The sequence below is a fragment of the Benincasa hispida genome, chromosome 9 (assembly GCF_027475165.1).
Source record: "Benincasa hispida cultivar pf3 chromosome 9, pf3_genome.v1.1, whole genome shotgun sequence".
NCBI classification, from domain to species: domain Eukaryota; kingdom Viridiplantae; phylum Streptophyta; class Magnoliopsida; order Cucurbitales; family Cucurbitaceae; genus Benincasa; species Benincasa hispida.
In genome coordinates this window covers 64,675,670-64,747,758 of record NC_143486.1, presented here as the reverse complement: position 1 = coordinate 64,747,758, position 72,089 = coordinate 64,675,670, and the positions used below count along the sequence as shown (strand labels likewise).

Sequence of the window (72,089 nt, the reverse complement as noted above, 5' to 3'; positions counted from 1 at the left end):
TGCATCAATAGAATTTGGACTATCAAAACAACCTAGCTCTAATACCAATTGAAGGAACTCTTATCAAAGAGACCCATGAGTGGAAGCGAGATCGTTCCAAACCCCACTGTGATAGAACATACATATTTACAATCATACAGTAATAGTTATGTAGAACTCTAAATTATAGCATGCTTCAAAAGGGAAAATACTAAGGTTCAAAAGAACTTACCCCTGAAGAACTATTCTTTTCATTCCCTCAAACTTACTACACGATCGTTTACCAACACGAACGAATCTACACTCGAATAGTAATCTCCTCAAAAATTGATAATGGGTAGAAATGCACATTAGTACAGCACAAAGATATAAAACAATGAAAGATTGCGACGGTAAAAATATATAAAATCGTGTCCAAAATCATTAAGTTTAGAACATGGAGATCGCATGCGTCCATCACATTAAAGTAGCTAATTTATGTATTTTGTGCAGAACAATGCGTTGGCACAAGGCAGAATTGCGATTCAAGGAATTCAGTGTCCGAGCGCATTAAAAGATTGCGACCGCAAGGCTATGCGATCGTATGCGCTCGCGAAGATCTGCTCAACAAGGTGGCCGCCGATGGCACATCAAGGTGGAAGCTTGATAAATCATGATCGGACAGAAAGCTGATAACGGTTAAGTTGACAAGTCGTTAATGACACACTGTAGCAAGTACACTCAACTTTTCAATGATAATTAATCGACACATCAGACAGAGAATTAATGACATCCCATCAGTGCAATCATTTGAGAGAAAAGCTCTTCACCCTAAAGCTCTATAAATACCGAAGGACACCTTCGTTAAAGAGGTTTCCGCTATTCATAATTTAGAGTTCTTCTTCACCATATACATAGATAGTCATAGTCTATAATTTTACATATTTAGAAGGCAGAGGCAAGTGAAGAGAGAAGACGGCGAAAGATCATCCTGGTTAGCTCGAAAAAGTGCCGGGAAGCGTTGAGAACAGAGAGAGAGCCGACTCTTGCGGAAGCAAGAACATTCTTTTGGGCAGAGTAGAAAAAAACTCAGTGTAATAGTCTTGGGCAGCAAGACATTGCTACCAGGCTTTCTATCCCTATTTTCCATTGTCATTCTATATTTTGAACTTACTTATAAAATGAAATTTACATCTCTACATCTATTCACTCTCTTTACATTACGCATGAGTAACTAAACTGTCAAATGGATTGATAAGCACTTAGTTAGCATAACCTAAGATCTTCATTTTATGCAATCATCTTGTATTATGTATACGTCATTCGTCCTTTAGAGATGCTCGGGAGGGTGGTCTAAGGATAGAATCTAGGCTTGGAAAATTCATATTAGAATCTAAGCTCCGGAGAGTCAGATTAGAATCGCATAATCAAGAGATAGAAGCTTAGGAATAAGTTCTGTTTGCTATTAACGCATCGCATGCACCCTAGAGATAGGATATGATGGTATGCGGTCACCTTGTACCTGTGTGAATCATTCATCATCACATAGGCAAGAAATAGAGACTTAGGAATAAGTCCTATAGACATCATTGCATACATCACATGTGTCCTAAATCTAGGAGCTATAACATTTGCATTGGAAGAGGAATTGCTATTGTATGTGTGTAGCATGATCGCATAGCGTGAACGCAATCACAGGAAGCGCTAATTGAATACCTTCTCAACCCATTCCCCCGCATACTCATTGTAACTTTCGTTGTTATTAACTCTTTTCTCAAGTCCGCTGCATAGAATATATACCTTAAACAAACATACCAACCAACTCATTGTGTTATTTATCACCGCAAAGAAATTGGAAATCACCATTGCATACTGTCTCCATGGTCCCTGTGTTCGACCCTGGGCTTACCAGGAAACCTAGTAGAATTTATACTTGGCTTTTGCTAGGAAAACTTGCATGCACAACACATATACCACCATCGCAATATACACCATTATTTTATCACATTAACCACGCATCAAGTTTTTGGCGCCGTTGCCAGGGACTACAATAGTATAGATTGTGCTAACGGTAACATTTTGATTTTCTTTGCAGGCTTTCCATCTCTGTGCACTACCTCTCCTTAGGTAAGGGAAGAAGCGGGTGTGGTATGAGCAAAGGAAAAATTCCTGAGCCCAATTACGACCCAGATATTGAGAGAACTTTCCGAATAAGAAGAAGAAACAGCCGCCAACGCCAACAAGAGGAAGATTCCAACATGGTGGAGCAACCAAAAGACAACACCAAATGCAAATAATATCATGGTGAACCCCATCTTCTTGGCGAACGACCACAATAAGCTCATCTAGGATTATGCGTCGCCCAACCTCTATGATTTCTAACCGGGAATCATGAGGCCAACTCTGGACTGATCGAGGTTCGAGATGAAACTGGTGATGCTGCAGATGATTCAAACTGTCGGATAGTTTGGCGGTAGATGTGGTGAGGATCTGCACGCCCACCTCCGGAGTTTTATTGAAATCTGCAATACGTTTATGTTCCCAAACATCTCCGCTGAGGAGGTTCGACTAATGTTGTTCCCATTTTCATTGTGTAATCAGGCACGGAAATGAGCTTATTCTCTCGAACCAGGGGAGATTACATCATGGGAACAGGTAGTGGAAAGGTTCATGAAGAAGTACTTCCCCCTGACAGAAAACGCCAGAAGGAGGAAGTTGATTACCAATTTTGAACAAGATATCGACGAATCATTTAGTGACGCCTGGGCGAGGTTTAAAAGGCTAGTGAGAGATTACCCGCATAATGGCTTACCAGATTGTCTACATATGGAAATTTTCTACCATGTTTGAACCCTGCATCGCAAACGACTGCCAATGCGACAGTAGCTGGAGGTCTGCTCGCCAAGACATATGACGAGGCTAAGGACATACTTGATCACATTTCGAAAAATCACGAAAACTGGAGAGAAAGCGATCAAAGACTAAGAATTAAAGACAATGATGTAAATAATGGGGCCATCGCATCCCTGCAAAACCAAATGACTGCGATGATGAATTTAATACAAGGAATCACAATCAGCAGCCCAGGAACGCATAAGGGGCAGGTCAACGCGATCGACCAAACGAGTGCAAGTTGTGCTAATTGTGGTGAAGGCCATCCAATGGAAGAGTGTCTGAGGAAACCACAGTCTATCTATTTCATGAAGAATAATCCGTTTTCCAATACTTACAACCCTGGTGGAGAAACCACCCTAATTTCACGTGGAAAAATCAACAAAAAAAAATTTCAACCTACGGCGTAAAAAGAGGGGCCACTAGGATTTTTCCCACGAACAAACGACCAAACGCAAAATCAAGCTAGTAGTTCGTAGGCGCCACAATCTTCATCTTTGGAGAGCTTACTAAAGCATTATATTGAGAAGAATGAACAGTGCTTCAGAATCAAGCGACGTCCATCCACAATCTTGAAATTCAGATAGGACAGATTGCGGGTGAACTCAAAAGTAGAACGCAAGGGGCACTACCGAGTTCAACAGAGCACCCGCGCAACCCAGGGAGTACGGGAAAGGAGCAATGTCAAGTTGTGACGTTGCGAAGTAGAAAGACAGTGGCGAAGAAGAAGAAGGAGCCCAGCTGGACTGCCCCAATTGCGATGGAACCACAGACCCCGTTGACTCAAGAAGAAACAAAAAGAACAGGAGACGATGGAACCGGAGATTGCATCCATTTCGAAGCAAAAAGAACAGGGAATCGTGAAAATACAGCTGCCACCATTCCCTCGGAGACTTAAAAAGAAGAAAAATGTGAAGTGCAATATCAACGCTTCATGGACATGCTAAAACAATTACATATCAACATCCCTTTCACTGAAGCGATTGAATAGATGCCAAAGTATGCGAAGTTTCTGAAGGAATTGGTGATAAAGAAAAAAAGCACTGGTAAGTACACACGGTGACATTAACGTAAAGAGAAAAAACCATTATTCCACCGAAAATGTGCAACCCTAGAAGTCTCAGATTCCTTCTCGAACTTGAAAATGTGCATCCTTCTCGAGCAAAGAGAAGATGTGGCGCCATAATGTTCAAGTCTCGGAATCATCCCTTAAGGGAGCTGATAACTTGTAGAAATACAAGTTATTTATGCTGCCTTATTCAGATATTACGGTCAAAAGAGAGAAAATATGCGTCGGTTGTATGAAAATTAGCTAAGAAATACAATAATTATGAATTATCGCCAATACACCCACTAACATCATTGAGATAGTAGAAAAGGATGTCTCTACTCTGTTTTGTAGGAAATCAAGTCACCGCTTGTGATCAAGGATCAAAACGAAACTGAACAATGCATCTCTATCACATTGTGCCCGTCAACAATGAAGAGACGATCAACGCAATGACGGAGAATGCGACAGTCGATCCAGAGTTGAACTTCAATCGCATGCAGTAATAAAAAACAACATCGCATGTGAGCACACGATTGAAAGATGCAAATGAGCAATGCAATTGCGGAGGATTTTGACACGTGTACAATTAACTGTTGTGCAAATTTGACGGACTGATTGCATAACAGAAGGAATATTTATTCCACCATTTTCGGAATTTCCATAACAATAAAGTGGGGTTCACACTGCAAAAGAGTCAAAGCCTTCTCCTATAAATACCTTCATAGAATTTACTGAAAAGATATACTTGATACGAGGCTATTTTGATATCTGTATATTGAGAGAAAGGCTGAGCTGAGTGCCGATCAGAGAAAATCTGGGAAGAAAAGAGACAAGGCCGAGAGGTGAGTCTCAGGGCAAGTCATTCCAAATCCCCGCCGTGAAGCTCTGTACTAAGATCCCTTCTACCGGACGAGCAAGCCTGAGAGGGAAGATCTTCCTTCTGTTCAATCCATACGCCGACAAGCGATTCCTCCATCCAGATCTGTGTCAAGATGTTGGCACTCATCTGTATTTTTTTCTAACTCTTATTCATCAATTGTATTTCATTTTCTTAATCTCTTCATTCATAATCATGTATCAGACGCTTGATAATAGAGTTAAATGTCTTGATCATTGTCATTTCCATCTTTCTGTTTACTTTCGTTCCTCCATGAATCGTTTTCTCCATGATGTTTTCACAATCTCTTGGTGATTATTATGAGTTAAACAAGTAAACTAATCTATGCTAAAAAGATAAAGATGTTTATCTAAAGCATGCTAGACGACATCTTCACTTGTGAGAGCAGAAGTGAATATGCCATTCTGATCTGTCGAGAGAAGGTTAGAAGAATGCGTTAACTAAAGTGAGAAGTACTTCCAGAGATGGAATAAACCTTGCGTTCATTATATACATACATATATAAGCACTTGTGATGTAAATGGATTATGATATTTTGATGTATAAAGCTATACATACATACATATATATATATACATACATACATACATATATGTATAGATACATACATACATACATATATGTATAGATACATACATACATACATATAGATACATACATACATACATATATGTGTGTATATATATATATATATATAGCATTAAGAAAAGGTTATTTTATGTTAAAGATAACATTATAAAAAGTTATTATATGGAAAAGATAGCACGAAAAAAAGGTTATCATAAGGTAAAGATAGCATTAAGAATAAGCTAACATATATTAAAGATAGACTTAATAACTAAAGCTATAAGATGTTTTCATAGCAAGCTATACATGCTATATCTTCTTACTCTCCTATAGCATTTGATATAGTCATATAAAAAGCTATAAAAAGTCCCAGACTTGTAATAACATGAGCTGTCAGGACCTTCGAAAAAGGCTATAAAAGGTCTATTATAGCTCTTCTCGTTGGCTATCATATCCGTTATTTCTTGTAGTGAATAGTGACTATTAGTTACAGTTACAAGGAGTTGTTTCTGTTTAATGGTTGAAAATGTCTCATTTTAGTGAAAGGGTACTTGATCACCCTATGGTGACTTTCTGCCTGACTGAAGCATTATTGCAAAATAGATGTCACTTAGGGTACATTAGACTATTTTGCTAAAACTTGATTGATTTTCTAAAAGTGGTTTAATGCAAGTAGACTTCATTAAGTTTTTTTTTTTTTTTTTCAGCAATTTTAAATGGCTACCGCTACACTTAGTTTACTTGCTGTCAACAAATTAATTGGTGAAAATTACGCTAGTTGGAAAAACACCATAAACATGGTTTTAATCATCAATGACTTACATTTTGTGCTTATAGAGAAGTGTCTTCCCATTCCACCTCCTACTGCTACTCGAAATGTTTGGGAAGCTTATGAGCACTAGACAAGGGCAAACGAGAAGGCCCGAGCGTATATCTTGGCAAGCCTTAACGAAGTCTTGGCCAAGAAACATGAGTTCATGGTCACTGCACGTGAGATCATGGAGTCCCTGAAGTGAATGTTTGGACAACCATCCGCACAGCTCAGGCACGAAGCTCTCAAGTACATCTTCAATTCAAGTATGCAAGAGGGATCATCTATTCGGGAACACGTTCTCAACATGATGATCCACTTCAATGTGGCAGAGATGAATGGGTCAAGCATCGATGAGGCCAGCCAGGTTAGCATCATATTGGAACCTTTACCAGAAAGCTTCCTGCACTTTCGAAGTAATGCTGTTCTGAACAGGATTGACTACAATTTGACAACTCTGCTCAATAAGCTGCAGACTTTCCCATCCTTATTGAAAAGCAAGGAGAAAAAGGGTGAAGCAAATGTTGCTTCATCTTCTAAAAAGTTCCATAAAGGTTCGACCCCGGGGGAAGGCTGCTGCTAACCCAAGAGTTGCTGCTCCAAGGGGTAAACAACTAGTAAGGGTTGACAAAGGAAAGTGTTTCCATTGCAACCAGAATGGACACTGAAAGAGGAACTGCTCCAGTTATTTGGCAGAAAAGAAGAAGGCCAAACAAGGTAAATGATTTGCTTGTTTTGGAAATTTGTTTAGTAGAAAATGATGGTTCTGCCTGGATTATTGACTTTGGGGTCACTAACTGTGTTTTTTTCTTTATTTCAGGGAATTAGTTCCTGGCGGTATCTTGATGCTGGAGAGATAACTTGCGAGTTGGAACTGGACACATCGTTTCAACTATGGTAGTGAAAGGTCTCTAATTATCTTTACAGAATAAAGGAACCTGGTTTCTATAAAGTGTCTTTTAGAACAATGTTATTAAATCAACTTTTGTTATAACAAAGTGTTTATTACTAAGAACGGTGTTGATATATGTTCTGCTAAACTGGAAAACAATTTGTATGTGTTAACAACAAATGCCCTCCATAACATAGAGATGTTTAAAACTGTCGTAACTCAAAATAAACGACCTAGAATTTCTCCTACGAAAAATGGCCATCTTTGGCACCTAAGATTAGGACACATTAATCTCAATAGGATAGAGAGGTTGGTGAAGAATGGACTTCTAAGTGAGTTAAAAGAAAATTCTTTACCTGTGTGAGTCATGCCTTGAAGGTAAGATGACTAAAAGACTTACTGGAAAAGGTCATAGGACCAAAGAACCTCTAGAGCTAGTGCATTCAGACCTTTGTGGTCCAATGAATGTAAGAGCTAGGGAAGGTTATGAATATTTCATCACTTTCGTTGATGATTATTCAAGTTATGGGTACATTTATTTAATGCAAAATAAGTCTGAGTCTTTTGAAACGTTCAAAAAATTCAAGGTTGAAATTGAAAATCCATTAAACAGAACGATTAAAACACTTTGATCTGATCAAGGTGAAGAGTTTATGGATTTGACATTCCAGAACTATTTGATAGAACATAGAATATTATCCCAATTCCCAGCACTTGATACACCTCAGCAAAATGGTGTATCAGAGAGGAGAAATCGAACCCTATTAGACATGGGTCAATCTATGATGAGTTACGCTTCTTTACTTGACTCGTTTTGGGGTTATGCAGTGAAGACTGCAGCGTATATCCTGAACTACTTTCCCTCCAAGAGTGTTGCCAAAACACCTCTGGAGTTATGGAATGTTCGTAAAGCTAGTTTACGTCATTTCAGAATCTGGGATTGCCTAACACATGTGCTTCAGGCCAATCCCAAGAAATTGGAACCACGTTCAAGGTTATGCCTATTTGTAGGCTACCCCAAGGGAACTAGAGGTAGTTTTTTCTTTGATTCTAAAGAAAACAAAGTATTTGTATCGACAAATGCTACTTTTCTTGAGGAATACCATATAAGGGGGCATAGACCTAGAAGTAAAATCATGTTGAATGAGATTTCCAAATAAACTACTAAATCTTTAACAAGGGTTATTGAAGAGCCTAGTACCTCAACAAGAGTTGTTGAAGTATGTTCATCTAGTAAGTCAAATCCACCTCAAGTGTTAAGGGAACCTCGACGTAGTGGGAGGGTTGCGAATCCACTTATTCGCTATATGGGTTTAACTGAAATCCTAGCTATGGTAGCTGATGGCGAGGTTGAGGATCCATTGTCTTACGAAAAGGCAATGAAGGATGTTGACAGAGATGAATGGATCAAAGCCATGAATCTTGAAATAGAGTCTATGTACTTCAATTCAGTATGGGATCTTGTAGATCAACTTAATGGGGTTAAACCTATAGGTTGTAAATGGATCTACAAGAGGAAACGGGGTGCTGATGGGAAGGTGCGAACCTTCAAGGCTAGACTGGTGGCAAAGAGTTATACCTAGGTAAAGGGAGTCGACTATGAAGAGACTTTCTCGCCTGTTGCCATGCTAAAGTCTATCCGAATCCTCCTATCCATTGCCTCATATTATGACTATGAGATATGGAAAATGGATGTCAAAGCTGCTTTTCTGAATGACAATCTTGAGGAAACCATTTATATGGTGTAGCCCAAGGGATTCATAATCTAAAGTCAAGAGCAAAAGGTTTGCAAGCTTAATCGGTCCATTTATGGATTGAAACAAGGATCTCGATCTTGGAATATAAGGTTTGATATTGCAATCAAATCTTATGGCTTTGATCAGAACTTTGATGAGCCTTGTGTCTACAAGAAGATTATCAACAGTTCAATAGTTTTTCTAGTGTTGTATGTAGATGATATCCTATTCATTGGGAATGATGTAAGTTTCCTGACTACGGTTAAGAACTGGCTAGCGACCCAATTCCAAATGAAATATTTGGGAGAGGCTCAGTTTGTTCTGGGTATTCAGATCTTTCGAGATCGAAAGAACAAAATGCTAGCATTGTCTCAGGCGTCGTATATTGACAAGATGCTTGTCAAATATTTGATGCAGAACTCCAAGAGGGGCCTATTTCCTTTTAAGCACAAATTTACTTTGTCTAAGGAACAGTGTCCTAAGACACCTAAAGAGGTTGAGGATATGAGACAGATCCCCTATGCATCTGTCATGGGTAGTTTGATGTATGTGATGTTATGCACTAGACCTGACATCTGGGGGAAGGATATGAGACAGATCACTATCATGTTCATCTTCATCTCTCTGTTCACCATAATGCATTCATCCTCCATTTCTCTCACCACGAGTCATTAAACCTCTAGGGTGTGGGGGAAGGATTGAGCGAGTGAGTCAATCCATGTTGAAGAAGTCAGCTAAGTTTACTTAACGTATGCTCAATGGCATCTTCACCTGCGAGAGCAGAAGTGAAGATGTTAACCCACCTTTCGAAAGAAGGTTGATGAATACGTTAACTAAAGTAGTAAGTATTTCTAGAGATGGAAACAACCTTGCGTTTGGAAACATTCGTCCCTGATCATCATAGAAATATGGTGACACAGGCGATCATCGAGATGTGTCAGCCAAGGGAAGATGGAACCTTAGTTGCGTCCTCAACAGGATAGAAAAACTTGCGATAATCTTTTCCCCAAACCCGTTTTCACTCTATGATTCTATCCACAAGACTTGCCATCACATTCTCTCATGAACACCTGGCACAATTTTAGATTTATTTACTTGTTTGTTCATCTATCATCGCATTTTACTCTTTAGCACCTCACAATCTTAATTTTTTTACGGTCGCATATATCACTTCATTGTCGCACTAGCATCGCAAATCCTCATGTTCGACCTCAGATCATTCTGAGAAACTCGCAGTGGAATTATACTTGGTTTCATCGCAAAATAACTTGTGGCGCGCATAAACTATATGAACGCATTAAGACATTGCATATCATTTTGTAGCATCGCATATATCATGGGCTAGCGTGATTAAGACATCACATATCATTTTTGCGGTGACATTCCATATAGAAAAATAGCCGTTAAGAACATCCTCAAGTATCTACGGAGAACAGTTCTAAGGATTTGATCCTAGAGGATACACAGACTCTGATTTTCTAACTGATAGGAATTCTCAAAAATCCACATCATGATTAGTGTTCACTCATAACGGAGGGGCAGTAGTATGGCGAAGCACCAAGCAGGGGTGCATCGCAGACTCCACCATGGAGGCTGAGTATATAGCTGCTTGTGAAACTGCTAAGGAGTTCGTTTGGCTCAGGAAATTTTATACTGATCTAGAAGTTGTTCCAGACATGTCCAAGCCTATCACACTTTATTATGATAATAGTGGTGTTATGGCTAATTCTCGAGATCCTAGGAGTCATAAGCGCGGGAAGCACATAAAGCGGAAGTATCATCTAATCCGAGAGATTGTGCATCGAGGGGACGTGATTGTTACGAAGATAGCTTCGGTGCACAACATTGTTGATCCGTTTACGAAGGCTCTCACTGCTACAATGTTTGAGGGTCACCTGCAGAGTATGGGTCTATGGGTGATAACTGGTAGAATACAAGTTATTACAGCCTTTTATTTAGAATTTTATGGGCTAACAAGTAGAATATGCGGTGATTATACTAAGAATTCATGTGAAAAAGGAGCTTGCGTCGATCAGCATTGAAAATCAGGGCTAACCCAATATTATGCGTTATTCTGCGACAAAACATCTATTTACGTAGCTATCGTAGGAACCGATCGTATGTGGTGAATCCCAGAAAATTGCAAGGGTGATCGCGTATGTTCATCGCATGGATGTTGCGGCTATTGATCGCATGCGTTCATCACATGGATGTTGCGGCTACAAAGTGATAACCATGATAGGAGGGTGATCGCCAGGGTGGTGGAATGTGATGGTACTTCGGAAACCAAGCATGAATCCATACATTGGTAGTATGAAAAGGGTGATGTTGACATTTCACCTGCCACGACGTTAGTAGTAGAGATTCAGAGCAGGTCCATCATGCCGTTAGTAGCAGAAATTCAGAGCAGGACCATTAATGTTGTCGGCGATTGAGCTCTATAATAGAGCCTTAGAGCCCAAATTCAAGGCATCCGAGCTTCTGCCTTAAGGCAGGTCCTTGTGATCATAGATGAAAGCATGAGAAGACATTCTATGAGAGTTCTTCATTCCTTCACCCATTCCGAGTGACGACCGGAGCTTCATCAGAGATAGATCTCGAGAGAGACTACTCCACCACCCATCCATGGCACCACCGACAACCTTGACACACATCTGATAGAAGCAAGAGAAGAAACTTAGGAATATGTTCTATCTGCTATTTACACATCACATGCACCCTAGAAATAGGATATGATGGTATACGGTCACCTTGTTTTATGTATGCATCAGTCATCGCATAGGCAAGAGTAGAGACTTAGAAATAAGTTCTATCGACATTTTCGTATATGTATCGCATGTGTATATTTGTGTATAGCATGATCGCATAACTTGTGCTGGCTGGGATTACCCTTGTGATCAACCTTAATGATGCGGTGAAGTCACCCCCCCTCCACCATTTTATCTATTTTTCCATGTTTCTCATTACGCGTTAACAGTTTCCAGGTCTTTACCAACTTTCATAGTCATACTTCCATTGCTTAATTTTTTAGTTAGGAGTAGGAGTAGCATATAGTCCTTTAATTTCGTTATTCTTTTATTCTTCGCCGCAAACACATTACTTCGCAACATTTAGTTACAAGTCCCTGCGTTCGACCTTGGATCACCCCGAGAAACTTGCGTTCTTGTTATACTTGGCGAGAAAGCAAGAAAACTTGTGGCAGGAACGTATGGTCATCGCATATATTCTTAAACACATATTTCTTAGTCCAACGCAAGACCATCAACATATGAAGATCAACGCATATCATAAGATGCACGCATATTTACTCTCCATTTTCCACGCATCAATGGGACAGACCACGGCTGGACTAGGGCAAGTAGAAGGTTTTGTACTGGGCATGTTATGCCCTAGTTTATTGTTTTGTGTACTTGTATTTTATTATCTTGTACACCCTATTAGCTTTAGGAGAAGTGGGAGATTATTGGGGTTGATGCGCTAAATCTCGTAGGGCCTATAGTTTGTATCTCGTAGGGCCTATAGTTTGTAAACAATATATGAACAAACTCTTATGTGATTAATAATATATGATATTTTATTCACTTTGTCTATAAAATATGTAATATTTTAGTTGCATTAACCACAAACTAATAAACTAACATCCAAAATTATCAATGTAACTTAAACATGTATGTGGAGACATACAGGTAGATCATGTTTAAGTGATAACCTAAATGGTCTAAAGTATATTGATAAGGTTGGGTACCTTATCCTGGTGACACTATGAGTATGGCCCGCATTGTAAGTGTTACAATTGTTGTAAAGTGCTACAAATGATCTAATCCTGATCACTCATGTATTAGACATGATCTGATCCTGATCACTCATGTATTGGACATCCTGATCACTCATGTATTTGATAATAAATTCTATCCTAGGCTTCAAGCCTATGTCCCCGTTACCAATTACCCAGCAACGGCGTCATAAACTTGTTGACAATGGATTTTATCTAAGCTACAAGTCCATGTCCCCGTAACCAGTTCCCCGGCAATGGCGCCATAAACTTATTGACCGTTTAACGCTAGCACTGGGATGTATGATATGTGATGTTCTAGGCTTGGAATTATGCAATACTACTTCTAGATATGCGTTAATCATGGATGTTCGTGTAATATGCCATGTGTTGTCACAAGTCTCTTTAAGATGGAACCAAGTGTAATTTCACCGCAAGTTGGTGTGATCCGAGGTCGAACGCAGGGACTAATTTAGGTTATTGTGGTATGTTCATGATATATGCGACCAAGTTTTTCAATTTTTAAAGGTGTGTTTGTACAAGTACTAAAATTGCGGTAAAGTAAAGTAAAGTAGTAAAGATGCGATAATAACATAAAAATATAGTAAACCTAAGCTAGATGATACAAGATACAGGCTTCATGTTACAATTCAAGGCTGACTATGAAAGTTATGCAAAGAACGTGGAATGTGGAGGCAAGTCTTATGAATAGAATAGAAAGAGAAAGATGAATAATATAAACAGCGCAAGTTCTCAATTGCGTTAAAGCTACAAATATTTTTCTGCTCTTCTCTTGGCGTATACCTTTTAGTGATCGGCCGCACTCCCACATGTCTATGGTGAAACAGAGACTAACGTAATGAATGCAAGGTTGCTTCCATGTCTAGAAGTACTTCTCGCTTTAGTTAACGCATTCTTCTAATCTTCTCTCGATAGATCAGAATGGCATCTTCACTTCTTCTCTCACAGGTGAAGATGTCGTCTAGCATGCCTTAGCTAAACGCATTTTATATCTTAAACACAGATTAAGTCCTTGGTTAATTCATATTTCTTATCAAGGAATTAAGAAAACATCATGGAGAAAGTGATTAACGAGTGAATGGAAATAGACAGAGAATGGAATATGAAAGTTATCGAAACATTTAATATCTCTATTAAGCGTTCGATACATGGTGTGTGAATGAAGAGATAAAGGGACAGTGAAATACAACGATGAAGAGACAAAACAGATACAAATAAATGCCAATGTCTTGGCACAAATTTGATGGAGATCTTCTTGCCAGATAGGATTGATTTGATGGTAGGGAGAGCTTCCCTCTCAGGCTTGCTCCACCGGTAACAGAGATCTATGCATAGAGCTTTCGATCGAGTGTATGGCAGGTTAGATCTGAGATTCACCTCTCAGCCTTATCTCGTCTTCTTCCCGGATTTCTTCACTTAAGCACTCAGCTCAGCTGTTTCTCTCAACAATTTAGCATCACTTAGCCCCATATCGAGTAGCATATATTTTCTCTGAAATCTATGGGGTATTTATAGGTGCAGGCCTTTGACTCCGACCTTGTGGTCCCCACTAATGGTTATGGTAATTTCGAAGATGGAGGGATATTATTCCTTCTGTTATGCAATCAGACCGTCAATTATACATAACCGTTAGTTATACACGTGTCTCAATCCTCCGCTTTTACATTGCTTAGTTGCATCTTTCGATCGTGGATTTGCATGCAGTGTTGTTTTTATTACCGCATGCGGTCGAAATACAGTTCTAGATCGACTGTCGCATTGTGCCGTCATTACGGTAATCGTCTCTTCATTGTTGATTAACGGGCGCAATGTGACAGAGATATTTTGATCAGATTCTCGTGAGCCTTGAGCGCAAGTGGTGACTTGGTTTCCTGCAAAACAGAGTAAAATTCGACTTGTCTTCCATCTTTATGGTGTTAGTGGGTGTAATTGCGAACATTTATAATTATTGTAATTCTAGGCTAATTTTCATACAATCGGTGCATATTCACTAACTTTTGGCCGCAATATCTAGATAAGGTGGCATAAATAACTGTAGTGTTGATTGGTTATAATTATAAGGTGGCACTTTAAAATTATAAGGTGACATGAATTTCTACAAGTTATCAAGGGGCAAAACCGTAATTTGGCCCAGCTATACTTACGACCAATTGTGAAAGGTCATTGTACTGTTGATTGGTTATATTCAATGGACACAGAAATATATCTGTAATGCGAAGAGTGCAGCTATTGGTCTTTAGTGGAGTGTCCAACGGTTAACGGATGGTGGATAATGTAATTAAGGAGTTTAATTAATTATTCACGTACCGTTGGAGCTTCAAGCTACAGGTCCATAAGGTCTCCTTGGTAGCTCAAAAGGATTTAGTTGAGAATCAGTTTTTGGGTTAATTTGAATTGTTCAAATTAATAAGAGTGATTTAATTATATATGATATAATTAAATTGTTTCAATTATATATAATATATTTGCCATAATGTATTTGATACATTATTGTTTAATTGGAGGAAATAAATATTTGAATAGGATTCAAATATATTTTCTTGAATGTGATCCATAGTTGTTAAATTTAATATAAATATGATTTATATTAAATGCCATAAAATAGAGAAAATAAACTATAGTTTATATTGTATAAGATACAATATTAAAACTATAGGTTATATGTTATATTTGATATAACATATAATTTAATATAAATATAATATGACAAGTTAGTTATCATATTTATGTATATTATTTTATTATTTTGAATAATAACTTCCTTTTTTCTCTCCAACCACCTTAGTGGGTGGTTATTGGTTTTGTGGCAAAAAGGAATAAAACAAAATTTAGTTTTCTTCTTCTTCCTAACACACATATGGCTTACATTGTGATTGTTGAATGATTATTTTTTCAGAAACGTTCTGTGTGATTCAATCTTCTTCTTCCTCCAAACTCAAAGATTCCCTCCTAACCAAAATAGTCAGAGTGCACCACTCTTGGGTTCTCACCCTGAGGATACCAAAGGTTCATTGTGGTTGTATCTTTGTTTGGTTCATGATGAAGAAGGTCTTCAAGAAGTTGTTGAGTTCGAGGCTCGTGATTGTCCAAGGGATACGTGAAGAGAAAGGTTCTTCAAGGGTAATGTATCTTAAACCCTTTTTCTTATACCAAACATGTTGTAATTTATTTTGAATGCATATCTTGTATGTTTACTGTAAATTTAGTTTTCAATAATTAATGGAATTTGGACGATACGCTTCCGCTCAAGGATCTCCTTTAATATGAGTTCCTTCAGGATCAAGTTCAAGTAAATAGTCAAAACGGTCTATAGTATATGAATAAGATTTGGTACCTCATTCTGGTAACACTATTGGATGTGGCCCACTTTTAGTACAAACGATGTGATCCTGAATCGTTCATGTGGAGACATACGAATGAGGACGTCCTATGCAATGAGTTTGCGTAAGACTGGGCTAAGAAACGAGTCACTCTTACTTTATAACATTGTTTACTATTTAAGACTGGTTGTTTCAAATCAATGACCTAGGTAACTTGACCTTAATTCTGAGTTAACTATGAACTCCTGTTTATTTCGTAGTATCCTTAGATTTGCATGGTTGAGGGTTGGCTTAACAGCGCCAGCTCAATAAGCCCCCCATTTTAGGGGTAAGACCGGGTAGATAGCTAGGGACATAGGGTGCAGGACGAAATTCATTCCTACCTATCTTTAAGGGTAGTAGAGAGGTTGTTCTCTTAAGTGTTGATCCTAAGTCTTGAACAAGGGGCCTCACCCTCTCAATGACCCGAGAGGGACTCAATTTGGTGATTGGATCACAAACTAACTGTTCATTAGAGAATCAGTGGGACTTAAGAAGCAAGCTATAATAATGAAGGTAAAACAGCATTCAACCCAATCGTCATTACGAACAACCTATGAAGGATCGACTTACTGATTACGGTTAAATCAAGTGGACAGAAATATATCTACAGTGAGGAGAGTGCAACTACTGAGTTATAGTGATATGTCTCCATAGTTAACGAATATTGATTAATTCAGTTTAAAGTGTTTAGCCAATTAATCTCAAATCGTTGAAGTTCATGATCTGTAGATCCATAATATCCTTCTACTAGCTTGTAAAAGATAAACCTTGGATTAGAATATTGAGTGAATTTGAAATGTTCAAATTCAATTTAGGGTTTGGATAATTATATTCAATATAATTAAAGTTTAAATTTATTGAATTTAAACGTACTTGGAGAGTTCAATATATTTAAATAATGATTTAAGTATTGATTACATGAGTAAGATTCATGTTTAAATTAGGTATTTTATTAATTTAATATTTGATATAATTAATTATTTTTTAAATTAATTATTTAAAATTAAATCCATTTTCAATTTTACAATTCAATTTTAGAAATTTAATTTGCATTTAATTTAATTTTGTTTAGAATTAAATTAAATTAAATAAGAAATAGAAAATTACTTTTGTAAGTGGATTTATCCAATTTTCATCTTCATATAGTCGATTTATCCAAAGATTAACACCTAGCCCACTTGTATAGTGTTATTAAAAGTGTCAAATGGCTGATTGTATGAGTTCTTGCATATTGAAGTTGAATATATACTTTAATTTTGATTAGCATGAATACTAGAGTGCTTGCTAAAAAACCTCTCCAAACTACTCAAATTCCCTTTCAATTTGGAGCTCCACCACCCAATCCAAGGCTGAGAATGGTAGAGAAGAAACTCTTGGTGGTCTAGAGATTGGAGGCCAATTTCGTGGAACTTGCAAGGATTTAGAGCAAATCTACAAAGGTAGTAAAATTGAAACCCTATTGTATGAAAACTATGAGTTTGCATGCTTATTACTCAAATTAATGGAATTAGAGTGCTTAATGATTATGTTTGCTTTTGTGTATTGCATGTTAACTCTAACATATTTCGTGGTCCGGCCTTATGAAAACATCTTTTGCATAGGATGCTCCCACTTGCATATCTCTACATGAATGACTTTGGGATCACGTTGTTTGTATCATATACAAAGTAGGTCGTATCAATGGTGTCCCCAAGATAAGGTACTCAACTCTATCCTTATACTTTTAGACCGTTTTGACTATATACTCAAACTTGATCCACTTTTATGTCTCTACATAAAGTTCAAGTATTCATGTTATAGTCAGGGGTTGATTAGTTTATTGGATTTAGACTTTTATAAGTGCAATTTATATGTTCAATAACAATATTATCGAATAAACCTCAATAACAACTTTATTGAAAATAAAATAAGTTTAAAAATTACAAACTGTGAGATTTAGGACATACAACCCAACACAAGCAGTTAACTATTTCTACTCAAATCGATTCATCAGATGCATTCAAGCAATAAACGTTTAAGCACACATCAAGCAAACTGAACTCACATACATGTGACTTAGCAGATTACAATTTAGTTCCACCCAATCCACTATGGATTTAGCTACTCAAGGAAAGTAAGAAAAAGTATGTGAAAATAGATGAATCATTATTGAATTAATATAAATGAAATATTTCTACAGAATCTCAGTTCAATCAAGACAAATAATGGAAGAAAATGCTAAATGAGAGAAAGGAAAGTGTCAAGTTGCTAGGGTCAATCTCTTGCTCCCTTTGGCTTCATTTTAGGTGCTTGTTGTTGTGACTAGGGTTAGGATGTGTTGAAGGTTGTCTCTCTTGAGCTCTAACTATGGCAGAACCTTCGTAATCGGCGGTAGAAATGGTGGTTGACTCCTCTTTTTCTTGCAGGCGGCTGGGGAACTAAATTTGTACGGAGATTCTTCTGCCTACTCCTAAGTATGAAGCGTCTAACTTTCTAATTTTTTTCAGGTAGGCAGCATCTCCTTTTATAGGCATTGGGCTTAGCAACTTATGATGTGATAGCATTAATTTCCATGCCTTGATGTAACCGCCTGCCATTTTGATCTGCTCTGGCACTGCTTGTCAGATTGCCCATAGTTCAAGTTGAGATTTGACGTTAAATGCACAAGCGAAATGTATCATCTTACGTCCGTTGGGTTCCAAAATATGCCTCCCACATTGGCTTCTCTACAACACCTAGGGGTGTTTGGCATACAATAAAAGCAAAGAGTTAAGTTGAGTTGAGTTGGTAATTATTACCGGGAGAATTAAATTATCTAAAGAATTACATTGTTTATGTTTGGTGTGCAGAGTTAAGTTTAGTTAGTAATTATTGTCTGTGTTTGAAGGCAGAGTTGAGTTGAGTTAAGTTGGGGTATATGGTATTGTTTTTGTAAATGAAATTGATTTTTCCTTCATGTTTTCTTTTTTTTTTTTCTATTATTGATTTTAATTTTCAACTATACACATATTTTCCTAACTTTTCTAAGATAAAAACGAAAAACTTCGAATTCTTTTTCATTCTCAAAACATAACAAATTCTCCACAAAGTATTCATATACATAACACAAAATTTTGAATTCAATTTTTCAAACACTGAAATAGAAGTGATTATTCCATTCAAAAATCCAACTTAATCATTAATTACCGTAAAAGTTAAAAATAACTGAAAGGATTAGTGCCATCAAATGAAATTATTGGCATTTTTTTAGATAGAAGGGGTAACACTTAAATGTTAATCTTAAAAAAAAAACCAAAATTTTACAACTTAAATCATAAAACCAACTATTAGATAGTCTTTTTTTACCAATTTGTGGGATATGGATTTACCTTTTTCTAAAACTAGTAAAATGATTTTAGAAATATTGATGTCTATTTTTTCTATTGTTATGTTGCAGCAGTGTAGAAACTATCTTTTATAAAATAAATAAATAAATAAATAAAAACTTGAGCCATAATTTTAAATTCCACTATTTCGTAAGAATTCTGTAATATTTGAAAACATCAAGCGATAGATTGTTTAAAACGTATCATTGAACATTTTTTTGGTGAAACAATAATAGGACATCATATGTAATATTTTTTAGATCTAAGAAATAAATGAAATAGAAGAATAATAATTAAATCTAAAATAACAGTCATAGAAAGAAAATCAAAAAAGGAAAAGGAGAAGTTGAAAAAGAAAATAGAAAATAAAACCTATATGAGCCAGATAGAGAAAGAAGAAAGAAAATGAGAAAGACGAACTAGAAGGTGAAAGAAGAGAGAAGATGAGAGAATGGGGTAAATGTGAAGAGACACATGAGAGAGAGAGAGAGATAACAAAGTAACTGAGAGAGGTGGGAGAATAATGAAAAGGCATGGGGAAACGGGTGAGAGTGAGAGTGATAAAATGGTAGGTAATTAAACCCACCGTTTTATTTTTAGCAGTGGTCATCGAAGATGGGCACACGAAGGTGGTAGTCAGGTATGCCACCGAAGTTGCTTGTGCGAAGGTGGTCATTGGAAATAGTTGCTAGAGTTGTTGTCAAAGATGGTTGATGGAGCTCGGAGTTCTTCGTCGAAGTTGGTCGTGCGAATGTGGAAGTTGGAGTTGTTTTGTACCAAAGTGGTTGTCGAAATTTGTTGTCATAGTGTCGTCAGAGGTGGTTGCCGGAGCTCGGAGTTGGTCGTTAGAGTTGGTCATCCGAAGATGGTCATCAGAGTATGTTGCCGAAGTGTGGTAGTGGTAATTGCCAACGGAGACCGATGGGTGGAACCATTAAAAACATTAGCGGGAAAGAGAATTAGGGAGAGTTAGGATGAGTTGATTGTCAAACATTGAGTTGGTAAAAAAATACCAACTCAACCCAATTCTCCTTGGGTTGTCAAACACCCTCTTAGTGAAATTCCACGATTCTCGCGTTATCAAGCGATTGTATTGAACGCATATATTTAATTTTATGTGTTTTTCTATTGAAAGGAATGCAAATTTATCACTATTTGACCCTAATTATAACTTTCAGAGAATAATAACTTGTATCTCTACAAGTTATCAACCTCTAGAAGTACCACTAATTCCTCTGATGAACAAACAGTTCATAGTCTAACTATAAACTAATCCCTCTCCGGCTAATGAGAGAGTAAGGTCTCATTAATCAAGACCTAGAATCAGCCCTTAAGGGAACAATTCATCTACTTACTTTAAAAGCAGAAAGAGTGAATTCCATATTAGCTGTGTTCTCAGCTCCCTACTTGGAAAAATCCCCAAAATGGTAGGCATAATGAGTCGATGAATCTAGCCACTCTCACCAATACAAATCAAAGAATCGCCCTCATAGATAGGAGTTCACAACTCACTCAGGATTAAAGTCGAGTTACCTATAGTCATCGTAGTGAAATGTAAGTCTCTTCGAGCAACGGTGTTATAAAGAGAGACTAACCATTTCGCAATTGAAAAGCACCTGAAAAGTACTTTTCTCGTCATTGAATTTGGAGCTAAAATTGCTAGTTTGCGCAATTTGACGAGGTTTATTGAGTTAATTTTAGAAAATCGAGTTACCAGAGCGAGTTGAATTTATTTGGATGAGAATTGGTGCAAATGTCTAAAAACAGGGGCTTTAGGACCATCCAATACAAAGAGAAGTGAAAAGAGCATGTTGAGCATTCGTTTAGTACTAAAAAAAGGGGAGCATAGGTTGTAGCATAGCTACGGTCCCATTACACTATAGACCTGAGAGCTTAAAGAAGCAGGGGAACGTTGCTACACTCCTTAGAGTGTAACGACGCTCTGCATTAAGGCATGCATCCATCACTACCAGCATTTATGCTGCGAGCGCTGCTATTAAACTAGTCCACTGTCAACATTTAAACAAAATCCAATTTTGTGAGATTTTGAGACCTAAATTGAGAAAGACCCTCTAAAAAACAAAGTATCGTTGAGATTGATCTAAAACTCAACTATGAAGGTTTGAGAGATCGAGGTCGTGAAAATCGTGTTACCTTTCTATCTTTCTTCCTTGCTATCTGTGACGATTTTTTGTGTTAGGTCTTTACTTCTTGTGAACATGTGTAGCTAAATCTCTCAATTCTAGGGTGTTTTTTTTTTTTTATGGATTCGATGGATTAGTTATCTGATGTTTGAATCAATTGTTTGATGATTGAATTTTAATTTCTCACGTGAATCTTTTTGTTTGACTGACCTTTGAACTAATACATTTTGGGCTAAATTTTCTGCTTGAGAAAGAGAGCCTTGGTTGGAACTGAGCAATTAAACTGTTATTCAATAATGCATGAGAATGATTAAAGGATAATAGGGGTTGGAAATGAAGAAACAATAATGCCGCATCATTGTAACATTGAGGAAGAAATTCAATTTGTTTTAATTATGCTAGAACGGGTTGAGCTTGAAAAAGGATACTCTGATCATAGACTTCTAGGCTCATTCGCTCTAAACAATTGATCCATATGTTAATAACTTATTCAAATTTCATAGTGAAACAATACCCTGGAATCATTATCTTGTTGAATTGTTAATCTTGCTTTTCTTGTTTAATTAGGCTTTAGAAACGAACTTCTTTTGTCGATTGTTGATAACTGGTAGAAATACAAGTTATTACAGCTCAAATTAGTAAAACAAGAGAGAAAGCGATGGTAAAATAGGCAATATCATGTATGAAAGCGCCAAATTAAAAGGAATTGTGATCGCTAATGCTCATCGCATAAAAGCAGTTAATTTGCCTTCTGCTGCAGGTACAATGCGATGGCTCATATGAAATTGCAATCCAAGGGCACAATGCGACAGCGTGCTTGAAGTTGCGATCATAAGTCATGCGATCGTGAGAAGTTTCACAAAAAGTGATCGCATAAAGACCTCCGATCAAGGTGACAACATAATAAATCATGATGGGACGTAAAGCTGATAACGGTCGATTTAAAATTTAGTTGACAAGCGTTAAAAACCATACTGTTGCAAGTACATTGATTCAATGACTTTTAAACGATGCAACAGAGTAGGGAAATTAATGTCGCTCGTCATTGCAATCATTGGTAAGAAGAGCTGCTTCATCTTGAAATCTATAAATACCTAATGGTACCAGAGAGAGATATATATACACATACACAAAGATGAAGAAAGAACAAGGAGAGGAGGCGAAGCCGAGAGAAATCGCTACCGGACAGATTGAGAGACTGCCAGAAAACAATACAAAGGAGAGAAGTCCAACCCTTGCGAAAGCAAGAATCCACAACTAGAACAAAGCTGAAGTGATAAAGAGTAGTGTAAAAGGCCACGGAAAGCAAGACATTGCTTACCTGGCTTGTTATTTCTCAATCCATTTGTTATTTTGTACTCAATACTTTATTTGTAGAAAATGGCAACTTCAATTTGATTTTTGTTCAGTTTCTCCACACCATGCATGAGTAACTAAATTTGTGAACGGGTTGAGAAGTACTTAGCTAGCATGACCTAAGCTACGCATTTTATGCGATCAACTTATCTTATGCAAGCGTCATTCATCATTTGGAAGTACTTGAAAGTAGTCTAAAGATAGAATCTTGGCTTGAGAGAGTTGGATTAGATCACATAAGCAAGAGTAGAAACTTAGAAATAAGTTGTATCTGTTATTTTCCATACACATCGCATGCGTCCTAGAAATAGAAGATGCGACATTTTGCTTTGAGAAATGTAGTACAAATATTTGTGTATAGCATGATCGCATAACTTGTACACAAACTTGGGAAATGTTAGCTAAGTCTCTTCTCAATCCCTTCATCACATACTTGTTATAACTCTATGCTTTCATCACTCCACGTTCAACTCCATCACATAGGAAAAATCTAAATCAAAACACCATCTACTTATTTTCACCACCATAATAGAATCAGATAGTCTATCGCATATCTATTTAGTAGCCCTGTGTTCAACCCTGGACTTACCAAGAACCTAAGAAGGCTTATACTTGGGCTTTGTTAGGAAAACTTTTATGATCATCGCACCAGAAATTAATGCATTAAGTTTTTGGCGTCATTGCTGGGGACTACGGTATAGATTGCGCTAACATCAAACCTCTTTGATCTTTGCAGCTTTCGACCTTTGTTGCATTTCCATTCCTTCGGTAAAGGAAGAAGCAAGCGTCACATGAGCGAAGGACACACTCCTAAGCCCAACTACGACCCAGAGATCGAAAGAACCTTTTACAAAAGACAGAAAAACAGACATAGACGACAAGGAAGAGTTCACAGAATAGCTGAACAACCTGAAGAACGAGCAGCAAATGAAAACAACATAATAGCAAATCCTATCCTACTGGCAAATGATCGCAATAGACCCATCCAGGACTATGCATCACCAAACTTGTATGATTTCTCCCCAAGAATCATGAGACCAGCATTGGATGGATCAAGGTTCGAGATGAAGCCAGTAATGTTACAAATAATATAAACAATAAGACAGTCTGGAGGATGGCGTGGTGAAGATCCGTATGCCCATCTACGAAGCTTCATTGAAATTTGTAACACGTTTGTGTTCCCTAATATTTCCCCAGAAGAGGTTCGACTCACGTTATTTCCATTTTCACTATGCGATAAAGTAAGAAAATGGGCTTACTCTCTCGAACCAGGAGAGATAACTTCATAGGAACAAGTTGTGGAGAAGTTTATGAAAGTATTTCCCTCCCACAAAGAATGCTAGAATAAGGAAATTGATCACCAATTTTGAACAAGAAGAAGATGAATCACTCAGTGACGCATGGGCGAGATTCAAGAGACTAGTGCACGACTGCCCACACAATGGATTGTCGGCTTGCCTCCAAATGGAGATTTTTTTATCATGGACTCAATTCTGCATTGCAGACAGCTGCCAATACGGCAACAGCAAACGGTCTGCTAAACAAAACATATGATGAGTTAAGGAACATTCTTAATCACATCTCGAAAAACCACGAAGATTGGCAAGAAAGGGATCAAAGAGCAAAACCCAAAGCAGGTAATACAAGTAATGGTGCCATCGCATCATTGCAAAATCAGATGAATGCGATGATAAATTTATTGCAAGGCATCACAATAAAAAAACTCCTGAACTTGAAGTGGGCAAGTCAATGCAATAGAACAAACAAGCACTAGTTGTGTTACATGTGAAGAACTGCATTCTGTTGAGAAATGTCCATGAAATCCCCAATCAATCTACTTTGTCAAAAACAATCCTTTTTCAAACACTTACAACCCGGGGTGGCGAAATCACCCTAATTTTGCTTGGGAAAACAACCAACAACAAGGCAGTCAACCTATGGCTCAGAGTTAAGGACCACCAGGATTTTTTCAAAGAACTAACGGACAACAGCAACTGATAACTTGTAGAAATACAAGTTATTATTGCCACCTTATCTAGATATTGCGGCCAAAAATTAGTGAATATGTGTCGATTGTATGAAAATTAGCCTAGATTTACAATAATTATAAATGATCGCAATTACACTCACTAACACCATAAAGATAGAAGACAAGTCGAATTTTACTCTGTTTTGCAGGAAACCAAGTCACCGCTTGCGCTCAAGGCTCATGAGAAATTGATCAATGCATCTTTGCCACATTGCGCCCGTCAATCAACAATGAAGACACGATTACCGTAATGACGGTGCAATGCGACAATCGATTCAGAGCTGTATTTCAACCACATGCGGTAATAAAGTCAACACCGCATGTGAACTCACGATCGAAAGATGCAGCTGAGCAACGCAAAAGCGGGGGATTGAGACATGTGTACAACTAACGGTTGTGCAGATTTGACGATCTGATTGCATAACAGAAGAAATAATATCCCTCCATTTTTGGAATTTTCATAACCAAAAAGTGGGGACCACAAGGCCGGAGTCAAATACCTGCACCTATAAATACCCCATAGATTTCAGAGAAATCTTATGCTACTGGATACGAGGCTAATTGTTGTTAAAGTGTTGAGAGAAAAGGTTGAGTTGAGTGCTTAAGTGAAGAAATCCGGGAAGAAGACGAGATAAGGCCGAGAGGTGAATCTCATATCTAATCTGCCAAATACCCGATCTAAAGCTCTATGCATAGATTTCTACTACCGGTTGAGCAAGCCTGAGAGGGAAGCTCATCCTATCATCAGATCCATCCAACCCGACAAGCAGATCTCCATCGAATTGGTGCCAAGACGTTGTGCTTGTTTGTATCTATTCTATCTCTTTCATCGTTGTATTTCACTTTCTCTTTATCTCTTCATTCACACACCATGTATCAAACGCTTAATAGACATATTAAATGTTTTAATAGTTTTCATATACCATTCTCTGTCTATTTCCGTTCCCCCATTAATCACTTTCTCCATGATGTCTTCTTAATTCCCCGATAATTAATATGAATTAAACAAGTACTCAATCTGTGTTAAAGAAATAAAATGCGTTTAGCTAAGGCATGTTGGACGCCATCTTCACCTGTGAGAGCAGAAGTGAAGATGCCATTCTGATCTATCGAGAGAGGGTCAGAAGAATGCGTTAACTAAAGCGAGTAGTACTTCCAGACATGGAAGCAACCTTGCATTCATTACGTTATTCTCTGTTTCACCACAGACGTGTGGGAGCACGGTCGATCACTGAAAGGTGTACGCCAAAAGAAGAGCGGAATAGTATTTATAGCTTCAACACAATTGAGAACTTGCGTTGTTTATATTATTTATCTTTCTCTTTCTATTTTGTTCATAAGACTTGCTGCTGCATTCCACGTTCTTTGCATAACCTTCACAGCCAGCCTTAACCCCAGCATCTTGTATCATGAAGCCTGTATCTTGTATCATCTAGCTTAGGTTTACTGAATTTTTATTTTATTATCGCATTTTTATCGTTTTACTTTATTTTATCGCAATTTAATATACTTACACAAAGCACCTTTTTAAAGATTGAAAAACCTGGTCACATATATCACGAACATACCACAATAACCTAAAACAGTCCCTGTGTTCGACCTCGGATCACTCCGAGAAACTTGCCGTGGAATTACACTTGGTTCTATCATAAGGAAACTTGTGACAACACATGACATACTACGTGAACAGTCATAATTAACGCATATCTAGAAGTAGTATCGCATCATTTCGAGCATAGAACATCATATACACCGCAGCGTTACAACAAGTTTAACAGCAAGCTAGCAGCTCTCAAACACCACCATCATTATCCCTGGAGAACTTGTTAAAGCAATACATCGAAAAGAATGAAACAGTCCTTCAAAACCAAGCCACATCCATCCGCAATTTAGAAGTTCAAATAGGATAAATTATGGGAGAGCTAAAGAACAGACCTCAAGGGAGATTGCCCAGCTCAATTGAGCTTCCACGCAATCCAGGGATTACAGGGAAAGAACACTGCCAAGCAGTCACCCTAAGAAGTGGAAAAGTGATGGCAGAAGTCAGGAAGGATTCTAGCAAGACCAATTCAAAGGAGAAACCTACGATTGAATCAAAGAAACCGTTGTCACAAACTGAGTCAAAGGAGCCCAAGACTATGGAACTTGAAGATGCAATCACCTCTAAGCCTCCAGACCATGGAACAATGAAAGTACAGCTACCTTTATTCCCTCAAAGACTGAAAAGAAGCAAAACGATGAAAGTCAGTATCATGACTTCTTGGAAATATTGAAAAAACAACACATCAATATTCCATTTATAGAAGTGATAGAGCAAATGTCGGTGTATGCCAAGTTTTTTAAGGATATTGTTTTGAAGAAGAGAAGCACAGGAAAATTTGCCACGATGGCATTAACACAAGAATCAAATACTATAATCCCACCAAAGATGCGCGACCCAGGCACCTTTACAATACCCTGCTCAATAGGAAGGATCTACATTGGTCAAGCATTATGCGATCTTGGGGCAAGCATAAACTTGATGCCCTTTTCAATCTTCAAAAAATTGAATGTAGGACAGCTAACACCCACAACGGTGACTCTCCAACTTGCAGATAGGTCCCTGGTACACCCTGAAGGAAAATTGAAAGATGTCTTGGTCACAAAAGACAAATTCATTCTACCTGTAGACATCATCATTCTAGATTATGAAGCGGATAAAGACATGCCAATCACATTGGGACGACCATTCTTATCCACTAGTCTTGCTCAAATAGATGTGCATAAAGGAGAAATCACAATGAGCATCAATGGAAAGAAGCTCAGGTTTAATATTATCAAGGTAATGAAGTTCCCAGAAGATGAAGGCTTGAACAAGCTTTCGTTGAAGATTGAGAATCCAAGGAAGAAAATTAAGAAAGAGAGGATGTGACAGCATCTTTAGAAACCTACCATGCAATAACAAAAACAGTGAACAATGAAAAAATGTTGAATTTGGATGAAGAAAGAAAAACACAGAAAGACTCCTTAGAGCAACCACCTACACTAGAGCTGAAAACTCTACCAAATCACTTGAAGTATGTTTTCCCTGGCCAGAATGAAACCTTGCCAGTAATCATATCCTCTGCGTTACCCAAAGAAAAAGAAACTGCACTGATCAGTATCCTAAAGAAATATATTAGAGCAATCATATGAACGCTCGCAGACATCAGAGGTATTAGTCTAACGTATTGCATGCATCACATTCGACTTGAAGAAAACCAAAAAGGCTTGAGAGAACATCAATGCAGACTGAACCCTGCGATGAAAGAAGTTGTTAAAAAATAAATCATCAAGTGGTTAGATGTCGGTATTATATACCCTATCGCTGATAGCACGTGGGTTAGCCCCATACAATGTGTTCCCAAGAAGGGTGGGATGACAGTAGTCCCTAACGCAAACAATGAGTTGATCCCCATGAGGACTGTCACAGGTTGGCAGATCTGTATGGACTACAGGAAACTCAACGCGGCGAAAAAAAAAGATCATTTCCCCTTACCTTTCATTGATCAAATGCTCGACCGACTAGCAAGGAATGACTATTTTTGTGTCCTTGATGGGTATGCAGGCTATAACCAGATTATGATCGCACCAGAGGATCAAGAAAAGACCATGTTCACCTGTCCATATGGAACGTTTGTCTTTCATCACATGCCTTTTGGACTATGCAATGCACCCAGCACGTTTCAAAGGTGTATGATGGCAATCTTCTCTGATTACCTTGAAGACTCAGTTGAAATCTTTATGGACGATTTCTCAGTCTATGGGCAAACATATGAAATTTGTTTGAAAAACTTGGAGAGGATATTGAAAAGATGTGAAGATACTGATCTGGTGCTGAACTAGGAAAAGTGTCATTTCATAGTTAAAGAAGGAATTATGCTTAGGCACAAGGTTTCAAAGAATGGGTTAGAGGTGGATAAAGCAAAGATTGAAGCCATAGAAAAACTTGCACCTCCAGCAAATGTAAAAGCTTTAAGGAGTTTCTTAGGACACACGGGGTTCTATAGAAGATTTGTGAAGGACTTCTCCAAAATAGCTCGACCGTTGAATGCGTTGCTGGAAGCTGATAAACCTTTTGACTTTGATCCACACTGCCTCACTGCATTCAAAGCACTAAAGGATGTCTTAACTACATTGCTAATTTTGATCGCACCCAATTGGGCGAAGCCATTCAAGCTGATGTACGATGCCATCGAATATGCGATGGGGGCAGTTTTGGCACAAAAAGTAAAGACAATGTTACACCCCATCGCATATGCAAGAAGAACATTGAAATCTACGCAGACGAATTACACCACCACAGAGAAGGAACTTTTGGTGGTAATTTTTGCGATTGAAAAATCCAGACCTTTCTTGTTGGTATAAAAAGTTGTAGTCCACATCGACCACTTGGCAATAAGATATTTAATGACCAAAAAAGATGTGAAGCTGAGACTAATCTGATGGGTTCTTCTACTCCAAGAATTTAATATGGAGATAATCGACTGCAAGGGAATAGAGAACTAGGTCGCTGACCATTTATCGAGGTTAGAGAATCCGGAAGTGGATGCATCCAGTTGAAGGTGAACGTATCATTCCCAGACGAGCAATTGCTTAAGGTTGAAGAACTACCCTAGTATGCAGATATTGTCAACTTCTTGGTCTGCAAACAATTTCCAGAAAATTACACATTCCATCAAAAGAAGCGGCTCATTCATGAATGCAAATTCTACTACTGGGATGAGTCAAATCTTTACAAAAGGGGACCAGACCAGATATTGAGATTCTGTGTTCAAGAGATTGCTTTTCAGCGCATACTTTTTCAATGTCATGAATCACCCTATGGAGGGCATTTCGGGGGACAGCACACAACGGCAAAAGTTTTGCAAAGCGTGTATTATTGGCCAACTCTATTTAAGGACGCACGAGAATATTCTATGAAATGTGATAAGTGCCAACGCACTGGAAATATTTTAGAAAAAAATGCAATGCCAATGAACATCATATTGGAAGTGGAACTATTCGATGTTTGAGGTATAGATTTCATGGGACCATTTCCATCGTCAAATGGTCATAAATACATTTTGTTGGCCGTCAACTATGTTTCCAAATGGATTGAAGCGGTTTCATGCGTTGCAAACGATGCGGCAACAGTCTCCAAGTTCTTACAGAGAAACATCTTTACTCGTTTTGGCACTCCACGTGCCATAATAAGTGACGAACCCACTTTGTGAATTGTATCATTAACAAACTGCTGATCAAATACAATGTCCACCATAAGATCACCACCACATATCACCCCTAGACAAACGGACAAGTCGAGGTTTCTAACAGAGAAATCAAGTCGATTTTAGAGAAGGTGTTGAATCCATCGCGGAAGGATTGGGCCATGAAGCTTGATGATGCATTGTGGGCATATAGGACTGCTTATAAGACACCCATAGGCATGTCACTGTATGCATTCGTATTTGGAAAGGCTTGTCATCTACCACTGGAACTAGAGTATAAGGCAATGTGGGCAGTTAAGAAGCTTAACTTTGATCTTAAAGCTGCAGGGGAAGAGAAAAAACTTCAACTGCTAGAGCTGGACGAATGGAGATCACAGGCATATGAAAATACCAAAATTTACAAAGAACGCACGAAGCGATGGCATGACAAGCGTCTTTGTGAAAAAATCTCCAAGCAGGTCAGAAGGTATTACTGTTCAATTCTATGTTGCGACGTTTTCCAGAAAAATTGAAATCGCATTGGTCCGGGCCATTCATAATTAAAAAAGTATTCCCGCATGGAGCGGTAGAATTGACAAACGAAGATGGGACCAATGCATTTAAGGTAAATGGACAAAGAGTTAAGATGTATCATAGAGGAGATTTCCAACGCAAGAAAACCTCCGTGGACTTGGGGAAGCCAGAATAAAGAAGAAACATTTAGTCCCTGCATTGATAAGCGACACACATTCATCAGGGACGAAGTATATCCTTTTTTAGTATCCTTTTGTTATTTTTCTTTCATGAATCTATCTTGATTTTTGCATAGTTTCTGCTCTTTATAATTGCCAACTCTTTCTTTCATACTTTTTATCCTCTTGATATTTATCACACTGATTGTAGTAAACGATTGTGATGGAGCAATGCAATAACCTTAAAACACGCGACTGGTTCGATTAGCCCATCGCAATCAAAGAATCAGCCCACCACAGGAAAGGATGCGATCAAAGTGATGCGGGCGGAAAAATTAAATTTGGGGGTTATATCCTTCCTTGCCTCATCTTATTTTAATTTTTTTCACTTCTTAAATTTCAATTACTGAATTCTACTATCGCATCCTCTTTCATTTGACTCAATCCTGAATTTTTTATTGCTTTATTTGGTCGCCGCATTCACCCCTTGCCCATTATGACTTAAATGATGAAATTTATGCTTTTTTCTTACCGTATGTACTAGAGTCAGATTAATTTCAGGACAATCAATTTATGAAACATTTCTAAAGTTTCGCGGTCTACCAGCTTTCCTTCAAAACTATTTTTACGAAATTTCCTAAGTCCATCGCATGAATCATTTCGTCTTTCAGCAATGAGGACATTAATGTGTGTTAAATTTGAGGGTGATAGTAATGTTATTTTCAACCTTGTTATTTTTATAAATTTCTATTCAAAAAAAAAGAAAAAAAATTATATAACGTAGAGATCAGATCTTGCTCATAGTTGGATGTCCGCATGACACCTATGGGGGCAAGCCAAAACAAAGGTGGGAATCGTGATCAACGCAGAAACCAAGTGATCATAACTCCGCTGCCAAATAAAGGGATGGGCATGAGTTTTGACTGAGAAATAGCACCTTGCTCGTCGTTGGATCTTCGCATAACACCCATGGGGGGCAAGCCAAAATGAAGGCTAGGCACTCGGTGTTGGGTTTTATGTCCTAAAACTCACAGTTTTTAAAATGATAAACTTTTTTTATTATCAATATAGTTGTTATTGATCTCATAAATTGCATGAAAGTCTAAATCCAATAAACTAAGACCCATGACTATTGTATGAGTACTTGAACTTTATGTGGAGACATAAGAGTGGATTGGATTCGAGTAAATAGTCAAAATTATCTATGGTACATGAATGACGTTGGGTACCTTATTCAGGTAACACCATTAGATGTGGCCTACTCTGTAGTTGTTACAAAGAGTTGTAAAGTGCTACATACGATGTGATCCTAATTCGTACATATTATGACATGAGGAGTGGGGGCATCCTATGCAATAAGTTTGCATAAGATCAGGACCAAGAAATAATTCACTCTTACTTTATAATGTTGTTTACTGTTTAAAACTGACTATTTCACCTAGATGACCTAGGTAACTTGATCTTAATCCTGAGCTAACTATGAACTCCTTTTTATTCGGGATTGCCCTTAGATTTGCATAGTTGAGGGTTGGCTCAACAGTGCTGGCTCAATAAGACTCCCACTTCAAGGGTAAGATCGGATAGATAGTTGGGGACATAGGGTGCAAGACAGAGTTCACATCTACCCGATTTAGAGATGGGAAAAAGGTTGTTCTCTCAAGTACTGAATCCAGGTCTTGAACAAGGGGCCCCACCCTCTCACTGGGCTGAGAGAGTTTGGTTTGGTGATTGGATCACAAACCAGTTGTTCATTAGAGAATCAGTAGGGACTTGAGGAATAAGACGTAATCTCGGGGGTAAAATAGATATTTGACCCAGCCGTTATTACGAATAACTTGTGAAGGGTCGACTTGATGGTTATGGTTAAATCATGTGGACATAATATATCTACAGTGAGGGGAGTGCAATTATGGGCTTTAGTGAAATGACACATTAGTTAACGAATGGAGATTAATCTGGTCTAATGAGTTTAGCCAATTAATCTCGGATCGTTGGAGTCCATGATCTGTAGGTCCACGAGGTCCCCCTACTAGCTCATAACGGACTAGCTCTAGAATAACGTGATAAGTTAATTTGAAACGTTCAAATTAGAATTAAGGAAATTAGTAATTATATGACATATAATTATGTTTAATTTTAGAATTAAATGGTATAGGAGAATTTTTATATTTAAATATGATTTAAATATATAAAGATGGATATGTGTTAAAATTAATTTAATATTTGATATTAAATTAATTAAGTTTTATTTAATAATTAATTTATGAAATTAATTAATTTTTCATTTTTAAAATCAAATAGATTTTTAAATCAAAATTTGATTTTTGGATAAAATTTTAAAAAAAAAAAAAAAAAGAAAAGAAAAGAAAACTAAAACACAAATGGAAAAATGGGTTTTTCCATTATCCATCACTTAACTAGCTCACACATATAGCAACCATTTGGCCTTGTCTTCTCCAAGCATGAGCTACAACACATGCAGTTCTTCTCTTTGCATGTTGATCTGCAATATAGTGAGAAGATTGAAGTAAAAATTGGGGATGCAATAAAAAGGTTTTTTAGAGAAAAACTGGTTTGAAGAAAGGTTCTTCAACCTTGTTGCAGTAGTGAGCTTTTCTCCTTCATCTCTTGGTTCAAGCTTGTTTTGAGTCCCACAACTCAATCTAGAGCACCAAGAGAATAGTGGGGAAGATCTTGAGGTGGTCTATAACAAGATATGGAGAAGATTGCAACTAGAAAAGAAGCTTTGAAGAAGTTCTACAAGAGGTATGTTTTGAAACCCATTTTTATGCAGAAGCATGCTTTATATTATGCTAAAATTAGTGAATTTGAATGCTTAGATGATCCTTGTTCTTCCGCTACGATTGACACAATCCTACACTCGGATCAGTGCAAGATCACAAAACGAATATTTGAATTGTGCAAGGGTCAAAATCACTTGAACACCCTGGTTTGATAACGTTTGAAATAAATCATGCGATGTCCTGAAAACAAGTAAAGATTTTTTTTAAGGTTAAGCTCGTGGTCCCTAAAGATAGAAATATTTTAAGAAAATATTAGGATAGAAATTAAGAAGGCATTGGTTCAGAAATTTGAATAAGGCACCTTGAGAAGTCTAGGTAGGGTAAAGGCGGTTGAAATTTTAAAGAAAATCTTTAGTTTATGCTTGAGGACAAGCATTGTTTTAAATTTGGGGGTGTGATAACTAGTAGAAATACAAGTTATTACAGCTCAAATTAGTAAAACAATGAGAGAAAGTGATGGTAAAATAGGCAATATCATGTCTGAAAGCGCCAAACTAAAAGGAATTGCGATCGCTAATGCTCATCGTATAAAAGCAGTTAATTTGCCTATTCTGTGCAGGTACAATGCGATGGCACATATGAAATATCGATCCAAGGGCAAAATGCGACAGCGCACTTGAAGTTGCGATCGTAAGTCATGTGATCATGAGAAGTTTCTCAAAAAGTAATCACATAAAGACCTCTTTTATTTTGTCTTGACCCTATTTATTCTGTGATGGTTGGTTGCATGTGTAAGCATGTTATCTTAAAGAAATATATCTTAGCCAAAGAGGGAGTTTGTCAGATCAGTACTATTAGCTATATATATTTATCTAAAACTCTTGATAGTTGCTCTTGGGGTTTTTTAGGAGTTATCTCAGATTTTTTCTCTATAGGTTCTTGTCTCAAAGGCCGTTCTTCAAGATGCCAACTCTGTAGAATATTTCCTTATATAAATTATTCTGTAGAATATTTTCTCTGAGTTGCTTTCTTTTTTGGTGATTTGCTAATTATATGTGGAGGTACTTTCCATCATTATGTTGTGCTATTTAAGCCCAAGGAGTCTTTGTACTAGGGTTGCCACATGTTTTGGTTTGTGAGATTGATAGGTGTGTTTGACATAATACATTATGTGTCATACTGAATTGAAGAAGAGGAATTTTTTTGTGTGTTCTTTATTTGCTCTTACAGTGAGCGTTTTTACAATCACGAAGGTTTGTTCGGTCTTATGGGAGCCTAAGGAGAAGGATTTCTCAAATCTTAGGGGGCACCTAAGGCATTATTCATCAAGAAGGGTGTTCTCAAGACTTAGGGTGAGCCTAAGTTCTCACAAGAAGGGAGTTCACAAATAGAAGAAGAGACATTTTCGAGTGAGAGAGAGTCTCACACACTTAAGGGGAGCCTAAGTATTACGACACTAATATATATATATATATATATATATATATACTTGGGAGAGCCTAAGTTCGAGCGAGAGGGAGTCTTACATCTAGGGGAAGCCTAGATGATTAACTAAGTTGGGCTCTCCGTGTGTTACTGTGATCTTCTTTATTTACAGATAAGTTCAACTTTGTAATTGTTTGACTAATATATATTAGTGGATTATCTTTTCTGGGCACACAGTATAGCCCTCGATTTAAGCTAGAGAGTAAGCCAGGCCAAGACTAGGCCAAGAAGTTAGAATGGATTGTATGTTAGGTTAAAGAAACTAAAATTTGGCTAAGTATCCAAGCTATGCTTTGAACCTATAGAAGCTTAAGGACATGAGTTGTCTTAGAAGTAAAGGATTAGTAAAAGTAACTAAGTTTTTGAGGTAAGAGTTGAGCACATAGTCTAATTAAGACGAGGGAATTTGGACTAAGTAGGGAAGGAGTAGGATTCAATCATTGAAGCATGATAGGACAAGTTCAACTCTTCCCTTAGGTTGAACATATACTAAGATGGGAAACCATACTTGGATGCATAGCTATAGCTATAGAGGAGTTGGAAGATTAGCTAAGAACTAAGAAGTAAGGCTTAACCTTGGATGAGTTCAAGTCATCCTAAAGTTGGAAGCATAGTTGGAGTTGTTAGGACCCTTGAACGCATGCTTTGGCCAAGCAAGAATCCACTTGGACACATGCTAAGGCAAAAGAGGTTATCTTGAATTCATAGTTGGAAATGGTAAAGTGTTGAAAAACCATGTGTTGAACTATGCACAAACTAAATGAAGAAAAGTAGGATTGGACACATAGTAAAAGGGAGTTGGATGCGTGGTGTGTTCGGGGTGAAAATTTGGCTAATTGTTGGATGGCTCGTAGGACATATACCCTAGTAGTGGCATGTTGGATGCATAGAGGGTGGAAGATAGAGTAATTGGACGCATACCTTAAGGAATGGGCATAATTAGACACATGATGGGTGAGGAATTAGGTTATGCATGCACTAGTTGGACCAAATTTCAAAGAAGGAGGCGGCCAACTCCGAGGTGGACATCTTGGGAAATTAAGTGGTAGCATAGTATGAATTTGACTATGTGTCAAAGTTGGAGGTGGTGAACCCTGAGGTGAAGTCACCTTTGTTGAACACATAAGATTTGCATGCAAGTAGGATGTGGTCACATATGGACCAAGGAGGAGTCATGCAAAGTATTGGGCTAACACCTCAAAGGGGAGCCATGCGTTGGACCTTGCATGGGAAGACACCTAAATTTTCATATAAGTAGGAGGTGTCATGATGTGAAGGTTTGAGGTAATGACAAGGACAACTTAGTTTTACCTATAAATACCTAGAGGGAGTTTCATTTCACTTCACAATTCGAAATTCTCCCAAGAACTCAAGAGGGAGGTGTTGAAGGGCAAATAGAGTGTTGAGAGAAGGGTCCATGCATTGAGCATAAGCTATCAGGCGTCCAAACTAGCTGACCAAGCATCTAAGTGTTGTACATGTATTCGAGAGGAGTAAACCAGGCATCCAACTCACTTGAAAAAGGCAACTCTGCGTCCAACTATCTTAAAGATGCCAAACTCTGTGTCCATAGCTATCCTTGCTAATGCAGAGGCTTAGTTGATATATGTTGGAGTTGGTAAGCTAATCATAGGATTCTAAGTTGATTATTGAACTAATACTGGCTCAGGACCTAAGAAGAACTAGGGAAAACCAGGAGAACTCGAGAACGGGAAAACACCTGCTGGTGAACAGTGTGTGGTTACTTTCAAATGCTTTTGGTTGAATCTATATATATATGGTATTTTATATATGTGTATGGTTTGGAAATCTGACATGATTTTAAAATGTGATTTCTTGGAAGTTAATTGGAAATCACGAGTTTTCTATTGATTTACTTAGATAACTATTTTAATCTATGATTTGCTTAAAAGCATGTTCTATATTGGTTTTTATTTTTGGATTTGGTTGGAAACTTGGTTTCAAAATGTGATTGATGGAATGGAATTTCAACCACTGGAAACTGGTATTGTATCCTAGAAATGTTGGCATGTCTCGAGCACGGGTGTTGTCAACATGTGCACATTAAATGGGTTGTATTGGATACATGTATTTCTTTCCTCGAACTTATATTTAGCTTGGAAGGATTTTCTCTGGAACACAAATGCGGAATTTTGATCATATTTATTATGTTTTAATAATTGGTGCTCATATTACAGAAATCTGTATGGTTGATTTCTCTTACTGAAAATTGGTTACTATTAAATGTTTCCAAAAAGGAATTTCCAAAACAAAAAGTATGTTTGTATAAATATACCAACTCATATTACAATAGCAAGTAGAAGGAATGTTCCGAGAGTGCCACTCAAGGACAAGGTCTACCGCATCATCAGGATTGATTTTGAGTATGTCCTTTTATAAATCTGGACCTATGTCTTAAATTGGGAAGTTATAAATATGAATTTATATAGACATGAAAAGCTATAATAAAATAATTTATTCTTAAGCTAGATCTGTTACTATTTTAGGAGTTGTTGGGTAGAACAAACTAAAATGAACCGTAAGAATCACAATATGGTGGTATTCATTGTCTTTACACCTCTTTTCCAGTGAAAGAGGTAAGCTCGAGAGGGGAAGAGGGGTGTGACACACTACCTCTAGATGTAGGTAGTTGATCAACAAACTAGATTACAAACTTCTACATGTTCTTGCTTAATTGATTTACCATCTATTATTCTATCATTGTCTCTAACCTTACTAAGACATCTTGCGCACGTGAGGAATCACATTCCAAAATTTCAATATACATTTGAAGAGAGAGTGAATAAAGATTGAATAACCTTTGCCCATATTTCTTTCCACGTCCTTTTTTAATAAATAAGTAAAGGTATCATACATATGATTACAAAGGTGTGGTTTTGAGGTCGTTTCGAATGGGGGCGACATTAATTCCAATAGAATTGAGGTAAAGACCAGATCTGCCATGAAAACCAACAATCTTAACTCCACTTGTAGGAAACACAAATGGCGTTCCTTCTTCACCACCAAATGGCCCATAAATCTTTTTATTGCTTTCTAAACTCAACGATCGAATCACATAGTGTTGTCCATAGTAACCAATGTATCCAACAATTGAAATTAGGTACTCGTCTGGATATTCAAGATCCACCTGAAATTTTTTCACTTTATTAAGGTTAATATATAACTTTACTTGTAGTTTAAAAAAAAAAAACTTGCAATTTTACGTTTATATTTACTTAGTTCATATATTTTGAAGCTCTTAATCCATAGTTTGTAATTTATAGATTCTTGAGTTTAGTGCTTTCATCGCCAAATACCATTGTAAACAAAGAATTAATAGTGAAGATCTATTCAACACAAAAACTAACTTTAAGGATATATTAAAAACATTAATTTAAAAGTTTGTGATGAAAGGATTTTTAAGTAAAAAGATAAATTTGTTTTATGGAAAAGATACTTTTTGATCTTTAGATTTTGGATCCAATTTTTATTTGGTCATTAAGTTTTAAGTTTGATTTCAATTTAACCGGTTAATTTCAAAAGGTTGAAATCTTACTCTTGATATTGAAATTTCGAAATTTCGTTTGAATTTAGACTCTAAATTTCAAGATTTATACTTTTGAACTTGATTTTTTACTAAATACTCATTTCAATCTCGTTAATGTTTATTAATTAATTGAAAATAATTATAAAGTAAAATTGTAAAATTAATTTTAATAGTGTTGAAAAAAATAGTAAAACTTAATTAATTATAATTCTTTTAATTATTTTAAATTAATTAATAGATTAATCCTTAAAATTCAAAGTGTGTATTTAGTTAAAAATCGAGGTTAAAAATATAAATCTTGAAATCTAGTGATCAAATAGAAACAAAACTTTAATCTGAAGTTTAAAATAGTAATATTTGGAAATATAAAGACTAAATCGAAACCAAACTCAAAACTTAAACTTTTTAAATCTTAAGACCAAATTGAAACTAACAATATAATTGTAGAGTTTAAAAAATAGAAATCTTGAAATAACCATTACTAACCGTAGATGTGTGACCTCGATTTCCACCGTGCCTTTCGGACCATCCATTTTGGTCATATTTAGTCCTTATGGAGTTGATAGCTTTTTCATGAGTAATCACCAACTTCTGTATTAAAGAGGAGGCTGCATCATCCCAATACTCCCCTTCAAATCCTCCGTATTCTCCCAATGACATGGCCACACTCGGGATCTCCATGTCATCATCTTGTTCATCTTCATCACCATTAGCTTCTAATGGCTTCTCATTTTCCTCATATCGTGTCTGAATGGAATCCGCCCATCGTCCATGATTCACCATGAACTCTCTAATTCCATTGAACCCTCTTTCCTTCCAACCACCTCGCTTCCCTTCTCCTCCTTCCAACAACATAATAATCTTGCTCCTTTTTCTACAATATCAACCAACAAAATGAAAAAAAGTTGAGTATATATATCATTTGTAACCAATTAAAAGCATATATTCCAACTGAAACCAAGAAGTCAGAGATTGTCACCACTTTAAAAACGTGTTTTTCATCATTCAAAATGAATTTTAGATCACTCTCAAACGCACTCTAAAGAGTAGACCATATACGTTTTTTTGTTTACCTTTGAATTGGGTCCAAGTAGAGGGGAAGTGAACGATAGCGAAGTGAAGGCATGGCGAAAGTTACTGAGCCTTGTGTAAGCAGCTTGTGATAACACCGCCCAAAAGCATGCACATTAAACTTGCAAATGCAATGCCCACATTCAAAAGCCAAATTTCCTTCACAAGAATTATCACAACCACCACAAGCAGAGTACCCTTTCTTACCTCCTTTCACCAAATTCAGCAGATGCCTATGACCTTCAAACTTTGCAGACTTTAGAAATGGATAATCCCCAAGCGCACACCTCAAATGTGCAGCAAAATAGCAAATCTTGCAATAGTAAAACCACTCATTTCTTCCTCTTTCTTCTTCACAAATATGACAGTAATTTTCATCATCACCTTCCTCATCTTTATTCACAAACGTGAGGCTTAAAGGATGTTCATCAAATCTATTTCTTACTGCAAGTGGCAGATTTGCACATTTTCCATCCAAATAAAAGTTGCAATCATCACACCCAAACACCAATTTGTTCTTCAACCCTTCTCCACAACCTCTACATTTATGTTTTCCTTTATCATTGTAATGAAACAGGGGGTGATGTTTGTGACTTGAATGTGTAAATGGGAATGTAATTGCAGCACATCAAATGTCGATTGTGTAGATGCATTCTTCACAGTGATAAGCAAAGCCTTGACAATATTGAAGACAAACACCACATGAGAACATAAAATTTGGGATATAAACCATATTCAACTCATGTGAATGGAACGAGAAATTTCTGTATTGTCTTGGAAATCTTGCACATTCTTCGTGCAAATAGAAGCCGCATTTTGAACAACCATAACATTCAGTCACTATGCATTGCATACACCCGTTGCAAACCTTATTATCATCCCCCGGACAAAGAATCAACTCATGCTTATGGCTAAAATGCAGAATTTTGTTTGTCCCAACATCAGCTTCTTTTTCTGTCAGCATTATTCCCTTCTTCATCTCTTGGTTTTCTCGACTCTTAGCGCAATTCAAATGCGTGTCATAACCACAACTCCGACAAACATATCTAGCAAATGACATGTTTATCTTTCCATTGCAAATTTTGCAGATATCGTGATGCCCAGAGAACGATAGACTCAAAGCATGAGGATGATCAAATGTATGGAGAATGATCGGTAGCTCGGTGCAGTTTTTATGTGCGAAAAGATGGCAAATGCTACAAAACCAAGGAACTGCAGGCTCAGACTTCTTGCCACAAATTTGACATGTATACGGAAATACCTTGTGGAGTTTAATGAAATCATGTTGGTGTTGAAACGAGGGAAAACACGATACATGAAGATTGAATATACAGGGTGGACAACTATAGAAAAATTTGAAGCAATTGTTTCTACAGTTGTTACAAATGATATTACTCCCAAATGATCGGGCAAAAAGAAACAAGGGGTGTTGATGATAACGAAGATTTATAATCTCACGAGGCAATTCAGCACATTGTTGATGAAAGTGGGAATCACAGAGAGAGCAAAAGTAGGTAGAAATAGAATCAGAACCTGATTCGATACGCAGTTCGCACACAGAACAAACAACGATTCTATTTTTCCCCCAATGTTGTTGTAGAAAGATTAATGGATGGGGATGGGCGAAATGCTGAAATTGGTCACTGCCGGGGATTTTGGTTAAGCCTAAGGTTTTGGTGTCGACGATGATACATTGTAGGTCGATAACGAAATCACATTGAGGGCAGGAGTAGGATTTTCCGGTCGGCTTTTGGCCGCAGCACTTGCAGAATGTGTTGGTGAGGACGAGAGATAGAGGGAGTTTATGATGGGAATGGAAAGGGGTGTGGATTTGGGGAAGAAGGTCGATGCAAGATTGATGGATACAGAAGTTGCAGTCGGAGTTGGAGCAACTGAAGGCCGGAGGATGCCATGGTTTACGACACTTGGAACAGCAAACCTCATCGCCATGTTTAGGGTTTCCGTATTGGTAAAGGATCAATGGGTGATTGTGTGGCTTCTTCAAATCACCAATTTCTTCCATTTATCAACGTCCACTATAACTTAGTCGCTGTCACACAAACATGAATATCAATGTATTTTTTTTTTACAATACATGAATATCCATATTGATTATTAATTAGGGAGAAATATCATTAGTCTAGATTATTTAAGAGCTTAAGTTAGATGGAATATGACAGAAAAATATATATATTATTATCAATACTCTAGTCAGTTTCCTTCAGCCAACCTGATTATAACTCAAATAACCTATTGATCAAGAAGTCAGTTGAATACCTTATTAAAACTTTGGTTGCCTCCTTATAATATTTAGATGGACAATTACTTTAAAAACTCATAATAAAGTACTTGAAATTCCCCATAGAGTAAAATCAAAGAGATATCTATAAATCCCTTGAAACTTCATGATACTAAATCATATATTCAATTTAGTAAACTCAAATCACATTCTCCACGTATTAGAAATTCATTACTTTCGATCATTAAACAATTCATTGAATAAAGTATAAATTTCTTGAAATCTTTATACTTATTAGTAACCAGATAAATGGTACGAATTTTTAAAAAATAATAGAAGAAGAAGAAACTACAAGCACAAATTATTTATGACCTATTTGATAACATTCTTGTTGAATGAGAAATTTTGGACCAATAATAAATTGTCACGTCATCTCTAAAAATTTAGAAATCATCTAATTTAGGACTAATTAAAAAATTGACATGTGTCCTAAATTGAAATTGAAGATATAAGTTGGCAAATCCCAATAACGGCCATGTGTGTTCATCATAACGGTTGGATTGAGTCAAAATCCAATTTGATATTATTATTTTGGCTAAACTCCAATTGAACTCAAAAATAGGCTTAATTTGACCCAAATGTCAAATAAAGCCCAAATCCAATTAGTTCGGCCCAAGGGTAGGCCCATGGACCAACCAAGTTCAAGCCCACAAAGCTCACTAGAGAACTTTATAGTAGGGGTTCTCTTCATTTGTGAGGCTTAGAAGTTTTAGACTCTAGAGAGTCAGAGAGAATTCTCTACAATAAAAAAACTCCTTGAATACGGAAGCTGACCACACTTGAAGACTGAAGTCCTTTGGAGATACAAAGGACTTCAGTCTTAAAGAAATTTATGTCCAGTCCATCAAAAAGGGTACCACAATCACCCTATATGTGGTGCTACACAACAAGTTGAAGATGTTCATCTCTACTGGGGACAATGCAAAAAATTGAAGACGCATGTCGCCTATATGATGCTACACAGGTTGGATGTGTACAATAAGGTTCTCACTAGAAAAATCAATCGTTTTTTCGTTCACTTACATAAAGACGCAGTGTTAGGTGTTGCTTACTTCAAGTTCGAAGCATCACTCGTCTATAGTTTGACTCTTCATCTTCAATTATGGATGTTCTTCAAGATCAAGTTTAGAAGATTTATCGATGCTTCTTTAAATTCAGGTTCGGTAACTTCGCTAATTCTTCTTCAATTTAAGTTTGAAGGATTTGTCAAAGCTTCATCAAATTTAAACTCAGAGGCTTCGTTGTTGCTTCTCCATCTTCAAGTTTAAGGCATCTTTTATCTTCAACACTGGGGCTTCATTCATCTAAAGTGCCATTTCATCTTTAAAGTTTGGTATGGCTCGCTTCATTTCACTTGCTCAAGATCGGAGGCTTCGATGATGTATCTTCAAAATCAAACTTGGAAAATTCGCCAATGCTTCTTCAAATTCAAGTTTAAAGGATTTGTCGATGCTTCATCAAATTGAAGCTAAGATGTTTCATCGATGCTCCTCCATCTTCAAGTCCAAAGGCTTTGTCAATGCCTCTCTATCTTCAAGTTCAAAGACTTGGTCGATACTCTTCCATCCTCAAGTTTAGAGGTTTCGTCGATGCTCCTCCATCTTCAAGTTCAAAGACTTCGTCGATGCTCCTTCATCTTCAAGTTTAGAGGTTTCGTCAATTCTCATCCATCTTCAAGTTTAGAGGCTTCGTCGATGCTTCTTCATCTTCAAGTTCAGAGGTTTCGTCGATGCTCTTCCATTTTCAAGTTCAGAGGCTTCACCACTTTCTCTTTGATGTCAGCTTCTCTCCCTCTTCAAAATATTGGCACAACTTCCTTCCTTCACCAAAATCTTGGTGCAGCTTTGCTCCCTCTCCAAAATGTTGGTGCAACTTTGCTTCTTCCCTAAAATGTTGGTGCAGTTTCGCTCCTTCTCCAAAATTTCGGTGCACCTTTGCTTCCTCTCCAAAAATATTGGTGTGGCTCCACCTCATATGCGAGATCAAGTTTGGTCTGTCTGGCTCCGCCTCATATGTGAGATCAACTCTAGTCCGCCTGGCTCCACCTCATATGCGAGATTGACCCCAGTCTGCCTGGAACTGTTTTATCTCCAAAAATCAAGTTCGTTTTGCTTGTTTCCGCCTCATATACGAGATCAACTCCTATTTGTCTGGCTCCACTTCATCTCCAAAGATCAAGACGGTCCGTCTGGCTCTACCTCATATGTGAGAACAACTCAAATTCGTCTGGCTCCGCCTCATATGCGAGATCAAGCCTGATCCACCCGCCTTCGCATCATATGCTTGATCAACTCTGGTCCGCCTGGCTCCGCCTCATATGTGAGATCAAGCTGGTCTGTATTACTCTTCTTCATCTGCAAGATCAAATGCAGTTTTCCTGACTTTGCCTCATCTAGGAGATCAAGTCCAGTCTGCCTAGCTCCGCCTCATCTATGAGATTAAGTCTGATATGCTTGACTCTACCTCAACTGCACAACCAGGTTCGGTCTACTTTGCTTTGCTTCATCTGCACGATCAAGTCCAATCTACTGGACTTCGCATTTGGTCTACCAATCTTTGTCTTATATGCAAGATTAAGTTCAATTTGCTTTGCTTCATCACATCTACAAGATCGAAGCTAATATAATGCAAAGATCAAAGCCAGTAGAACACTGAGTTTTAGATGGAATGTCTGAGTCAAAGACTGAAGCCAAAACTGACGGAATCCTCACATCACACACTGAGATCAAAGATAATAGAATGTGAAGATCAAAGTCGGTAGAACACTAAGTTTGAAATCGATGGAATGCTTAAGTCAAAGACTAAAGCCAAAACCGACGGAATCCTCAGGTCGCACACTAAGATCGAAGCTAATAGAATACGGAGATCAAAGCCGGTAAAGCACTGAGTTTGAAATTAATGGAATGCTCAAATCAAAGATTGAAGCCAAAACCGATGGAATCCTTAGATCGCGCACTAAGATCGAAGTCAATAGAATGTGTAAGTCAAAGCCAGTGGAACACTGAGTTTGAAACCGATGGAATGCTCGAGTTAAAGCTTGAAGCCAAAACTGACAGAATCCTCAAATCGCGCATTAAAATCGAAGCCAATAGAATGCGGAGATCAAAGCTGATAGAGCACTGAGTTTGAAATCGACGGAATACTTGAATCAAAGACTAAAGCCAAAACTGACGGAATCCTTAGGTCGCGCACTAAGATCAAAGCTGGTAGAGCACTGAGTTTGAAACTGATGGAATACTTGGGTCAAAGACTGAAGCTAAAATCGAAGTCTGATATGCTTGACTCTACCTCAACTGCACAACCAGGTTCGGTCTACTTTGCTTTGCTTCATCTGCACGATCAAGTCCAATCTACTGGACTTCGCATTTGGTCTACCAATCTTTGTCTTATATGCAAGATTAAGTTCAATTTGCTTTGCTTCATCACATCTACAAGATCGAAGCTAATATAATGCAAAGATCAAAGCCAGTAGAACACTGAGTTTTAGATGGAATGTTTGAGTCAAAGACTGAAGCCAAAACTGACGGAATCCTCACGTCACACACTGAGATCAAAGATAATAGAATGTGAAGATCAAAGTCGGTAGAACACTAAGTTGAAATCGATGGAATGCTCAAGTCAAAGACTAAAGCCAAAACCGACGGAATCCTCAGGTCGCACACTAAGATCGAAGCTAATAGAATACGGAGATCAAAGCCGGTAAAGCACTGAGTTTGAAATTAATGGAATGCTCAAATCAAAGATTGAAGCCAAAACCGATGGAATCCTTAGATCGCGCACTAAGATCGAAGTCAATAGAATGTGTAAGTCAAAGCCAGTGGAACACTGAGTTTGAAACCGATGGAATGCTCGAGTTAAAGCTTGAAGCCAAAACTGACAGAATCCTCAAATCGCGCATTAAAATCGAAGCCAATAGAATGCGGAGATCAAAGCCGATAGAGCACTGAGTTTGAAATCGACGAAATACTTGAATCAAAGACTAAAGCCAAAACTGACGGAATCCTTAGGTCGCGCACTAAGATCAAAGCTGGTAGAGCACTGAGTTTGAAACTGATGGAATACTTGGGTCAAAGACTGAAGCTAAAATCGAAGCTGTAAAAAAACAAAAAATAAAAAAAACCCTTTGCAAAGATATGTAGAAGTTGGTAAGATAAAAAGTTACTCCTTCGAATGTGAGTTGCGAGTAGTTTTAATTCCTATGAAAAAAATGCAATAGAGGCTAGGGGTGTTCAAAAAACCCGATGACCCAAAAAAATCGATTAACCCAACCCAACCCGTGCGGTTTGGGTTGAGTTATCAACTCATTTTGGGTTGGGTTGGGTTTAAATAAATGAAAATTTTATGGTTTGGGTTGATTCATGGATTCAGCTAATATAACCCAAACCAACCCGAATTTATTATTAACTTTAAAATATATTTTTTCTTATTTATAACACAATTATTTATAAATATATTGATTTTAATTTTATGTAATTCCAATATTTTTTTAATAATTTATTCTTCAACAACTTTTAGAAGTGGTTTTTTATACTTTATAAAGAAAAATTTCACTATATAAATTGAAATTGAGTTGTTAATCTTAATTCAATATATGAAAATAATTAAATTAGACTTTTACATATTTACGTTTTGCTTCTTTTTAGAATAAAATTTTAAATAAATGACTCGATTAACCCTAAGTTGGGTTCATTTTTTAATAAAGGTTATTTGGGTTGAAAAAATTTACAACCCGAACAATTGAATTGGGTCTAAAAGATCTTTCAACCCAACTCAACTCAATCCATAAACATCCTAATAGGAGCAAGTTGGTAAAATATTAAAATTCCAAATGATGGAAACAGAAATTTTGAAAAAAAAACAAATAGAGGGAGACAAAAAAAAAGGAAGAAAAAGAAGAAAAGTACAAAAAAGAAGGAAAACATGAAAGAAAAAAAAAAAGAAAGAAAAAGAAAGAAAAAGAAAGCGAAAAGGGAAAAAAAAGTGAAAAAAAAAGGAAAAGAAAAGAAAAAGAGAAGAAAAAATGGGGAAAAAAAAGAAAAGAAAGGGAAAATAAAAAAGGAAAATTTGTACGGATGATCTAAAAATTGGACCGAAAATGTCAAATGACCCATGTTTTGAAAAAAAAAATGTCGAATGACCCTTTACTGACGTCAAATTTGGGTGAATTTACCAAAATATACTCGCGCGCACGCGGAAAAGCATTCACTCTCACTCACTCTCGCTCTCGCTCTCGCTCTCGCTTTCGTTGATGATCTATTTGCAAATATCCATGGAACAATGGGTCATCTTCTTCCCCCTCTCACTCGTCTCACTCTAGACGGCCTCGTTTATCCATCTCATCCATGTGCCTTACTCTCTCCATATCTCTTACTCTCTCTCCATAGCTCTCGCTCTCTCCATATCTCTCCCTCTCTCTTCCTCTCACTCCATATTTCTTGTTTTCCCTCCCTCCCCCTCCCTCTCTCTCTATATCTCTTACTCTCTCTCTATCTCTTCATATCTCTTCATATCTCTCGTTATCTCCCCCTCTCCCTTCATAACTTTCGCTCTGTCTCCCTCTCTTTCCATATATCTCGCTCTTTCTTCCTTTCTCTCTCACTCTCTCTCGCTCTATCTCGGTCTCGGTTTCGGTCTCGGTCTCTCTCGCTTTCTTTAGTTTTATCAACATTAGTTTTGTTGAAGTTGGTCAAAGAAGAAGTCACGAGATGCTCTGCAGGTTGGATTTTCAATGCCACGAAGAAGAAAGAAAGAGAAAGATTTTCTTTAGACATTGTCTCGCTAGTATCGCTCTTACTGGTGTCACTCTCTTGGTGTCGCTCTCGTTGATTTCACTCTCACTTATCTCGCTCACATTCTCTCTTTCTACTCGTCTTCAACCTCAGAACACGTCAAAAACCAAAAAAAAAAAAAAAAAAAAAAAAAAAAAAAACCATAGATTCACAGTATTTCTAAACCTCAGAACGACCTACCCTATCCCCATTATCAACCAGTTTAAGACACAATCGACACAGATTGAAATCACTTTCCAATCAGATTCGATTTTTCAGTGGTAGTGGAAGATTTTGCAAGTCCAAATGATGCATTTTATAAGTCGTTACCTTTGAAGAGTTTTAGTTTAGTTTTAGTTTTCAATAAAAGGGTAAGAAGACAAGGAGATGAGAACATTTACGTAATCTGGTATGACGATAATATGTCAATTGATATTATTTAAAAAAAAAATATGTCATTTGACATTTTGGGTCAAAAAATTGGTCATCTAGGAAAAGGAAAAAAAAAAAGAAAAAGAAAGAAAAGGGAAAAAACCTAGATCCCCCATTCTTTCTTCTTCTTCCATAACCGTCGCCCCTCTCCCCAAAATCTCTCTCAACTTAATACCTCCCTCACTCGATTTATTGGACGCCGGCAACCCACCACAGCCAGCTACGTCCGCGCCCACCGTCCGTCGCCGGTGCTCCAGTTCCTTCACTGTCGCTACAGTTGCACCGCCGGTGAGTTTCGTCCTCACCTATCATCTCCGGTGACATCGAAAATAAGCCACCTACATGGCGACAGCCGATATGGACGATGGAGGTGATGTGACTCGACCATGTTGATGTCGGCGGCAGTGTGCACAGTGTAAAGGCTGTGAAACCCAAAATTTTTTTTTAAAAAAAAAAAATGTTCCTTTTTTCCCTAAATATTTCAAAACACAACACTTATTTCCTATCATTTCCTTCTTTTCTCCTTCTTACTTTTCCTTCACACCAAAATTAGGTTGTCATTTTCATCTTGTCTTCTACTATTTGAGCCAACTCTAAATATGCATATACACAAAAATTGATAAAAAAAAACTATTGACCTATGGGAAGAAACCCATAAAAATTATTGGACATAAGCCACAAACCCATGAAAGTATCATCTAAGTTTTTCATCCGTACAAGCCTTGTGATCTTTTTTAAATAAATAAATAATTGGCTTACCAAATTGAATCCTTGCCTAAAAGTTTCTTCGAAGTTCGAACTACTTCCGGCGTTCGCCACGACTTTTCCGACGAGCTCCCGACACGACTCTTTCATCCATCTCCCCCTCTCTCTCTCTCTTTCTCTTTCTCTCTCCTTTTATGATAAAGCTTCCGTAATGTACCCCAACTTTTTTCCCCTCTTTTTCATCTCTCCTTTTCTTTCTTTCTATTTTTCTTTTTATCATTTTTACCATAAAACTATTATAATTATTACATCATTTTATTTTCGATATATGTATTTGAAGTTTTTATATAATTTTATACTGGTTCATTTGTAATTTACTTAACTAAATAGTTAAATTATAGAGAAATTCTTATATTAGAAAAAATCCAATTCCAAATATTAATAACTTTAATTTTAAATATTTAAACTAGTTCGTTTGAGATTCAGAAATTTTTATAAAGAAATGATTTTGTAAAGAATAATTTAACTATCTAGCTAAGTAAATTGCAATTGAACTAATATAACATTATACAAATAAATTATTTTTAAAAGTACCATATTTTTCTAATTTACCAGTAGATCTTACCATTTACATATCATAAAGTTTTAGATTGTGTTTGGTTAATCTTTTGAATTGTTTATTTTTGGAAAAAAAATGAAGTGTATATCATTGAAAAAAAAAATTATGAAATAGGTTGGTTTGATAGCGGAACATTTCTACAAAAAGGTTGTGTTTTTAGTGGGGTTAATAATTAATTTCTTCCTAATTTGTAGGATAAAGTTCAAGAATATAGTGATTTTTCAAACTAATGACAAAAATGGGGTAGATGAGAAAGAATTTTAAAAAATAAATGGGAATGAAAAGTATTGATAAAAATATGGTAGTTTTTGGGAAGGTTAATCGTGTACTTGGTTATAGCACCATGTTAGCATTGGTGGACTGGTTAAAGGCATACTCGTGGACCTAGTCCACGATTTGCTTTTGTTTTTCTTTTTTCTATTTTGACATTTTTTTAAAAATTTTTAACTAATAAATTTCTTCATTACTAAAGTTCATTATATATTTAATCTGCTATGAAAACTTAATTAGTTTGCACTCATATTAAAAATAAAATTTTGACTTGACTTAGTACATCTCTCTACAAATAAAAAAAATATATCTCGTGTATATGGTAGAGTCTTATTTAGAAAAAGAGAAATTAGTTCTTTAATTTCAAAATAGAAGTTTACATAAAGTTTAAAGACAACCCCCTAGCGCTTACCGCACAGGGGTTATCTTCGTGTGCCTCTAAATTAGCTTCGTTTTGTTGTCGTTGTCAGCAACATTAAATTGTCTTGTTTGTTGAATAATAGTATCTACGTTAACCAATGTTTGGTCACACATTGAACCCAACTATGGTAAGTTGTGTTGTACATCTTCGCTAAAATTATTTTGTACGATTAAAAAAATAATATTAAATAATATTCATATCATATATTTGGGAAATGTAAGATTATAAGTCTCTTACCATGTAGTAATAGTAAGCGTCGTCAGTTATGATAAATCACCTCGTGATTGAATCGTACCAGGAAAAATAGTCATTTGATACAGTTGGTCTATTTTTTATTTCTCCTTGTGCACAACGATCATGACGTGCACGCCAATAGGATATATATTCTTTGTGAATTCTGTCAGTTTTAGTCGTGATTACCTCTCAAATAAATTTGGTGTAGTGTCGGAAGTGTATATTACAACGAAGGTATAGTTTGTTGTAGACCGAATTGTCTCAACACACGATCTAGATGATGCTATTCTACTATATGGAAGCATATAAGATGGCTAACGATCAACTAGATGTCTTGACCATCACGACAGTAATCAAGTAGTGATGACCAAATATCTTGCATGTATGCCGTCCAATTAATCTGACAAAAAAATTAATTATACACCCAAAAAACTTTAAATATTCATTTATATATACATTTGTTATATGATTGTGCATTAGTTTGTCAAATATTTGTCAGTATACTAGCAACATATTTGCTGACTGTTCAGAGACAACTAATACACCACTCCGTCTAAAATTATAAAAAAAAAATACAATTAATTTATATTCTTACATAAAATGATAACGGAATAAATATATAAATCAAATGATACCTGACAGTGAGTGGACGATGACCTGGGGCCTATAACTGGACTTATGGTGCTATAATTTTAAATCTATCATAAGCTCATACATGTAATAGTATCAATGGTCTCGCTATTTCCAATGCTTGTACATTAGTAGCCCGACAAAGTTCTCTATAAAACCATACAAGACAAGCACCACCCTATGAGTACGTACTAGCATGCTCGAAATCAGACAGTAGAGGGAGAAAACATAAGATATACCAGAGTGTTCAACTTGTCAGCGAACAAAAATCCTCTAATAAGCTGCATAATGTATGCTCGTGTATACCTATGTATGTTGATATCGTCGGCATCGGGAGGCAATTCTGGAAATTAGGATACTAGCCACAGGATACTCAATCTTGAGCTCAGATCATCTGGTAGAACACTCAAGAGCTCATCACAAATAGTTTTCCAATCATATTGTAATAAACCTGTCAAAAGTTCTCCTCCACCCTGTAACCCAAATTGAATAGCAACATCCTGCAACATAATTGTACATTCCCCACAAGACAGGTGCAATATGCGGGTTTCTAGTCTTCAACGCTCTACTAAAGCAATAATGAGGTGTCAATCAAGTTGGATAAATTCAATCTGTGCAACCCCAAGAAAACCAGCCTGTTGAATGTAAGGAGTAATGCGTTGATCAAACAGGATAGTATGTTGTGCAGATGTCTACCTTCTCCGACAACCTAAAACTACAGTAGAAGAACTATCTCATATCGATTTTGACGATGGGTATTTTGTTGATATAATTGCACAGGATTAGGAGGACCGGACTCCATTACCTAAGAAATTCAAATTAATTACATAACAAAATTTATGTCCTAAGAATTAGATAAAAAGAATTCATTACATAAAAAAAAAAATATAATTACATAAAGTTTGTTTCTTCTTTTTAAGAAATCCAAATATTTTTTTTAAATAACTTGAATAATAATTATTAACAAAAAATAGGGTTAGGTCGAAACTATTGTCAAAATAGGTTTTTAAATCGTGTACCGAGTACACGATTACCAGTCCAAACATTACAAATATTTTCTTAAATCAGCCCAAATTCAAATGAAAAATCCAAGTTATAATACAACCTAAAAACAAATCAGTAGATATTCAATTACAGAAATCAGCCCAAAAAAATCTAAAAAAAAAAAACCGACAGTCCAAATTATGATATTCAACTACAGAAAAAAGTAAACAACTCAAATTTGAGATATATGGAGTATACAGTTAAATCAACCCAAATGAAAACAAAATAATAGTCTATGAACCATACACTTAAATCAGCTCAAATAAAAACAAAATGGTACATCTATGGAAGAAATCTCTATTTTTTTTATGAAAAAACTCATATATTGAACAAAAAAATAAATAAATAAATACTTTACCTAAGGCGGATGGTAGATCGGCGAGAAGAAGGATGGAGGGGTGGTAGATCGGCTCACGGTGACAGCAGTAAGAAGATCGGAGATGATGGTAACTAATCGGTGGACGATGGCAGAGTAGGCCACCGGTGGCTGTGAGAGAGGAAAAAAGTTCAAAAACTTCGGATGAGAGGAAAGGGAAGGGGTCGAGGGGTTTATGGGACCCCTAAGTCATGTACCCGACACAAGACTTAAGGTAATCATGGACCCCATCCACGATTACCTGGTCAATGCTGCATGACTGTCTACGTGGTAGTCTACGTGTGCCAAGTCACTGCCACTTCACGTGCTCTAAAGGAAGTCGTGTACCGGATACACGATTTAGCGAGTACACGATTTAGTGATAATCGTGTACCCGATATACGATTTAAAAACCTATTTTTGATAATAGTTTCAACCCAACCCTATTTTTATTAATAATGATTCAAATGACATTATTTTAAAAAAATGGAGTTAAGTTTAAGTCCATCATGCCCCTTTTCTTTAATTTCTCTTCAATGACCTTCTTTTTTTTTTTCACTTTAATGTACTTTTAATAATAAAATAACTTGTCTTTTCCTTTCACTATTCATCATCTTTTTTCTCCTTAGTCCAACCACCAAAGTTTTGCTATAGTTTTCTCTTTTCCTTTCTTTTCTTCTTCCATTCCAACACATTACTTCTTTTTAGTTGGTATTACATAAACTTCAAGAAAAAAAAAACAAAGCACAAAGTAAATTGATCTTTCTTTCATTTAGCCTCATGTAATCTCTATCATTTTTGTTTCAAGATAAGTCCATAAAAACTTTCAAATTTGGGTATTCTATTATTCCTAATTATTGGATTTTATGTCCTAAAAACTCGCAGTTTGTAAAATGATAAACATTTTCTATCATCAATATACTTATTATTGATTTCATAAATTGTATGAAAGTTTAAATCCAATAAACTAAGACCCATGACTATTACATGAGTACTTGAACTTTATGTGGAGATATAAGAGTGGATCAGGTTTGAGTAAATAGTCAAAATGATCTATGGTACATGAATCAGGTTGGGCACCTTATTCTGGTGACATCATTGGATGCGGCCTACTCTGTAATTGTTACAAAGAGTTGTAAAGTGCTACATACGGTGTGATCCTAATTCGTACATATTATGACATAAGGAGTGGAGGCATTCTATGCAATGAGTTTGCATAAGATTGGACCAAGAAATAATACAATCTTACTTTATAACGTTGTTTACTATATAAGACTGACTATTTCACCTAGATGACCTAGGTAACTCGATCTTAATCCTGAGCTAACTATGAACTCCTGTTTATTCGGGATTACCCTTAGATTTGCATAGATGAGGTTTGGCTCAACAGTGTCGGCTCAATAAGACTCCATTTTTAGGGGTAAGACCTAATAGATAGTTAGGGACATAGGGTGCAAGACGGAGTTCACGCCTACCCAATTTTGGGATAGGAGAAAGATTGTTCTCTCAAGTACTGAATCTAGGTCTTGAACAAGGGGCCACACCCTCACTACACTGAGAGAGTTTGGTTTAGTGATTGGATCACAAACCAGTTGTTCATTAGAGGATCAATAAGAACTTAAGGAATAAGATGTAATCTCAAGGGTAAAACAAATATTTGACCCAGCCATTATTACGAACAACTTGTGAAGGGTCTACTTGCTGATTATGATTAAATCATGTGGACATAATATATCTACAATGAGAAGAGTGCAACTATGGGCTTTAGTGGAGTGACCCATTAGTTAACGAATGGGGATTAATCTAGTCTAATGAGTTTAGTCAATTAATATCCGATCGTTGGAGCCCATGATTTGTAGATCCGCGAGGTCCCCCTACTGGCTCGTAACGGACTAGCTCTAGAATAGCGTGATAAGTTAATTTGAAACGTTCAAATTAGAATTAAGGGAATTAGTAATTATATGAGATATAATTACGTGTTTAATTTGAGAATTAAACGGAATAAGAGAATTTATATTTAAATATGATTTAAATATATAAAGATTGATGTGTGTAAATTAATTTAATATTTGATATTAAATTAATTTAAATTTTATTTAAAAATTAATTTATGAAATTAATTTTATTTTTCAGTTTTTAATATCAAAATGGTTTTTAAAAATCAAGTTTTGATTTTGATAAAATTGAAAAATTAGAAAAACAAAACACAAATGGAAAAACTTGGTTTTCCATTATCCATCTCCTAGTTGCTCACACAAAAGGCATCAACATTGCCTTGTGTTACTCTAAGCATGAGCTGTAACTCATGCAACTCTCTCTCTTGTATGTTGATCTGAAATATATTGAAAAGTATGGAGTGAATTTCGGGCATGTAATCAAGAGAGAATTTTAGAGAACATTCGTGCTAAAGAAAGAGTTCTTCAACCAGATTGCTATTGTGAGCAATTCTCCTTCATCCCTTGATTCAAGCTTGTTTTGAGTCCCACAACTCAATCTAGAGCACCAAGAGAATAGTGGGGAAGATCTTGAGGTGGTCTACAACAAGATTTGGAGAAGTTTGCAGTTGGAGAACAAACTTTGAAGAAGTTCTACAAGAGGTATGCCATGAAACTCATTTGTTTTATGCAAGAGCATATTTTGCCAAAATTAATGAATTGGAGTGCTTAAATGATCCTTGTTGCTTCCGTTGTTGCTGATACATTCCTACACTAACTTCTTTATCATAAGCCAAATCTAAATGGTCCTAAGGAGACCTACTAACCCTTCTTGTCAAGCATTGTTCTTAACTCTTGTTCGATCAATCCAACTTAGCCCATTGAAAACATAGTCACTTGTTTCACACTCCAAATTAGTTCGCACGTGATTAAAAACTAACAATTACTTGCTGAATCTTACGAAAAAGACCCAAAAGTCTATTGGTTTGTGATCGAAAAGGTTCGAGATTGAAACACCTTAGACAATGGGAGATAAAAAACGAAATCACTTGAGTGTGGGCTTACTAGTTGCTGAGATTAAGCGTTGCTACGAGGCTGTTGGTGGTTGGGTTGAAGTCGTGAATGCTTAAAATGCTATGGGTCCCGCGAACCGCTGCCACCGATGACTCAGGACAGCGACTCAACGTGCAACGATCAACTAAACAACCGACGATGGTGGCAGCTTGCAACCATAGGCAGAGGCAGCGATGTTGGTGAGTAGTAGTATGGGTTTGCTAAAATAGTGGGTGAGAAAGGAAGGAGAGATGTGAAAACTTTGTACAGATGACCCATATTTAGGGGCTAACTCGAAGTTAGGTCTCACTTTTATAAACAAATGAAATTTACCATTTTGCTATGTCAACATGATGTGAATTTACCGCTTTAAGTCTTCTTTCTTTTTCCACCTTCTTTATCTCTTTTGCAACAATTTTTCTTTTTCTTTTTTTTTTTCTTTTCATTTTTCCTGATTTTCTTCTTCTTTTTCTTCCATTTTCGGTGATTTTTTTCGTTTACGTCACCTTCTGGACGATTTCCAAAGAAAAAACTTGCAGGTGTGTCTAATGAAGAACAAGACAAAGGAAAAGGAAGTGGGAGCAAGGAACGGGAGTAGGAGCGAGGAACGAAAGCAGAGAATGGGGAGCGGGAGCGGGGAGCAGGGAGCAAGGAACGAGAGCAAGAAAACAAAAGGAAGATCTGAATAAATGAAAAGAAAAACTGCAGTCGTGTCTTATGAGGATCAAGATGAAGGAGCAAGAAATGGGAGCAAGAGTGAGGAGCTAGAAACAGGCCCTCGCACGCGTTTTGAGGCCTAATGGGTACTTTCACATGTGGATGACATCAACAAAAGGCCGAATTTCGAGTGTTTTTTCAAGTGAGGTCTAATGCATAGAAATTGGAGGGTAAATATGCGTGCGTCTTATGATGTACATTGATCTCCATGCGTCGATGGTCATGCATTGAACTAAGAAATATGCAAGATGCGTTTAAGAGTGTATGCAATGACCATGCGTTCCTGCTATAAGTTTTCTTGCTCTCTCGCCAAGTGTATGCAAGTATAGAGATCGCAAGTTTCTCGGGGTGATCCGATGTCGAACTTAGGGACTTGTAACTAAATATTGCTAAGTAATGCGTTGAGGTGATGAATAAAAGAATAAGTTAAAGATTTATGCGCTACTCCTACTCCTAACTAAACAGATTAAGCAATGGAAGTATGACTATGAGAGTTGGTAGAGACGCGACAACTGTTAAGCGTAATAAGATGCATGGAAAAATAGATAAAATGGTGGAGGGGATGACTTCACCGCATCATTAAGCTTAATCGCAAGGGTAATCCAACCAACACAAGTTATGCAATCATGCTATACATAAATATACACATGTGATGCATATGCGAAAATTTCGCTAGAACTTATTTCTAAGTCTTTACTCTTGCCTATGTGATGACTGATGCATACATAAAACAAGGTGACCGCATACCATCATATCCTATTTCTAGGGCGCATGCGATATGTAAATAGCAATAGAACTTATGTATAAGTTTCTACTTCTTGATTATGCGGTTCTCATCTGACTCTTTCAAGCCTAGATTTTATCTTTAGACTACATTCTCAAGTATGTCCGAAGGGTGAGTGATGCATACATAAGACAAGATGATCATATAATACATGGCTCACATAAGATTATTCCTATCTCTAGGGACACTCCCTACTTTGCTTAATGCGTTCCACTACTACTTACCCTCTCGGGCAGTTAGTCGCTGTTGATCAGCTCATAGATAAGCGTTGCTTTAGCCTCACACTAAGCAAAGAGGATTTACTCACTGTACTCACGCAATGCACACCTCTCGGTGGTTTGTTACATGTTTCATATGTCTATGCCGCATGATTAAGTATGTGATACTCTTGCAATCTTATTTAGTTCATTGCAATGAAAATAAGGGATGACAAAGAAGAAGTTAATGAAGATGGAGTCAAAGGAAACAAAGAGATGCACTGATTACAAGATGTATTAATGTCTTAAGCCAAAATGTAATACAATACAGAGATAGAAGGGGCATGGAGGGCTAGATGTAGGTAATCTCTTGTTTCTATCATATGTGTGTCAAGGCTGCCGGTGGTGCCATGGATGGGCAGTGGAGTGGTCTCTCTCGAGATCTGTCTCCGGCGAAGCTTCGGTTGTCACTCGAAATGGGTGAAGGAGTGAAGAACTCTCAAAGAATGTCTTCTCACGCTCTCATCTGTGATCACAAGGATCTACCTTAAGGCAGAAGCTCGGATGCTTTGAATTTGGGCTCTAAGGCTCTATTTATAGAGCTCAATTGCCGATAGCATTGATGGTCCCACTCTGAGTCTTTGCCACTAACGACATGATGGACCTACTCTGAATATCTGCTACTAACGGCGTGGTAGGTGAAATGTCAACATCATCTTTTTTATACTCCCAAGATATGCGTTCATATTTGGTTTCTGAAGTACTAGCACATTTCACCACCCTTGCGATCACCCTTCTATCATGTTTATTACTCTATAGCCGCAACCTCCATGCGGTGGATGCATGTGATTAATAGCCGCAACATCCATGCGATGAACATACGTGATCACCCTTGGGATGGTCTAGGATTCACCGCATGCGATCGGTTCCTGCGATAACTACAAAAATAGACATTTTGTGGCAGAATAACACATAATATTGGGTTAGCCGAGATTTTCAATGTCGATCGACACAGCTCACTTTTCACATGAATTATTAGTATAATAACCGCACATTCTACTTGTTAGCCCTCATAATTCTAAATAAAAGGTTACAATAACTTGCATTTCTACCAGTTATCAAGGCCAAATTTCGAATTGCCCTTTAAATAGGGGTCATCCATACAAATTCCTCGAAAGATGTGTGTGGGTATTCTTAAAACTCATTTTTTTCTTTTTTTGTTAAAGGCTTCTCTAAAAAGCCATAACTACTTCTTCTCCCTCTTCTTTTTCTTCTTTATTTATTTTTATTTTTTCCTTCTCTTTATGTGGCTCATGTGAAAGCCTTCCAAAGTTTCTTTCTTTTTTCTTCTTTTTTTCTCTTCTCTTTTTCATTTCCACACGTTTTCTCTCTCTCTTAAATTAAACTTTCCAAATCTATTTTTTTTATTCCAATTTTCCTATATTTCATAATTTTCTCCTCCCAAATATATCAAATTTAAAATAACCAATATAATGAAAATAATTAAATGTTAGGAAGCTTAAAAGTGGGTCTTACAAAGGAGTTATGTGTTGGACTTATTAAGCGACGAAGATTCCTTAAAAGGAATAACAACACAAAGCGAACCATGTGACAATGTAACATATGCGATGAAGAAACAAGACAAACACATATGAGAGGACCACCGATAACTGCAACAACGAATGTGAAAAAGGTTACTCGATGCATTTGCTACAGTCTGTGTGACAACAGTGATCTCTATATATACACTAGTCCTAAGAGGGATAAAGGGAGAGAGACACATGGAGAAAAGAATTTTCGAGAGAAAATTCCATCCTCATTCCCAAGGAAATCTTCCTCAGGAAGTAGTGCCTCCATCACCATCGAAGAAAAAGAACTCAAAAGAGTCGTTTCTCCATCCTTCCACTGCAAAGCCCAACATATACTCCATATTCGATCGACGGGAAGCACGAAACTGTTGCCGACGAACAACTTCTTTCTCCATTCATCTCTTCACCTTATTTCTCATTTTCTATACTTTTATCTCTGTGCAACTTCTTTTTCATATTGTAATAAACTCACCTCACTCATTTATTACATATTATGACCTCCATTATTTCATCTTCTCATTTTTCCGTATATACTTATTTTTCCAAGAGTAGCTAAATCATTAGTGAGTTGGGATGATTTAATCCTTATTCGAGCGAGCTTAATGCTATGCTAATGTTCATTTGGTTTAGTGTGTGCTTAAATGCAACTCTTAGTTCCATTTAATTAATCAAATCAAGTGGTAACAATTCTCGAGAGAGCAAGTGATTGTGGATCTCACTAAACCAAGTAAGAATTATGTTTAAAGATAAATTCAACCTTACATTTCAAGTAATCTAAGCATACATCATAGAAATATGACTTATGTTGCTAATTCACCAAGAGGTGGAGTCCTTAAAGATTGTGAATATGAACAAAAACTTATCGTTGAGTTCAAAGAATTAAGGGTTGCTTATCTCAACTTCATCTTCTTATCTCATATCTTCTAATCTCTCACTGTGTTGTGCATTTACCTCACAAATCACCATTGAATCTACATTACTTTATTAGTTGCTTTTTAGTTTGTCTTACATGACAACAATCTCTATGCTTATTTGGTCATTATTCTCGCGTTTTAAGTAAATAACCATTAACAGAGTTTTGTTTTTATTTGATCAAATCCCCTATTCGATCTCGGTCTTCACCAAAACTACCTCTGATTAGGTTTATACTTAAGCCTTGTGAGAGAAAACTTGTGTGATTTCTAGATCTATTTTAGAATATTTGATCATGATTGAGCAAAAAAAATAATAAAAAACAAGTTTTTGGCATCGAAAACTAGCTAATTATTCTTGACCCCAAATTTATTCTGCCTGAGCCATGCTATTTTGGTGTTTTTATCTTAATTGAAACTGGGTCTCCTCAGGGAGCAAAATTTTGGGTACAAATGGACAAATCCTAATAACCTTTTCAGCAAATGGCCAACAAAGTTTCTATTTATGAAAATAGCCAAAAGATTACAACCGTCAATCTCATATTTTTGAAAAGGACAAGTATGCCCCTATTCAATCTCTGCATTCTTGTGTATTTAAAAACAAAATCTATTAACCTGAACAAAATCTAATTATCTAACTACCTAACTTAAAAAATACTAGAAAATCATTACTAATATCTACTTTGATCAGCAGAAATAATAACAAAGAATATCTCCACTAAAAAATATATATATGAAGATCCAAAGTGTTAACGTTGCGATATACAAATTCAAATACATGGTATATAAACCAACCAGCCATTCAGGCTTATGATTTGACCAAATCGTAATGCAAGTATCCCTAATGCAATAATCATGACAATTAAAATTTAGGCATTGAATAAAGCAAATACTTTATCTCAAAATAACTATCAAATACCTTCTACTCATAAATAGTTAAAACTCTTTTCATACTAAATCTCACAAATACCTTCTACTTATAAAAAATTAAAATATTTATCATATTTTGACATATATACTAAAGTGAATTTAAATGTTTGTTAGACTAAGTCACACAAATACCTCGTAGTAGAAAAAATCTTCATATTCTTCTTATTCTAAAAATAACTTACATCCCACATAAATATTGTAATAGATAGAATCTTCATAGTCACCAAAAACATAAATGTTATTGTTCACACGAGATTTCCGAAGAAACTTGCTTCGTGGAATTTAAAATTTTGTATTTGTACTAATTTTAGTATGGCAACTACAATCTCTGATATATAATCCTTTATACTTTCAAAATAAACTTTAATCTTTAAGCTGGTTGATCTTCTTGGATGATCTACCTTTTGGCTTATTGATCTTCTTGCATGGTCGGCCTTTAGGTTTGATGATCTTCTTGGCTGATCAACCTTTAGACTTGTTAATCTTCTTGGGTGATCGGCCTTTGGGCTTGATGATCTTCTTAGATGATCGACCTTTGAATTTGTTGAGCTTCTTTGATTATCGATCTTTGGGATTGATGATCTTCTTGGATAATCGACCTTTAAGCTTGATGATCTTCTTGGAGGATCAATGTTCACACGAGGTTTCCGAAGAAACTTGTTTTGTAGAGTTGATCCTTTGATTCTCTCTCGATTGAATGCGTACGCTTGGTGTAAATGTTTGTATCTCCAAAGAACTTCAGTCTTTGAGTGTGGTCAGCTTTAAAAGTCAAGGAGTCTTCTAATGGTAGAGAATTCTCTATAGGCTCTCTAGAGTCTAAAATTTCTAACCCCTACAAATAAGGAGAGCTCCTCTATTTATAGAGTTCTTAGGTGGGCTTTGCGGGTTTGGGCTTGGTTAGTCCATGGACTTGACCTTTGGGCCCAACTAATTGGATTTAGGTTATATTTGACATTGGGTCAAATTAAGTCTATTTTTGGGCTCAATTGGACTTTAGCCTAGATAATAATATCAAATTGGATCAAACTATTTTATTCAATTAAATGGTCATGATGAAAACATGCAGCGTCATCGGTATTTGTCAATTTATGTCTTCAATTTCAATTCGAGACACATGTCAACTTTTAATTGAACCTAATTTGATGATTTGGCAATTTCATTATTAATTTGAGAAATGATGTGACAATTTCTAATTAGTCCAAAATTTTTCATTCAACAAATGCCCATTTTCGAGATTTATGCAAGTTTATGGGTGGATGAATCTCAGGAAAAAAAAGTTGGAATCAAAATGAAAATTATATGTTCTTGATTTTGACTCCATTAAATGTGTCAATTAATCACACTATGAATTTGATACATAAGATGTCAATAAGGCGTAGCTCAATTGACATTGTGCTTGTACTATTAAACTTGAGGTTTGAGGTTCGATTCCTTCACCCCACACTTTAATTACAATACCTTTTAAAAAAAATGATACATAAGTTTGATTTGAATTTTGTACGTTTGGCACTATAAATTCTAAGTTGAATTTGGAGTTAAATTGAACTCCTATCCAAGATACTTGCCCTGATTTGGAGTAGAATTCAAAAATAAATTTGGATTGTATTCAACCTTAAAATCTAGAATAAAATGTTAAAATTGGGACACTGTTGATGTTAAAATTGGGACACTGTTGGGTGTCCGGCTTCGCTTCGCACGGGGCGCTCCGCCGCGGGGTCGTGCGTGCTAACGTCTGCACGTATCTATCATTGGGCTTCCATGCACGCTTGGTGTCACAATCACTCTTTCAGGAGCTTCTCTTAGCGATTGCGTGGCACTTGTTCCCGCTCACGAACAAGTCAGCCAACTCGAATACGAACCATCAGTGGCACACCGAGTGCCTCTTGCAACCTCCACCCCCGTTTTAGGGAAAACGGGTTTGGAGAAAAGGTTTTCGTAAGCAATTTTTGTGAGTGTGAATAAAGAAAGAAAGATTGTATTAGGCTAGAAAGCAATAAGCAACAACAACAGCTTTATAGAGTACTATTCCAGGTATAGGGAAGTGATGATTAGTCTTATCCCCATATAGTGCATTCTGAACAAAAAGCCAACTGGCACCCTTGCATATGCAAAAGGGCGAGTGGTCACTTACAATGAAAATGTAAAGAAAGCAAGCTAACTAAGCTAATACAATACGTGATATGAAAGTATACTAAAAGGGGGTTGGATCGGGCATGCGGCCATGGGCAATAGGCCCTAGACAAGCATGACCGTGACATTCTCTCCCATTTAATTGGTTGATGTCCCCGTCAACCGACCCTGTTCAAAATCTGCGATGGCTGAAGCTGCATTCTTCAAATCTTCGACCCGCTCCCAACTGATCTCTTCATCGGGGAGATCCTTCCATTTCACCAAGAACTCTGTCAGTTCTTGTCTGGGTCTTCCAATACGGCGTGTACGTTTATTCAGGATTTGTGCAACTTCTTTCTCAGCGGAACTCTTCATCGTGACCGGTGGGCGTCTTAGCATATTTCGTTGTTCATCCTCGAGATCGGGATGATAGGGCTTTAGGATACTCACATGGATGACAGGATGAATCTTCATCCATGAGGGTAACTAAACCCTATATGAGGTTCTTCCGACCTTCTCAATTACCTCTACTGGACCTTCATATTTCCTTACTAGCCGTTGGTCTCTCTGGCCTCAGAAACGAAACTGTTCCGGTCGTAGCTTGATCAGGATCTTATCCCCAACTTGAAACTCGAGGGTCCTCCGTTTCTTATCAGCCCACTTCTTCATCCTTCTTGACGCTCTTTTCAGGTAGGCGCGAGCTATCTCAGAGGTTTTGCTCCATTTCTTAGTGAAGTTATGTGCTTGAGGACTTTTGCCTGCGTAAGGGTGGTCCATCAAGTGTGGCATGAGTGGCTGTCTACCGCACACCACTTCGAAGGGCATTTTTCCGGTCGCGAAACTCTGCTGGCTATTGAAGCTTAACTGAGCCACATCTAATAACTGGACCCAGTTCTTCTGCCTAACATCGATAAAGTGATGCAGGTACTCCTCGAGCATATTGTTGAGGCGTTCCGTCTGGCCGTCAGTTTGGGGATGATAGCTAGAGGAGATATTCAGTGTTGACCCCAATATTTTGAACAATTCTGTCCAAAATTTCCCAGTGAATCTTCCATCCCGATCACTAACAATGCTCGCAGGGACGCCCCATAATTTCACGATGTGTTTGAAGAACAGCTGGGCAGTCATCACGGCTATGCAAATCTTCGGCGTTGGGATGAAAGTGGCATATTTTGAGAATCGGTCGATGATAACGAGGATCGATTCGAACTCTCCCACCTTGGGCAAATGGGTGATGAAGTCGAGAGACACGCTCTCCCATGGTCTAGAGGGCATAGGTAGGGGTTCCAGCAGACCGGCTAATTTCGCCCTTTCGACCTTGTCTTGTTGGCAGACAAGGCAAGTCTTGGTAAATTGCATGACATCGTCCCGAAGGCTTGGCCAGTAGTAGCCTTGTTTCAGGAGGGCGTAAGTCCTCTGCCAACCATTATGTCCTGCCCACGATGTGTCATGACACTCCTTCATTAGAAACCTTCGTAACTCCCCGGATCTGGGGATGTAGAGGCGATTGCCCTTGGTGTATAGTAGATCGTCTTCCACTCAAAACTGGCGTGTCTTCCCCTTTTTGGCCAACTGTATGATGGCCTGCGCCGCTGCATCATTTGTCAAGTGAATTTTGACAGTTTCTCGTACTGTTGCACTAAACGTACTTGCTTGTAGGTGGGCGAACATGCACAGGCCGTATGTTCGCTCTTTCGGCTAAGAACATCGGCCGTTTAGTTCCTTTTCCTCGGTCTATGTTCGAATTGGAAGTCGAACTCCGCTAGACACCCCTACCACCGTGCCTGTTTCGACGACAACTTTGGTTGGTTGAAGAAGTGGCAAATGGAGTTGTTGTCGGTCTTGACCATAAATTTGGACCCCAAGAGATACTGTCTCCAGGCCCTCAAGCAGTGAACTACTGCTAACATCTCTTTCTTAGAGGCGACATACCTCTGTTCGGCATCATTTAGTTTCCTACTCTCATACGCGATGGGGTGTCCTTCTTGGAGGAGGAAACTGCCCAACGCGAAGTCAGAAGCATCAGTCTCGACTTCAAATGGCTTGGTCACATCGGCAATTCCAAGAACCGGCCCCTCAATCATCACTTTCTTTAAGCCCTCAAAGGTGGCTTGACATTCCGAAGTCTAGCTCCATTAGCTATCTTTCTTCAGCAGTTCGGTTAATGGCCCTGCTCTTCTTGAGAATCCTTCTACGAACCGCCTATAGTAGTTGGCTAGTCCGAGGAAAGATCGTAGTTCGATCATGAATGATGGTACCCTCCAGTCTCTGATCGCGGCCACCTTGCCCTCTTCCATACCAATCCGACCACACTCAATCACGTGGCCGAGGAAATTTATGTGCTCTTGGGCAAATGAGCACTTCTCTCTTTTTACATACAACTTGTTTTTCCTCAGTTTTTCGAAGACTAGTTGGAATGATGTCGATGGTCCTCCAGTGAGGCACTATAGACCACAATGTCATCAAGATACACTACGACGAATTTGTCGAGGTATTCGTGAAACACTTGGTTCATTAAGGTACAGAAAGTTGTTGGAGCATTAGTGAGGCCAAAAGGCATCTTGAGGAATTCGAAGGCTCCATATCTCGTGACACAGGTCGTCTTAGGTTCGTCTCCTTCAGCAATTTGGACCTGATAATATCCCGACCACAGGTCTAGCTTCGAGAAATACTTAGCGCCGTGAAGCCGATCAAATAAGTCGGTAATGATAAGAAGGGGATATTTGTTGCGGACTGTGAGCTTGTTCAAGGCCCGATAGTCGATGCATAACCGGAGGCTCCCATCCTTCTTCTTTTGAAACAGTACTGGGGCTCCGTAAGGGGCCTTTGCCGGTTTGATAAATCCCGCATCTAACAATTCGTCTAACTGTTTTCAGAGTTCGGCCAATTCTGGCAGGGCCATCCGATATGCATTCTTGGCGGGCGGTTTTGCCCCTGGTAAAAACTCAATCTCATGGTCAATTCCCCTTCGTGGGGGTAAGGACTTGGGCAAGCTTTTAGGCATGACATCTCGATACTCTTCCAAGACAAATAGAACATCTCAGGGGATCTCTTCTTCTGTGATTTCAACTGATTCTATCAAGATGGCCATGAACGTGGGTTCGTTGTGGGCCAAGCCTCTTTTCAATTGGAGGGTGAGATCATTCTCACCCCATTTGGCTGCTTGATACTTGCTTGAACTACGGTGGGTGTAGATCCGGTAATGACTAAACATTTGGCGAGGGGCATTGGTATAACTTTATGTTCAAGTAGGAATTCCATCCCCAATACCACGTCGAAATCATCCATCTTGACAATCACGAAGTCAACGGGGCCCTTCCAGTATCCTAACTTCACCAGAGTTCTCTTGGCTATCCCCGTAATCGGTAGGGCTATAGAATTCACAGCTTTCATCTTCTCTGCATCTCTTTCCTAGGTTAAGTTCAGGCAGTGGGCTTCCGTTTCAGTCATGAAGTTATGGGTGGCTTCAGAGTCGACCATAGTGCTCTTGGCCGATCTTTGGTTGACCCAAGCGTCCACATACATAAGTCCCTTCTCTAGTGGCTCCGACGCCTTTCCCATTTTCTTTTGGAGTGCAAATAATAATTTAAATGCCTCCATCCTAGGATTCTCACTCTCTGCAGTTGGCTCGATTACTGTCTCCCCCAGTTCAGCCTTATCTTCTGAGCTAGAGGCTAATGTGGCTTGAAAAGCGTTGAATGCGGTCCGATTCAGCCATTCGCCCACCCTATGTGGCCCTCTACATATGAAACAAGATAGGGGGCGATTGTAATTGTTATGCTGATGCGACGGCCCCCGCCAGTTGTTTCCTGATCTCGATTGGGATGGTTTACGGTTTCCCTTGTGTTCTTGTCTTCTCCCCTAGGTCTGGGAGGACTGGAACGACTGTTTCTGTTTCCCCCATTTGAGGAAGTTGACTGTTTCCTTACATCTTGCGAGTCAATGCTAAGGTCATATAGCCGTTCAGCTGCTGCATAGGCAGAGGGGAGATCATGTACTCTCTGTTCATATAATTTTGATTTCGCCCACAGTTTCAGCACTTCGACAAAGAAAAAGATCTTGTCTTTCTCGGACATATCGCGTATGTCCAACATGAGTCCTGCAAACTGTTTTACGTAGTCCCTGATGTTACCTGTTTGCTTCAGCTCTCGGAGTTTTCATCGAGCCAAGATCTTGACATTTTCAGGGAAGAACTACGAGGGAAGTTCTTATTTCAATCTATCCCAAGTATCAATTGTGCATCGTTCTTTCTGTATGTCTGTAAATCGCGATCTCCACCACAGTTTGCATCTTCAGCCAGATGCATCGTTGCTAGTGTGACTTTCGACTCTTCAGTCATCGTGTTCGTCGCCTTGAAGTATTGCTCAAGGTCGAAGATAAAGTTTTCCAGGGCTTTTGCTTCCTGCACCCCACAGAAGGGTTTCAGTTCTGGGATTTTTATTCTGCTTACTGCCATTGCTCCCCCAGATGGGGCTTGGTTCCCTACCGCTTAAATGGTGAGATTCACCCTTGCGCTCACATCCACTATCTCGGCTCTGACGACGTCAAGGGCTGACCGAAAGTCTTCAGACAAATCGGTTACCATCTGAATTATTGCTTTTTGGGAGCCGTCCAACTCTTCAGCGCGCTCCTCTATGTGGACAATAGAGCTCGATGAGCTATCGCCACATTCAAAGCTGCTGAACCGTGCTGTTTTGGTCTCAAGAGTCTCTACCCTCATCATCAGTTCTCTGACGAGTAATCCATCTAGGCGGCCCACTACTGCATCAATTCCATCGGCTTTCTCAGCAACTTCTTGTAGCTGAGTCTCTAGGAAACGGATACTATCCAGGACCTTTCTCAGGTAGAGCATTTGCTCTTCCATCTCTACCAGCCTGTCCACATGGGACTTGTTCAGGTTCTTCGTCGTTGACATGATCACTAATCTTTCCCTCTATGAGCCGACTTGGCTCTGATACCAACTGTCACAATCGCTCTTTCGGGATCTTCTCTTAGCGATTGTGCGGCACTTGTTCCCGCTCACGAACAAGTTAGCCAACTCGAATACGGACTACCAGTGGCACACCGAGTGCCTCTCCCCTCCACCCCCGTTTTAGGGAAAACAATTTTAGAAAACGTGTTTGGAGAAAAGGTTTTCGTAAGCAATTTTTGTGGGTGCAAATAACGAAAGAAAGATTTTAGTAGGCTAGGAAGCAATAAGCAACAACAACAGCTTTATAGAGTACTACTCCGGGTATGGGGAAGTGATGATTAGTCTTATCCCCATATAGTGCATTATGAACAAAAAGCCAACTGGCACCCTTGCATATGCAAAAGGGCGAATGGTCACTTACAATGAAAATATAAAGAAAGCAAGCTAACTAAGCTAATACAATACGTGATATGAAAGTATGCTAGAAAGGGGTTGGATCTGGCATGCGACCATGGGCAACAGACCTTGGACAAGCATGACCGTGACACCTGGTGATGGACGTCTGGGCACGTCTGGTCTATGCGATTAGCTAGGCCTCTTGTCTCCCAACACTGATTCTTCTCTTCTCACAACTCCAATTAAATGGTAGCGCAAAGGCTCTTACTTGACTCCCCTCTAAACACCCTCACACCAAAATTACTCAAATTGCACAAATGGTTTGTGAAATCTAAGCCTCCTAAGTTGCCCTATTTATAGGCGTCCAAAGGCCACCAAATTTTGAAACCTTCTTCTTATTTGCATGTCCAATTGCCCTTCCTTTCTGTTGCTAACACCTCCCCTTGACACCTCTACACTTAAGTGTCTTCTTCTCCTCAAACCAACGCATGTCCGTCACTTTGCATGCCTTCTCATGCTTCTACCTCACCTTGGTTCAAGCCCAAAACTCCGTTGGTCAACCACTTGTCCGGATGAGTTGTTAACTTAACCTTGCTCTCCAAATCATTCATTGTCAATGCATAACTCATCTCATGGCCGCATACCCCTCTTGATCATATGCCATTGTCTATTGCTTGGCGTCTTCTTGTGCCCTACTAACCTCAAGATCACCGCAAGACTCTCTTTGGCAACACACTCTTTCCCACACATGTCTTACTCTTGGTGTATCCCTTCTTGGTCTAACGTAACTCCTCATGTGATCATCCTTTACACTTAGGCTATCGCGTGGCCTTCTTCTTTGCATGAGGTCATCCCTTGTCACTTGCATCCCATGAGGCTTTATCTAACCTCAAGATGACTTAGCCATAGCATGGCTTTAACACAAGGACATTGCCTCGTCCATTCATGCGATCAACTAACCTCAAATTTCCTTGGCCACTGCACACCTTACCTTGTCTAATGCTTGGAAAAGGCTCGACCATTACCTCATTCCCTTGGTCGCTTGCCCCACGACCTTCACATGTTTGGTCAATGCCTTGCCCTACCATGCATTCTACCTAACCTCTCAAGTCCTTGTGTGCCGCATGTTCCTCGCTAACTCATGGCACACTTTCGGCCAACACTTTGCATTTGACATGTCCCTCATGCCCCCATTTAGACAATTCTTTCATGTCATCTCTCGGCCAACCCACACCATGTGTCCATCATGGACTTGTCGAGCAGTACACCCATCGTTTGGTGTCTTGGCCGCATACTCCACACCAACGCATGGTGTCTCTATGCGTTCAACACATAGTCAATAACCTCTAATGACAATGTCATTTTTTTCCAAGTCCTCACCCAACGCATGGCTCCCACACTTAGCCAAATTTTTGTTCATTAAAATCTCACTTAACTACAACTTATGTTTTAGTCTTTAAGGTCTAGTTTTCAACACTTAAAGCATTTTCCTCCTCTTTTATCCTTCTTCAAGCTTCCTTACTAACCAAAGTTTAACCTAATTCACTTAGGTGAAATTAGGTGAAATTTCAGGGGTTTACATTTACCACCTCCTTAAAAAAATTTTGTCCTTGGAATTTAACGAATACGTATGTACACAAACCAAACAACAAATTTTTATTAAATAACAAATTTTTTATTACAAGGCTTGATTTTACACTACTCCTTCGAAGTCTTACCCTTTATTCTTCTAGCATCAGGCATCTCCTCATCGTGGGTAAAGGTATATAGTTTTCCTTGTAGTCGATTGTGCTCCCCGGTCTCATTTTTCTTGGTTCCACCAACACGTCCTCCTCCTGAGCCTAAAGGTTTCATTCCTTAATTAACAGTTTGTGATATGTTTCCTTCTTCATGGCCTACTACTTAAGAACAGTCACACTTAAAATATCATGGTTGTCCACATTTATAACAAGTGTGTACTTGCTATGGACATCTTCCCCAATGATATTTATTACAGGTTAAACACCTGGGTCTTTGATTAGCACTAGCCACAGATTCTTTTAATTGATCCAGGTAGGGTTATCCAAATGATTTTCCCAATTGACTCACTCCTCCAGAGCTTGATCATGTAGGGAAGGGAGTGGGAGGACTTTTTCCCTGTTGACTAAACGGAGATGGATACGAGGATAACATTCCCTAACCTTGTTCCTGCCCCAGTTCCCTGCCCCACCCCAATGAATATATATATTAAACTAACACCCATATGACATATATATCCACGATACATATACTATCACATTATATATATATATATATATATATAAGGAAATCGAATTTGAGATTTCCATGAGCAGCGGAAATAAGATTATTCCAAATCACAATCATGAATGAACATTACATTTACAGTCGTAACAGAAAATAAGCGGTTATGCAATTAATACAGAAACTATAGCATGAAAACTCAAATGCACAAAAGGGAAAACTCTACGAACATTTGAAGATGCGTCTCCACGCTCCTTTGCGCACGACTGCTCGAACAATAGCAACCTCGAACGCTCGATCTACACGACCGCAACATAGCACGAACACTTCACGCTCGTCCTCAACGATCGCCTCGGCCACGAACTCCTTAGCAACAGGACGAATGGCCTCCAACGCACCTCGATGGTGTCGAGTTGAGTATGACACCACCAACAAGGCTACCTTAGTATTCTCGATGTGAGAATCTAGAGGGTAGGTTCTGTTCGGACTTGGAATGAGACAGACGAAGGAGGAAATACCGATCGTGTACATGACTGGGCAAGTGGAAGATGGCGGAGACCTATCGTATAGGTCGATGCCCAATCGTTTAGATAAAACTAAGAGATTGTCTAGCAAAAGATATGCGATCGTTTAGCTCATCGCTTAGCTCGGTCTGTCACCTACAGACATTACACAATTGTTTACTTTGGACAAGCGATCGTCTAGCAAAACTATGCGATCGTTTGGTAAATACTATACGATCATTTAGCTCATCACTGCACGATCGTTTAGCTCGCCCAACCTGTTGTTTAGTAAATCTGTATTTACTTGACGACTCCGTAAGATTCTTTTGTACAGAGAGAAATCTCCAAAATTTTTATGAAAACTTTTCAACAGTTTGTAAGTCTTTTCCAAATTAGGAAAACCATTTTTCTTTTATCTCACGGTTACCATGAATCCAATAACCACTCATTCAATTGGTTATTTAAAGAAAAAGAATTAATTATCCAATAATTAATATTATTATAAATATAAATGATAACCAACTTATCATACTATATTTATAACCTATAGTTTTAATATTTCATCTCATGAAACATATAAATCATAGTTCTTTTTCTATTCCATGGTATTTAATGTAAATCTAATTTACATCAATCCTCCACTAGATGTATCTCATACATTATACCGATTATATCATATATAATCAAAAAATCTCTTGTCAATTTGAACATTTCAAATCAACACTAAGAACTGATCCTCAACTGAATCCATTGAGCTACCAAGGGGACCTTATGAACCTGTAGCTCGAAGCTCCAATGGTACATGAATAACTTACTAAACTCTTTAGCCACGGGATCCACCATACGTTAACTGCCAGGCACTCCACTAAAGATCGACAGTTGAACTCTCCTTATCACAGATATATTATGTGTCCATTTTAACCAATCAGCAGTGCGACAACCCTTCATAGATCGCTCGTAAGTACAGCTGGACCAATAACCGTTATGCCCCTATAGTTACATCTATCTCCTTAAGTACCATTGTTTCCTCTAATGAACATAAGTCATAGTCCTACTATGACTGAGTCTTCTCTTCCAAAGAGAAGTTGTGACCACTATGTTCAAGCCCCGGAATCAGCCCTTAAGGGAGCAATCTCTCTACTTATCCCTGCTTCAAGAAAGGAGTGAATTCCATCTTCTGGATTGAGTTCCCAGCTCCCATATCAGACAAGTCCCCAAAAAGGTAGGCATGTTGAGTTAGCAATCTAGCAGTTTTCACCCATACTAATCAAAGGATCGCCCTCAAAGGCAAAAGTTCCCAAAACACTCAGGATTGAGGTCGTGTCACCTATGGTCGTTTAGGTGAGATGCAAATCTCTAGTATCAACGGTGTTATATATAGAGTCTAGTCATCTCGTGGTTCAGGTCTTATACAAACTCTTTGTATAGGACATCCCCGCTCGCACGTCTCCACATGA

At 37.8% G+C, this 72,089-nt stretch overlaps 1 protein-coding gene and 1 non-coding gene across 4 annotated transcripts; both read right to left on the bottom strand.

The window, feature by feature from the left end:
- Positions 1 to 24,145: 24,145 nt before the first annotated feature.
- LOC120070095 (small nucleolar RNA R71) lies at positions 24,146 to 24,252 on the bottom strand. The gene has a single exon (XR_005479787.1). It is a non-coding gene; the product is annotated as a small nucleolar RNA R71 (small nucleolar RNA).
- Positions 24,253 to 37,765: 13,513 nt separating this feature from the next.
- On the bottom strand, positions 37,766 to 49,029 carry LOC120070094 (jacalin-related lectin 19-like). 3 transcript variants are annotated; one of them, XM_039021946.2, is made up of 4 exons: positions 48,838 to 49,029; positions 39,582 to 41,629; positions 38,995 to 39,382; positions 37,766 to 38,109 (listed from the first exon to the last, which is right to left on the bottom strand). In XM_039021946.2, the coding sequence occupies exons 2-4, from the start codon at positions 39,632 to 39,634 to the stop codon at positions 37,843 to 37,845; spliced, it is 708 nt and encodes a 235-aa protein (XP_038877874.2). In that variant the 5' UTR covers positions 39,635 to 41,629; positions 48,838 to 49,029; the 3' UTR covers positions 37,766 to 37,842. The 3 variants fall into 3 exon arrangements, with proteins under 3 accessions (XP_038877874.2, XP_090174485.1, XP_090174484.1); XM_090318359.1 differs by lacking the exon at positions 39,582 to 41,629; XM_090318358.1 differs by lacking the exons at positions 37,766 to 38,109; positions 38,995 to 39,382 and having other exon boundaries at positions 40,017 to 41,629; positions 48,838 to 48,979.
- Between the last annotated feature and the right edge of the window lie 23,060 nt (positions 49,030 to 72,089).

What these genes read in the sequence shown, in the direction of transcription:
- LOC120070094 (XM_090318358.1), bottom strand. Translation starts at nt 41,602, where the DNA reads ATGGAAGAAATTGGTGATTTGAAGAAGCCACACAATCACCCATTGATC.